This window comes from Erythranthe guttata, chromosome 9 (genome assembly GCF_056151865.1).
Source record: "Erythranthe guttata isolate IM_541 chromosome 9, IM_541, whole genome shotgun sequence".
NCBI classification, from domain to species: Eukaryota; Viridiplantae; Streptophyta; class Magnoliopsida; order Lamiales; family Phrymaceae; genus Erythranthe; species Erythranthe guttata.
In genome coordinates, this window is record NC_142541.1 from 9,930,648 (window position 1) to 10,002,736 (window position 72,089).

The 72,089-nt window shown below is 33.7% G+C and overlaps 3 protein-coding genes and 1 pseudogene across 3 annotated transcripts; 2 read left to right on the forward strand and 2 right to left on the reverse strand.

The window, feature by feature from the left end:
* The first annotated feature begins 15,210 nt into the window (after positions 1-15,210).
* On the forward strand, positions 15,211-18,597 carry LOC105977257 (uncharacterized; annotated as a pseudogene).
* A 4-nt stretch (positions 18,598-18,601) lies between these two features.
* On the forward strand, positions 18,602-19,770 carry LOC148768040 (uncharacterized). The gene is made up of 4 exons (XM_088822837.1): positions 18,602-18,742; positions 18,824-18,880; positions 18,955-19,065; positions 19,137-19,770. The coding sequence occupies exons 1-4, from the start codon at positions 18,629-18,631 to the stop codon at positions 19,614-19,616; spliced, it is 762 nt and encodes a 253-aa protein (XP_088678963.1). The 5' UTR covers positions 18,602-18,628; the 3' UTR covers positions 19,617-19,770.
* A 28,217-nt stretch (positions 19,771-47,987) lies between these two features.
* On the reverse strand, positions 47,988-48,911 carry LOC148768041 (uncharacterized). Its single transcript, XM_088822838.1, has 2 exons — positions 48,735-48,911; positions 47,988-48,483 (listed from the first exon to the last, which is right to left on the reverse strand). The coding sequence occupies exons 1-2, from the start codon at positions 48,837-48,839 to the stop codon at positions 48,148-48,150; spliced, it is 441 nt and encodes a 146-aa protein (XP_088678964.1). The 5' UTR covers positions 48,840-48,911; the 3' UTR covers positions 47,988-48,147.
* A 12,949-nt stretch (positions 48,912-61,860) lies between these two features.
* LOC105948944 (multicystatin-like) lies at positions 61,861-62,980 on the reverse strand. The gene is made up of 2 exons (XM_012972205.2): positions 62,623-62,980; positions 61,861-62,165 (listed from the first exon to the last, which is right to left on the reverse strand). Exons 1-2 carry the CDS (start codon positions 62,978-62,980, stop codon positions 61,861-61,863), a joined length of 663 nt encoding a protein of 220 aa, XP_012827659.2.
* Between the last annotated feature and the right edge of the window lie 9,109 nt (positions 62,981-72,089).

Below are 72,089 nucleotides of genomic sequence, written 5' to 3' on the forward strand. Positions count from 1 at the left end.
TAACCAAAATTACAATCCTAATATTAATTCTAATCATAATTATAATCATAATCTTAATCCTAATCATAATTATAGTCCTAATCATAATGCTAATCTTAATTTAATGCTAATTCTATTCATAATAATAATACTAATCATAGTTCTTATCCTAAAAATACACATATGCTAATGCTACCGCTAATCTTAATACTAATTATATTATGCTAATGTTAATGTTAATGCTAATCCTAATCCGAATCCTAATTCTAATTATAATGCTAATATTAATACGAATTCTACTAATTCTAGTCATAATGCTAATCATAATACTAATATTCATACTAATAGTAAAATCATAATGTACCTAATGCTAATGTTAATCCTAATGCTAACACTACTACTAATATTAATATTAATACTTATATGATAATGCTAATTCTAATTATAATTCTAATTCTAATATGCTAATGCTAATATGCGGCTTAATCCCACTTTGCACCCTTGAAATATACCATTTTGGCACTTTGCACCCTCGAAATAAATTAATAGTACTTTGCACCCTCGAAACATAATAAATCATGCATAATGCATCCCAAATGAATGTTTAAAGCTAATAAATGTAATTTAATATTTTTAGTGGTAGTTTTTAGGATGACAAATGTCAAATAATTTTTTTTTATTCATCAATCATTTTGAAACTATAAAGTCCATAAATAAAAATACATCTCATCAACTTATTTAAAAATTATATTTTTTATCCCAATAAAATATTTTACGAAAAAAAGAATCCTTCATCTATTTCGTTATCAAGTTATCTGAAAATCATATTTTTTTTTCCAAATATTTTTACTTCATATTTCCACCAGTTACAATAAAAAAATCCATCAATCGAATAATTTAGTGATAAAATTTTATTTTAGTTTATTTTGTAAGAAAATATAGTTTTTCCAATAATCAGGTGTTTTTTTTTCCCGCACTTTTTGCGCTCGAAATTAGGTTGGAGGTTGAAGAAAATGATAATTTATGTATTATTTTGCATCCCTGATAAAAAAAAAAAAAAACAATAAAAAAAATTTCCTTCATTAATCAGTTCAGGGTGCATTGTGAATAATTTATTGTGTTTTGAGAGTGCAAAGTGTTATTATTGTTTTTCAAGGGTGCAAAGTGCCAAAGGCTCAATTTCAAGGGTGCAAAGTGGAATTAAGCCGCTAATATACTAATGTTGATTGTAATTCCAATTATACTGCTAATGCTTATGCTAATCATAAACATAATCCTAATGTTGATGCTAATCTAAATATGCTAATGCTAATGATAATATTAATGCTAATGATAATATTAATGCTAATACTAATATTAATTCTAATACTAATCCTAATTTTAATGTGAATTCTAATTCTAATCATAATCCAAATACTAATGCTAATATTAATCCTAATCGTAATCCTAATGTTGATGCTAATTCTAATTCTAATACTAATCATAATCTTAATCCTAATACCAATCTTAATCCAGATAGGAATACTAATACTAATATGAATTCTACTTTTAATCCTAATTATAATTCTATTACTAATACTAATCCTAATTCCAGTGTTAATCCTAATATATTAATGATTATCCCTAATATGCTAATGTTAATAGAATATATTTATGTTAGTATACTAATATTAATCGTAATCCTACTACTAATCCTAATTTTCATATTGATCGTAATATACTAATGCTAATGATAATACTAATGTTAATCATACTCTTAATCCTAATGCAAATCCTTATTATTATCAAAACCGTAATCCTAATCTTAATGCTAGTGTTAATTATAATATTACACTTAATTCTAATCATATACAAATATTAATTATACTACTACTACCAATACTAACACTAACACTAAACTAACACTAACACTAACACGTAACACTAACAGTAGCACTAACACTAACACAAATATTTGTACTAATACTAAAAATACTAATACTAATACTAATTATACTATTATTTATACTAATATCAATATAATACTAATATTAATACTAAAACTAATACTAATACTGATATTGATACTAATATTAATCCTAATATTGATAATAATTCTAATACTTAATAGTAATACTTATACTAATATTATTACCATTACAATATTACTATTGCTCATACCATTACTAATATTATAATTCATATTAATATTAATTCTAATCTTAATACTAATTGTAATGATGACTCTATTCATAATCCTGATCATAATACTAATACAAATACAAATAGGAATACTAATGGTAATACTGACCTAATTATAATACTAATATTAATATTAATACTAATCACAATTCCAATCTTAATCATGATATTAATATTAATTTTGATCATAATCTTAATACTAATCCCAATCATACTAATAATAATACTTATACTTATACTTATACTTATACTCATACTTATACTAATACTCATACTAATACTAATACTAATACTAATATTAATATTAATAATAATACCAATACCAGTACCAATACCAATACCAATATCATTATCAAACCAACAACAATATTTTGAATAATTATTGTTTGATTAACCAAATCAACACCATGAAATACGAAACGAAAAATATTCAAAACAAAGGAATTTGGCATATAAATAAATTTGCCACAAATAAATAATGGGGTTTTTTCATATCGAAAAAAATAATAAATAAATTGCTTCGCATGTATCGCTGATTGTACACAAACTAAAATATGAGAAAGAAAAAAAATTAAAAAAGAAGACACATGGTATGAAATTGGTACACAAAAAATTGAAACGGAATTGTAAACATAACCGAAAGTACACATATTTCAGGGTAGTAAACATTTGATTGCCAATATATAAGCTGTCCGTCTTGATCATATCTACAAAAACATATACAATTAAAAAAATTGTTATATATGACTGCAAATATAAAAATTTATTCAACTATATTGAAACAAAAAACCCAATCTTTTAACCCATAACAAATCATTTAAAACAAAATCTTAACAAAGTTTACATTTATTTGTTTAATTCATTTCCATTGTTTAACAAAGTAAGATATATGTAAACCGGTGATGCTATTAGAATGTATGCGTTCGAAATACTATTAAAATTTGACAAACTTTTATAAGGATTAAAAAATGGATAAAAAAAAGGATTAAAAAAGCTACTTATATTTTACTAAACATATTTTTATTTGTGATTCAAAATAAATATAAATATTACCATAATAATGTAAACAAAATCTTTGTTTTTTATGACAATTGCTATCAAAATTTCTATGAATTATGTAACATATTAGTATAACGATAATTTGCATTAATACCAATTTATTAGCTTTCATGAAATACCTCATGACCAAGAAGTATGTCATTATTCTAGTTTGCATCATTATAAATGGTGATACACATTTTATACATTCATTGGCAAATAGTGAATAGTATAATTATTGTATTATATAAAAAATAAGTCACATTATTATATAATAGCAAACATTCGATATAAAAACAGTTATAAAATAGCGAAAATATTGGAAATTACTAATTACTATATCTTGTTAATATCTATATTATAACAGTAAAAAGTCAAATTATTATAAAGAAAAAACAAAAAAAAGGGCAATATGGCATTGAAAAATATAATATTTATCTACCGGAAAAGAATTTATTATGTAATGATTTTAAATCAATCTCGTTTCTATGAATGTTGACTAATATATTTCCTAAATTTTATATTAACATTTTTAGCAATAAATATGTATGAATTTTTTTTTTTAATTTAGTGTGTGTGTGAGTCAAAAATAAATTCTTAAAAATAGTATATATTGATTTTAAAAGAATCTCATTTTACAAAATTTTGTAACGTAGAAATATACTACTATTTTTTAATGTACGTATAAATATAAATAAATATATATATATATATATATATATATATATATATATATATATATATATATAATTTTCTTCAGCTTTAAATTTGAGCACGACATATTTCATAAAACAATAGACACAAATTATCAATTTAATTATAATAATCAAGAGCAAGATTAAAACATAAAATAAATTATAAATTAGAATGTCGTAACGCTATTAAACTCCCAACATTAAACAAATTTAATCAAAAGAAAATTCTAACAAAAATTTCAATGAAACAAAAAAAAAATTTAAGGAGTAAATCTTCTTCTTGACTTGCACAATGCACTTCAATGACGTTTTTGTTGGGATAAACAAAAATTGCGTGATTTTTCCACGAATAAATCTCAAAGAAATCTTTTTTTTTTGCCAATGTATCCAGCAACATCTCCAAGATGCTTGGATATGTGCTACACGGAAATTGATCAATTAACACTACAAGAAAAATCACTTGGGGTGACGACGAAATTGGTCGCCAAATGTCAATTTTTCGTCACCTTAACGTTTCGTAACGACGAAATTGGTTACCTTTCTTTGTCGTGTAAAGCTCGACGCTAGAAGTTTAGGTAACGATTTCTTAGAATTCGTTACTAATACATTGGTAACGAAATAAAATTGGTTACAATAGCTTATTAATTGTAACAAATTCTGTCCTCGCTATATATTTTTAGTCGTTACGAAAGTCTGAATTCGTTACCAATAATCAGTTTCCTGAATATTTAAAATATAATAATGTCAAATACTTTTCGTTACAAAAACTTCTTAGGAAAATGATATCCTCACCAATACTTCATTTTTTTATTTTTCTTGATATTATTTTTAATTTTTTTTTGAAAATAAAATAATGAATTGAGAATTATCTGACAACAAGAATATCCATTCAAAATAACTATGTAAGATAATACAACATTAAAAAATTTATATCGATTATAATCACCAAACATTTCATTGTAAAAATATGCTTCAAAGATACATCAGGACTCAAAAACAATTGAGAAGTAGCAAAATATTCTAAATAATATCCTTAGCGATGCACGATTGACCAAAATACAAGCTAACTTTCAAAACTTCACATTGAACCATTCTTTGTTGTATTTACACCAAAAACCTGCAAATATAAGCATTATTTAAATTTTATTAGGCGTTTAAGCATAAAACAAGTAAAAAAAACATTAGAAAAACAAAACTATAAGGTTGTATGAATTTTTTTTGGAAGAAGATACCTATTTCCAAAGTCAGATTCTAAGCACACATTTCTGAAGAAAAAAAATTCCTTAGTCATATCATCTCCTGTTCAAGCATGTAATAAGAGTAATCAAACAAATTAATTCTCAATAAATATTACAAGAAGAAGACAAAAATGCTCAGATCAAACATATGCCCAAAAATAATCACACATGAACATATTATACAACACCAAATTAAAGGAATATGGAATCAAAGTTTATCACAGTTCTAATCAACTTATATTTTATCAAAAATCAGCACACTCATAAAATAAAATTAAAATATGAAAATATAGCAACAAACATGTATAACTTACAAAGTTTTGTCTTGATTGCTTGAACTCTTTTGTTGCAATAAACGCAATAGCATTTGCTTCAATTCGTCTTGCCCTTCCCCTAGACCTTGTATTTCATCATCTTGCTTTTTGCAACGGTCATCATAGTTTTGAATTAGTGCTTCTTGCGTTTGAATCAATTCTTGTTGGGATTTAATACGACAAGTAGCATCTTTCAATTCATCTTCAGTAACACTCAACTTTTCTTGAACTGTCTCCAATTGTGAAGATTCACATGTTGACCTCTTTGAACATTTAGAAGGCACAACTCCATACCTCTTTGAACTACTGGATTATTTCCCCATCCTCTGATATTAAACCATGTCTAAAATTGGTGGACAAGAGTAACTATTAAAATAAAGAAATTTATTTCATATCTATGATAAAGTAAAAATGTAGAAAACCATTATACTTACATCTAATCGAGCATATAACTTTTGGTGTTCTGCAACGTCACTCCAGTTACTCATACAATCAAGTTCTGGACTGTGCCTAATAACAACTTCAATTCCAGTTGCTAAGTGATTAGCAAATTGACGTGGCTTTTTAAAACCTTCAGGAAAGTCAATTTCTAATAAATGTCCTTTCTAATCACAAATAAAAGAATACATATAGTTATCGTTAGATACATGTAACAATAAAAGAGAAATGTATATCAAACAATAGACACTAACATTTTCACCAATTGCTTTCTCTATCGATTTTCCTGTAGTTGCTCCGCGGTCTCTTTTCTTTGTGGAAACTGATATTTATTCATAAAAATACAAATAGCTAATACACAGATAATAAAGTTAAGCATTATTAGAAAAATGCATAAAATTACCAGTTGAGTTTTCATGGATTGATAAAGAACTTTCACTTCCGTATCCTTGTGTATCCTCATGAAGATGGGGAGATGTAGATGAAGTTGGCACACGAGATGACGGGATTTCAGATCGTGAATTTACCGACACAAATGGAAGTTCTTGAGCGACTGAAGATGCTTCTACATTTGCATCTTTACTCCTCCTAGTTAAAAGGGGACGCGGTACTATATTATTAGGTGGCATCTAACTGCACAATTAATTAAATAATCAATTAAGTTAACAAATAAAGAATAATACGCAAAACACAATTCGCTCTCGAAAATTTAAGAAATGGTTCCACGCAATTAATTTAAATTCTCTCTCAGGTTCTGTTAGTAAAAGTCTCAAACAATTCATTCTCAACTTTTAACAATTAAAAAAATGAAGCCATCACCAGGAAAAATAAAACTAAAGGATTTCAGGTAATTGATTTATATACCTCATATGAGAAAGGGTTTCCAATTCTTCAATAATTTATTTCGACACATTTGGGAATCGTAATATGAATTATAAGTTGTAATACTCAGTAGGATTCAAGCACTACATAATCTTAGTACAATTGCACCATTAAACTACAATCATATGTAAATTAGATGTTTTTTTTCAAAACAAGTTTATCCAGTGGACAAAAAATTCAGGATAGGACTTAAACTCATCACATATCATCGCTGCGAAATAAATCCTACCTTGAATTTCCGCTCTCTATTGGCTCAGCCGCCTGTGTTAGAAAAATCAAGTGGACTGGCGGGGTATGCGGCGGCGGTAGGAAGAGCGATGGTGTGTGCGGTAGCGGTAGGAGGTGTGACGATCTGTGAAAGCGGTGAAAATTAAAAGCCCTATCTTCGTCTTTGTCTGTTCGTTTGACTCTTTGTTTTCTCCGCTAGAATAATCTAGAGAAACATAAAGAAGAGGCGCTAATTTTGCCGCCCAGTATTTTGGGACTCTTTTAGTCCAAATTTTAATCTAAAGTTAAATTTATTTAACTAAAGAGATTCTACCTCTACATTACTTATTAAAATAATTGATGTTTTTAATATGCATGAGATAAATTTTCTGCAAAAAATCAAACATAAAAAAATATATTAATAAATTAAGTAAACAAAAAATTAATAAAATGACGTAGTATATAAAGCTTTAGATTTAAATTAATTTTTTAATGGTTATTAATTCAAATCAAGGATAATTAGTTCAACACTGTTAAACCATAATAATTAAAATTTGTTTCTTTTTTTTTTATTCTACTGCATTGTCATTATAAATATTGTTATGACTAAGAATATTAATAAATAATATTTTTTTTTAATTTTTACTTGTATTTACTTAATATTATTTTTATTATATATATTAATTATATTTACAATAAAAAGTAATTAAAAATTGGAACCTTTTGTGAGCACATTATTGCTGTCGCTAAAGATTATTTTCTTTTGTGACAACTTAATACTAAATATAACAAATACTTTGTTAGTCACTATAAAGAAAACTTTTGGTAACAACACTAAACCTCTTGTAACTAAGTAAGCAAGTTGTCACCAAAAAGGGCATTTCTCGTAACGAATTATTTCTTTTTGTTATAACTAATCCCAGTCGTTACCCAAAACAACATGTTTCGTGACAATACTTGAAGTTTGTTACAGTAAATGAGTTGTTGTAACCAAAACTTGGTTTGTTACCATTGTTTCGTTATTTAAAGTGTCTTTTTTTGTAGTGTAACAACATATTATTAATTACACATTAGTTATAGAAAATATAACAAAACAAAATATGAATATAACCTTTGATTTTTGAACTTTCAAGATGTAGTCGCACTTTTTGCAAATTCATAGAACTTTTCCATATCCGATATCAGTCGCGTAAAATACATGACTTAACAACGTCCATATCTACAGATCATTAAAAAAATGTTAGAGATATATACTTATGTAAAAATAAAAAATAATATAATGCAAAGTTAATTTGGAGCAAATAATTATCATATGCATCGAAACAAATAAATCATAATGATCTATTTTGTCGAGAAAAAAAATGTACACCGAAATATGAATTTCAATATAATTATCAGAAGAAAAAAACAGAAAAACTAAAAAGAGAAACCAAGAATAAAAAAATACTCCCTCCCCCCCCCCTCTCTCTCTCTCTCTCTCTCTCTCTCTCTCTCTCTCTCTCTCTCTCTCTCTCTCTCTCTCTCTCTATCTCTCTCTCCCTCTAACTGGATTTTTTTTGGTGGTGATGAATTTTGTGGTATGAGATTTTATAGTTGTATTTATGCGATAAAAACGTAAATAATATGTAAAAAACGAAAATAATTAATTAACATTAAAACAAAGATTTTCAAGATTGAATGTTTGAATTTGAATTTTAAAATAAATTAAAGTACATGTTTAAATAAGGAAAACCCGAAACCAATATAATTAATGATATGCTTCAATTTTGCTAAATCACACACACACACACATATTATATATATATATATATATATATATATATATATATATATATATATATATATATATATATATATATATATATATATATATATATATATATATATATATATATAACTAATGATATCTAGAAATAAATTAATATCGTTTCTATAATTATAGAAATTATATATATTGTAATTGATATTAATTGACATTCTTGTATAAGATATTATGAAATATGGAAAAGATATAAATCAAATTAATACACAAAATAATAATATCTTATATAAAGTTGGTAAGTTTTAATTAATATGCATCTATTATGGGTAATTGCATTAGATAAATAATTAATGTGTGTATATTAATACTGTGATTATAATGGAACAAAAAATGCCACATTAGATATGAGGTGGATGCCACATAGATATGCCACATGTCGATTTCTTAAGCTATGAGGGTTTCAATTTATATATTACATAGATATATTTATTGTTTATAAAAAAAAGAAACTCATTAACCAATAAAAATACACTATTTTGACATGTAGGAGAGATAAAATTTGAAACAAAAAATGTGGAATTATTTCATTAATAATATGGGTGATTCTTGTAAGTGGGTTATTTTTGCAATTAATATAATATTGTGCATAAAATTTACTCAATTGTGAAATTATAAAAATTGCAATTAAGTCTTACGTTTTTTAAATCAAAATATTGTTTATAAAAAAAAACTAATGAACCAATAAAAAGACATTATTTTGACATGTAGGAGAGATAAAATTTTAAAATCAATAATGTCAAATTAATTAATTAATAATATAGATGATTATGATAATTGGGGTTTTTTGCAATTAATATAATATTGTGTATAAAATTTAATTAACCCACAAAAAGAATTAACGTATTTATTATGAAAAAATGGATTAAAAAAGGAAACTAAATAACCAATAAAAAGACTTTATTTTGACATGTAGGAGAGATAAAATTTAAAAATTAATTATGTGAAATCAATTACATAATAATATGGTGATTATGGTAAGTGGGGTTATTTTTAAATTAATAATAAAATGTGGACTCAATCTCCTCAAGTGGATAAATTTTATTGTGTATCTTAGTTTTATATATAATATAGATGTCGTAACGTGATAAGCAAATTGTGATAAACAAAATACAATGCATCAACAGCACCAAACATTACAACATTATTTTTCTTTTATACTGAAAGTTATTACAACATTATTTTTCAGTGTTGCTATGGACATTGAGAGTTATTGCAACATCATTTTTCTTTTTCTTGTTCTTTTCTTTTATAGGAAGATCTGATTTGAATAATTATTGCTTGATTTTTATATAAATATAAACTAATCGTTTGTCTTTCCGGCAATTTTTTTTTGTTTTTTCTTTGTTTTTTTTTTATAATTTTAATGATTAATTTATATTTATATAGAATTCAAGTGAATGAATGAATTTACCCTGCAAATCTCACGTGCAACGCACATGATTTAACATTCCGTCCAAAATTGCCAGCAAATTGAGTTGAGGGGGCACCGTGGAATGAATTAACGAGTTCAGATAAACATGTGTAAATTTTTTTGTTTGAGGGCAAAGTGCAAAACGACCCTTAGTTTAGTTTAGGGGGCAAAATGTTTTTTACCCTTTTTTTAATATGCCTAGAAAGGTGGACGTGCGTTGCACGTCTCGTGTTAATTGTAAAATCTATTTTTGGATGCTGCATTTTGTCTTGTACAATTTCTCGTCAAAATAATATTATATATGTGGGTCTTTCTACCGTGAGATCCCAAGAACACGACTTATACGAGATACCCCCTTCATATTGCGACACGTGTCCCAGCAACATAATCTATTTTTTCCTCATTTATGTATTGTCGCAAATACCCTTTGTACAATTATTATTTTAAAAAAATCGGCAATTATAAATTATTAATGAAATGTCAATTTTACCCTCTCTATTTTAATGCAATTTTAAATCTATATTTATTGCTGAATTAAAATTTATAAAGTCAATTATATCATTATTCGTAAAAATCATTAAACCACCAATCCAAAATTGCATAAACCTGAATTCGAACTTGTGACCATCTGAAAACATACAAGAATACTTACCATTAAGACACAACATAATTGGCAATAAACTAACAATACGGATATATATCACCAAGCTACAATGTATAATGATTATAAAACTTATACAAATAATGTTAAATAAATTATTAATTCTCATATAATTATTATTATATATTAAAAATATCCCATACTAACAAATCTTTATATAATATAATTTAAAAATCTAAGGAAATGTTGATCAACTCGTGTAATTTAATAATGAATTTCGAAAGAACTTGAAGTTTGAATTGAATCGTAAATTGTAAGATTTAATGAAATCGTAATATTTGAATCAATTGAACTCATGTGTTTTCAATTAAAAAACAATATTCAAAGATTTGATCAATTAAGCTCAACTCATCTCAATTCGTAGACAATATTCAAATATTTCAATCGGTTAAACTCAATAATTTACAATAGCGTATTAATCAAACTATGTATAGTTAAAGTTTAATATATTTTTTTATTGAATTTTATCATAAAAATAATAAAATTTAATTCGTAAAAATCGTAATATTTAACTGGTTCATGGTTAGATTCAATCTTGCGATTTACAATTTGATTCTTACGATTTTACGAATTAAATTATTATTTTTTTTTTTTGTTAAAATTGAATTAAAAGGATAGTAGACTTTAATTATAAATAGTTAACTCGATTAATACGTTCTTGTCAGTGGTTGAACTTAATCATTCAAAATTTTGAATAATATTTACAAATTAAAAGGACTTGCGGTTAATTGATTCAAATCATACGCTTTAATTAATCTTATGATTTGATTCTTAGGTAATTTAGGAATTATTTTTTTTATGATAAAATTGAATTAAAAATGTATTACACTTTAGTTAATAATAGTTAATTTGATTAAGACGTTTTTGTCAATAGTTGAGCGCGCTTAATCGATTCAAATATTTGAATAATGTTTACGAATTGAAAGGACTTCAGCTTAATTGGTTCAAATATTACGCTTTGATAAAATATAACGATTTACGATTAGGTTCTTACATGTGTTAGGAATTAAATTTTTTATTTTTTATTACAAAATTGAATTAAAAAGATATTAGACATTACTTATAAATAGTTAAATCAATTATGTAACATGTTATGTCAATAGTTAAGCAATTGATTCAACTATTTGAATAATGTTTACTAATTGAAAAGATTTGAGCTTAATCGATTCAAATCTTACTATTTGATTAAATTAAATATTAAAAGAAAATTCTCAATATAGTATTTGTAGTATAAAATTTTATTTTAAAGTAAGAAAACTACTAATTCGAATGAGTTATAATTTTTCTTCTTCTAAATAAACATATTATTTTATTTTTTATTTTGATTTGTCACACTATTGATTTAATAACATAAGTGAGTTTGGATTAAGTTATGCATTCTTTTATATTTAATTGAGCATTCTTTACATTTTTAAATGGTGGAGTATATTAATATTTATAATATTATATAATTAATGATAGATGTTTGGCGTATTGAACTGCAATTCTTTATATTTTCAAACTTTATTATATTAAATTTATTAATAATTTATTTAATATCATTTAATAATAATGAATGTCGCAATTAATATTTTATTTAACAGTATTTATAAAATTATGGTTAAATATATCATAATAAGTTAATGTGCTTGGATGGTTAGGAGTGATGAATGTACTAATGAATGCATTTTTTTTTATTATTTATCAAATAAAATCGGTCACAATGAATTTAAATTAATTATTTAATTAAAATATAGTAGGGGGTAAATTAGACAATTCAATGTTAATCTATTTTATATTAATTTAATAAAAAAAATAATCGAAGGATAATTTGGTAAAGTACTTCATTTTTGGGAAAATAAGTTATGTTATTTTCCTAGGGTCCAGATTTAATCTTAGAAAATTAATGGTGATTAATGCATATCTCATATAAGTTTAGAACACAGGTGGTCTCACCCTAGTCAAGTCCTATATATGGTATTAGAGCCAGACAAGATGAAAAGGTCCTAAGTTCGAATCCTACCGCGAGCCATTTCAAATACAAAAACAAACTTCCTTATTTCATGGTCACCAATAATAAACTGAATAACTACATTATAAATAGATTAAATTTAAAAAAAGAAGCTCAAGAAAGAGTAAAATTATCGTGATGTTTCTTTAACTGCTCCATACATCTAATTCATATGACACCCACGATCTTCATAAACCTCTACAAGAACACGATCTCATCTCAATTCTCAATATAAAAAACCTCCCATTCCCATTCATCATCACACATCAACCTCTATACAAATTTATGGATTCCCTATGAGATTCCATAAATGAAAAACTGCATACATATGTTTCACTATAATCTTTTTTATTATTGTATTTACATTGTTTTTAAGCATTGTCAGTACTGTATGTACGTAATCATCATGTAATATAATTTCATATAATTTGCATTAACAAGTTGCTGTCGGAAAGGGCAGAGATGGATTTATGGTTTGCAACATATAGTGCCACTCAGTCTTCAATGGAGACTCTTCATCTGCTTTCTGCCAAATATGCATTTCAAGTATTTCTTTTTTTCATTCCATATAGGTTTTATGTAACACCTCATTCATGATTGCGTAATTAAGTTATTAATACATTAATTGTACATTCCCAGAGGCAACAAACTTAAACGTGCGTTGTGATGCATGTGCTGATGAAATAGGAATTTACCTGGGCAATCACGATGCACAAGGTGATCATCACGTATAATTAGTTTACAATTATGTAAACTAACTCACAGTACGTACGTACTCATCTATAATTTTGAGGTATCTCTTTTTATTTTACTATTATGTACAATTATGCAACAATAATGAGGTATCTCTTCTTCATGAAGAATCTTTCACGGAAACAATTTTGACTTTTGAAAGGCGGCATCAACGAGTTTATAACATTGTGATGTTTTAATCGATGAGAAGTAACGAATGATTGCTCATATTTCTGGCATTTATCGTTTTAACATTAAATTTATATTTTTATATTTGAAAAGAACTCGATTCATTTAGAATTATGTTTGCCAAATAGATTTAGAATAACACCTTTCCTTTTCTAGGTTCCATGTTCACTGACATATGTAGCATACTAAGTTTTCAAACAAATCCATTTATTATTATATATGAAAGCGTATCTCAAACCGTTTATATGAGTTTTTCTTTTGTTTGTTTTTTTTAATTCCTTTTGTATTTTTTTTTATTCTCTTTCCGATTTCAATCTTCTTCCTAATCCTAACCGCCCACTACATGACTCTTCATAGTAGAACCCCATGATCTCAACTTCATTACAGATTGTATACTATTTAAACTGATGAAGAAGAAGAAGAAGAAGAAGAAGAAGAAGAAGAAGAAGAAGAAGAAGAAGCCATTATCTATTTTTTATTTAGATGATATTTTTTATGTAATTGATATTGTTTTTCATTAAGGGTTTACATGTCATTATCTATTTTTTATTTAGATGGTATTAAAGTGAGAAACAATTGGTATTTGAACTATCCGTCCCCTTTGTTAAATTTGTATTATTTGTTGTTTAGCATAAATTTTATATAGCGACATATACATTGTAGGATGGAAAATATATGTGCTACAATAAAATAATGTAATAATAATGTAACTTTAATATTATTTAATAGATTTTTTTATTACAATTTTTACTATCATTTATTTAAATTATTATTTACTATTATTTCTTTATTACAATGTTGTTTTATTGCAACGCACGGGCACAATTACTAGTTAGATATAAAAAGCCTATGTAGCAACATACAAAACAACATTTGTTCAGGGACACCCGAGCTCGCTGGCTTGGGTGCTACTTCTACTCCCCTTTTACAACTAACTACACAAAAGATGTAATAAAATATTACAAACATGAAAATCTATAAGGACATCAACTCATGTCTAATGCATCTTGTTTATTGTTGGTAATCATATTACAGCAAAGAAAACAAGTGAGACATGGAATTTCTTCTATCACTATTTGACATTTTTGTGACACTACATGCATAAATTAGGAGAAATTTTTTTGAGTTTACCTCCATAGATTGATTTCTAATGTACCTCGCAAGTCATAATAGAAGCTTAAAGATATTACTGTACGAAACAAAAACAAAAAAAATAAAAAAAATATATGAGATGGTGTCGAAGCGAAATATTTGATATCTGTAGAAAGGAGCCGGAAACACATATCAGTATGTGCACAAACCAAAATCATGATGTTCATATCAACTAATAAAAATAAGATCACTAACTTTACAGGCTTAATTGATCACTTAACTGCATCATACAACTATAAATTTCAGAGAATGTACTGCAATCAGTATGAAAAACTTAAGAGTTAACTGCAAAAAATCCCCTAAACTTTGGACGTTTTTGCGCTTTACCCCCTGAACGGAAAAAAGTTGCACGAGCATACCTAAACTTACGTATTTTTAGCACCGATTAAGAAATAGTCCATTTTTGGACATTTCTGGCCGGAATCAAAATCACGTGCCTTGCACGTGAATATAGCAGGGGTAAAATAGTATTTTCCCCTTAACCCCCCTTTCTATCTCACGTTTATTCTTCTTCACTCTTATTATTCACTCACAACAGTTTTTTCCCCTTTACGAAATATTTAGGGTTTTTCTATCTCTGCGAAATTGGGTCGATTTCTGTCCGCTCCTGAAGTGCAAGATGGTATGGAGGTTGCGACAAGCCAGTAGTGATGTTCTAGATTACAGTATGATGTTTGATTTGTTGATTTCCATGTCTTATTATAACTTTTGAAAAGAACCAATTTTTTATGTTGGGTTGTCGAGTTTAGGTCGAAAACGACAATGAAAATAGAGTATAATACTAAAGTGCCCAGTTTTTTAATGGTTTAAAGCATATGGAAACAAGACATTCTTGGTGTTTGTCTGCTATTGATTTTTTTCAAGTTCTGGACCACTTTGTGGGCCATTTTTATTTATTTATTATTGTTTAATCAATTTTTTTATTTACAGTTGTTGACTTAGTTATTTGTTGTTGTGTTTTATAATCCAGGTCCTAATAGTGAACACTTCACAATCAAAATGTATCATTCCGGCAAGTTTCTAAACCTCAGTGGAAGGTGTTATTTGGCTGGAGATATTCACTTCTTCGATTACTGCTCAGTGGATGAAATTTCTATGATAGAGCTTACTGAGATGGCCAAGGAGTTAGATTTGAAAGATGTAGTTGGGTTCCTCCACAGTAGACATGGGTGTGATGATTTAGTTTTGCTACAAGGCGATAGTGATACATTGAATTTAGTGCACTTTCTTGATGAGGAAAGGGTGGCTGCAATTTATGTTCAACATCAAAGCGTTGAAGAGTCAGGCAATGAGAATTTGGGTGAGTCATCTGCACAATTTCCAGAAGTAAATGAACCAGTTGGTTATGCAGGAGATGATGATGAGCCTGATGTGTATGAAAATGCTAGTGATGCCTCAGATTCTGATAGTGTGCCTGAGTTGAACCATTTTGATGATGGTTTGATTGATATGAATGACAGTGGAGGCAGTGATGTGCAATCCCTTGGGGAGGATTCAGAATATAGTGATTTCTTGGTTGACAGTGAATGGTTTGAATCTGATGATGATGTTGACTATGATGACCATGTTGACTTCAGTGTAGAATGGGGTGGCTTAAGTCATAAACCATCAGCAGACAGTCCAACTGTCAAAAAGACCACTAGAAGATCTAAGAGACTGAATAAAGTGGTTCATGAAGAGGTGGCATTCACTCCCAAAAAAAACCAATTCACACATCATAAGTTCCCTGTTTTCAACCCTACAGTGGACATGGTCAATCCTCAATTTCAACTTGGTCTCTGCTTCTCTGATATGAACACTTTCAGGGATGCTGTGAAACAACATGCTGTTATAAATGGCAGAGACATTAAGTTCTCAAAGAATGAGAAAAACAGAGTTCAAGCAGTATGCAAACATGAAAGTTGTCCTTGGAATGTTTATGCATCAAATATGAGAGGTGAGGCCACCCTACAAATTAAAACCATACATGCAGTCCATGAGTGTAATAGAAAAGAGAAAGTTGCTTGTGCTACTTCTAGTTGGTTGGCCAACAAGTATCAGGACAAATTAAGAAGTGATCCAAACTGGCCAGTTGACTCAATGATGAGTGTTGCTCAGAAGGACTGTAAGCTGTTGTTCAGTAGACACCAAGTGTATAGGGCAAAAAAAAAGGCTACAGAAATGAACACTGGCTCAAGTGTGGAACAATATGGGCTTGTTTGGAGATATGCTGAAGAAATAAGAAGATGTAGTCCTAACACCACAATTAGAATCAAGACCAGAGATGATGGAGGCAAGCTGAAGTTCAAAAGAATCTACTTATGTTGGGGAGCACTGAAGCAGGGCTTTCTAGAGGGGTGTAGACCCATAATTTTCCTTGATGGTTGCCACCTGAAGTCCTCTTATGGGGGGATTTTATTATCTGCTGTGGGGATAGATGCCAATAATGGTATCTATCCATTTGCTTATGCAGTTGTTGAGAAGGAGAAGAGAGATTCATGGGTGTGGTTTATGGAGCTGTTGAAAACAGATTTGGAGATAGAAAACTGTGGTCTGTGGACTATTATGAGTGACAAACAAAAGGGATTGGTTGATGCAGTTGATATGGTGATGCCTAACTGTGAGCACAGATTCTGTGTGATGCATTTGTATTGCAACTTCAAGCTCTCACACAGAGGATTAGCTCTGAAAAATATCTTGTGGCAAGCTGCAAGGGCTTCAAGAGTTGTTGACTTTGACAAAGTATTGAGGGAGTTGGCTGCAAAAGACAAAAAAAGCATTTCAATGGCTTGCCAAAAGGCCAGCAGCACACTGGTCTAGAGCATATTTCAGTTGCAATTCCAAGTGTGACACTCTGCTGAATAACATGTGTGAAAGTTTCAATGCCTTGATTTTAAGGCCTAGGATTCTGTCCATAATTGACATGTTAGAAGCTATTAGGATGATTTTGATGAAAATGATTCATGTGAAGAGGGATAAAATGGCCAAATACAGAGGGGAAATATGTCCTAATATCCAAAAGCAGCTGGATGTTTCAAAAGAGAAAGCAATAGAGTTTATTGCACACTGGAATGGGAAGGATCAATTTGAGCTGGAGGGTTGTTTTGGTTCAAAGTTCAAAGTGAATCTAGGAGATAAAACCTGCAGCTGTAGAAGATGGCAACTCAGTGGAATCCCCTGTGCACATGCAATTGCAGGGATGTTTCATATGGGCTATTTACCTGAAAGTTATGTGGACAACTTCTACAGAAAAGAAACTTATTTGAGGGTCTATAACCATCTGATGGACACACTTGATGGCCATGAAAGTTGGCCACAATCAGGAAAGCCTAAATTGCTTCCCCCTGACATTGAAAAGATGCCAGGAAGACCAAAGCTAAACACTAGAAGAAAACAACCTGGTGAAGCTAATGGGCCAAAGGATATACCAACAGCAACTAGCAAAGGTATAGCAAAGATTGGAAAGATGGGCAGGCAAGGTGTGATTATGACATGCAGCCACTGTCAAGAAAAGAGACATAATGCAAAGGGATGTCCATTGAGGAAAGCTAGTGGAATTGGCCAAGTACCAACCACCACCAAAAGAAAGGTATGAGCCTTACATTAATTAAGTATTTTCAGTATTTTTTTATGTGACTTTATTTGTAATTATATACTGTTATGAGCTTGTAGAGAAAAGAAAAGAAGACTGATGTTGGAACTAGTGGAGTTCAATCTTTTATGCCTACTGCAACAAAATCAAGTGGAGTTGAAACTGTTAAGCCTACAGTTGTTCCAACAAGAACAAAGTTACCAGTCACCAGAAGAGGAAGAGGCAAGAGACCAGTGGATAAGGTAATTGTAATGATTTAATAGATTATTCTTATTGAGGTACAATTAGTCTACCATTATACCATTAATACTTTTGCCTAATAGGTTCAAGGTGGACTAAGATTACTTGATGAAGAGGATGATGAAATGCATATACCTACAGTAAGTCTACCATCATAGGGCAAGTTGTAAGATATTGAATTATGTTGATCTTGATTTACTCTATAATTTTGCAGTTTCAAAGCACATTTGGGAGTGATTTACAGTTTGAAAACAATGCTGAGAGTGATTTGCAGATTGACCTTGATTTAATTGATGAAGTGTATGCTGAATTGAAAATGCCTCCAGTAAGTGTGTGCTGAATTGTAAAATAGATGATTTTGACTACATGATTTTGACTTATTGTATATTTTTGCAGGCTGAAAACAATGATGTCAATAAAATGCAAAATGAGAGTGAAGTGCATATTGAAAGCAATGTTGAGATTGAAGAGAATGCTCCAACTAAAAGAACATGCAAGAAGAAACAATCACATCCACCTACAAAAGGGCCCAACAAGAGTCTGGGGATACTCAAAGCAAGAACACCAAGGAGACCATTTTTTTCCTCAAAGAATGCAGCCCCAAGTACACTTGAAAGCAGTCAACAATCACAGCCACCTGTTCAATCAAAAAATGCAAGTGACAAAGGCAAGGCTGTAGTTGGAAGCACTCAACAATCAAGAAATTCAAATGTTACAGACAAGAGTGCAGTTGGAAGCAATTTCAAGCACTCAACAATCTTGTCAAGTAGCCAGCAGTCTTATCCATTGACTCATTTTCAGCCAATGAAGGCAATGATGATAGACATATACAACAAGAAGCTCACAATGCCAAGCACCCAACAATCAAACACCTAAACCAAAAAATCATCCATTTATTTTGTCTGATTTGTTTTTTTGAATTAAACTTGCTTTTTGTGGATCCACTAGGTGGATGAAACCTGCATCGTTTGGATTAAACTTGTGTTATTTTGTAGTCATCATGATTTGTAGAATTTTTGTATGGATTAAACATGTGTTATTTTGTATGGATTAAACTTGTTTTTCTCTATTACATTATGTTGATGTTTCTGAATTGAGTACATAGCAACACAAAGAAGTCAATTTTTTTAAGAACAAAACAGACAACTAAATTTCAGTAAGAACAAAATAGACATACAAATAGAGTGCTCAAATTGACAATTAAATTTCATTAATTCATTAGAAACAGCCATTACATCAAAACTAACCATTTTCTAACAGAAAAACAGAGTACTCCAAACACCCAAATACATAACCACTATATCACTTTACAGAAAACAATACACAATTAACGATGAAACAAACATTCCAATCCACAGCCATTTTTTCATTTCTTGTTTCTTCTTCAGGTCCTCTTCAAGCTTGTTGATCCTACGAAGCAAACCAGGTATGATCTGACGAGCTCTTTCACACATAGGTGGATCAATCCAAGCAAAATAGTAACAACCCCCAACTTGCTAAAAAAAGAGAACAAATTCAGAAGAAAAAAGAATGAATATAGATGTCTTGCGAAATCAAAATCAGAAGAAAAAAGAAGAAACTTTACCCGATATTTTTCACACGTGGAGTATCTCCTTCCTGGGTTGAGGTCAGTCCATGAAGTTTTCATGGTTAGCTTTCTTCCACAGTGGCATGTCAAATCCATTCACGAATTGGGACTCAAATCGCGTGCGAGAAGAGGGAAAATGGGGAAGAAGGGAGATGCAGGTTCTTAATTTAGGGCAAAATTGTGTTAAAAAGGGGGGGGGGGGGAGAGAAATGGAGGGAAAATAAGAAGAAGAATTAGCGGGAGATAGAAAAGGGGGTTGAGGGGAAAATACTATTTTAACCCTGCTATATTCACGTGCAAGGCACGTGATTTTGATTCCGGCCAGAAATGTCCAAAAATGGACTATTTCTTAATCGGTGCTAAAAATATGTAAGTTGAGGTATGCTCGTGCAACTTTTTTCCGTTCAGGGGGTAAAGCGCAAAAACGTCCAAAGTTTAGGGGATTTTTTGCAGTTAACCCAAAACTTAACTACAATGAATAATTTCAGAAATCAATACCATAAACTCTATAGTTAATTAATGAATTTACCCGATGTTTCAACCCAAAGAAGAAGTTGAAGTCAATTGAAAACTCTAGCTATGAATGACCCGAATCACGTCACAACTTGCACTTGTCAAAACCAATTCAATAATTGTATTACCAAACTAATCATTTTGGACCTCATAGAATAAAATTATCTGCGAATAACACATAAATTGTTAGCGAAAATGGCGAGAGATAAGTGTAGTGAAGAAACATGGAAAGATAATCTCTAATTGCCCTCCAATACAACTTTCGAGTTTCTTGTATTTTTCTTGCCAATATAAGTGGACGAGACAAGAGCAAAGAAATAATAAATAAAGCGAAATACTAAATCCTAGAAACTGTAGTCAAGAAAGGGCATTTTCAGTACACCCTATACATTTTAGTTTTATCTGTGTTAATAACGAATAATGAAATTGCAGAGGCATTTATCTAACTCGACATCTTTATATACGCCTGATGCCTTCGGAGAAGGGATTGTAGTACATCCCAATGCAAATACAACATTGACACAGATTTACACTACTCAAAAAGAACCATTTTTTTTGTAATATTATGACACATTATGAACAAGTACATGTATTAGATCATCGGCAAGATAAAAATAAATTTATTTTAAAATATAAACCTTGTGTTGTGAGAGAAACATTCATTCAGGTTTAAATAAATGAAGCAAATTAATTGATATTTGAAAAGCATTTCAAAAAACTCTACCCCGTATCAAGGATTTGAGCTTAGGATTGAGTGTAAATCTTGAGAGAGTACGATTGATGCAGGCACCAACCAAGACATGACTTTTACACAGCTATAGTTCGACAAGCTTTACTCTGCTAGTAATAACCGAAGAACTCAAACTGCAAATCGGGACTTGGGTAGAATTAGAAGACAATATACATACTAAACCACTTAATTTAAAATATCAGAGAAATATCAAAATAATTGATAAGTGTTGAGTGTAGATTTTACGCTCAATACGTTTACTTTACGTGGATATTTTGTTTAGATTTAATTATATTTGTGCTTTAATTGATTAATTTTGTGTTTTATAGGTGAAAACGAGAATTAGATGTCCATGAAGGAAAAAAAAAAAGATAAAAAAGAAAGGAAAAAGTTGCAAATAAGGAAATAAATCAAATTGGAAGAAGGAATCTCGCCACAGCTTTGGCAGTGTCCACCATTTCAAGCATATCTCTCTCATACGAACTCCAAATCATCTGATTGTTGCGGCATTGGAAAGCTAATTTCAAGGGCTACAATTCTTATTTACGCAACATTCCTACATTCGGAGTCCAATATGGAGAAAATCGAAGAACAAGTTCTGATAGGTGAAAGTGGCGGAAATTGATTCCTATTAGGTTTCCACTACTTCCTTATCAAGAAAAACGTATAAAAGAAATAAGTCTCTACACCATAAGCACGGAAATTTTACACCACAATACGCGAGGAACGAAGATCAACGAAGACTCAATCATAGTTTTTCTTATTTATATTTCTCTAATTTTCTTTATCATAAGAATCACGAGTAACCAAGTCTTTAGTTTCTAGGATTTTATTTGAAACCCTATGTGGGATTTATGAACCCTTTTCTATGATTTTATGCAAGTTTTAATTCCGGATTATTTCTCCTACTTGTTTTATTAAGTGCATGAATTTGATCACCTTATGTGCTTTTATGTTATTTTAATCGCATGAATCGGAAGATCGGGTTAATAATTAGAACTGTGGTAGAAGAGCTTTTGTGGTATTAACATAGGAATATAGTTAATCTCTTAGGTAGCCATTATTGAGATTTGTGTTTAATGTTGTGTTCTAGAATTAATTGCGTAGGAATACAGTAATTGAATCTAGAGTATTAGAATCGTAATACACGCGGAAGCGGGTTATGATTAATTTAACATCTCAGGTTAATAATCCGGGTTAATTACTTGCATAATTGAAGGAATTGGGAGAATAATAATCACATAGGGGGGAGAATAAAATCCTAGGCTTGTTTACTTTTATTAAATCTTCGTTTTAAATTGCTTTCTTGTTTTTGCTTGCCTTTTTAATTTAGTTAATTCTCTCTAAAGTCGACTGTGTTGGGTGGGCTTGAAATAATTGCTAGAATTTAGCGTCTAGGATTAAGTAATTAAACATTCCCTGTGGGTTCGATATCCGGACTTAATTGTCCACTTTACTACTTGTACGATACGTGCACTTGCGTGTAGGTTTTCGGCCAACAAGTTTTTGGCGCCGTTGCCGGGGAGTATTTTAATTATTTATTTTATTTTAGCTCTAAATTTGAACAATTTTCACGATTCACCCAAATTAAATTTTTTTTTTATTTATTTTATCTTTTCGTTTTAATTTTTTTTAATATATATTTTTTCTTTGGTTACATGTCAGGTTACAATTTTCGCACACCTCAAACGGGATATGAATGGCTTCCGTATGGCGAATACCTCCGAAATACCTATGATATGCCGTCACTTTGTTCAATATGTGGTGGAGAGATCATTACACTAACCAATGTTGGTATGCATCGAAAGAGAATAATTTTATAGATAATACCAACGGCGGTTATTGGAACATATACACCAACACGCCACGAGAACCCACTGTTCAGGAGTGTTATTTGAACTCCGTCCTTGAAGAATTTATGAAATTCACTCAAGCATCTATCCGAAGACTGGAGATACAGTTGGAAGAATTCAAGCGTCAGAGGTCTCTTGAAAATATTTCAGACGATATCGAGAATGCTTGCAACAAAGAAAATCCGTCTGAAATTTGTGGTGAGAAAAATCCTTTAGACCTAGAAAATAGTGTCGATGGGAAGGAAAAAGAAATAACGAAGACGCTTAAGGATGATGAATCTGAGAATGCAATCGAACTAAACTCCAAAGATTTCTCGGAACAAGAGAAGAAGGAGATGGATGTGGTTAGTGCAAATATTCAAATTGATGATCTTATTGTTATTCCTGACGTGCCTTTGAAGGCATCAATAGAGGTTGATCAGAAGACGAATGTGTTTGAAGTGGAGGTTATACGCGGACGTGAGGTTTTTTGTACCAATTTGAGGGAGCGGGTGATGAAGATCCCATCTTGGCTTCGTACCGATTGATTACAACCAAAAAAGATTACAAGCTAAAGTGGACCCTCACATATTGCAATCATATCCCTGTATCGGTTGCAATTAAAGTGACAAAGCTCATGGATGGATGCACAATCTTCAAGGCTTTGGATTGGACATAACAATTTCAAGAAGCAAAGTCCGGCTGAAGACTTAAAATTTAGCGCTTCTCGGGAGGCAACCCGAGCATTTATCGTTTTTTTTTTCTCTCATATTTTTTCGTATTTTTAGTTGTTTTTAATTTTCTTAGAATATATATAAGCGTGCAATCTAATAATTTAATCATATTTGAATTTTTAGGTCGAAAAACGGACAAAAAAAGCCCAGACGGCCGTCCGAAAATCAAGCCAAAACCCCAGACGGCCGTCCGGAGAAGATACGACGAGTTGTGAATCTACTGTTTGTGAGACGGTCGTCCCAAAAACATTGCAAAAATTGGGACGGCCGTTCGGAACAGCCCTGAAAAAAAAAATCTTTTTTTTTTCCAAAAAAAAATAAAAAAAGAAAAAGAAAAAAAAAAGGTGTTTGCTTCAAAGAGGAAGATATGGAGGGGTGCAACACGTGGAGGACGTTTCAACTAATCAAGGTGTATTCTATCCTTTAACTTTGTTTTAATTACATTGAGGACAATGTAAATTTTAAGTTTGGGGGTGGAAAAACACTTTTTATATGCTTTATATGTTTTAGATTGCATGATTTAGGATTTTTCTTTTTCTTTTTAGTCGTTTGCGTTTATTTTATTGTTTTCTTTAAAAAAAAATTGCTTGAGTCGAATGCATCGATGAGTTATGATGACGAGAGATGATCAATGTTTAATGATGAAATAGCTTGTTTTGTGTGATAAGGATTATATGTTTGTTTATCTTTTGATTCAAGGGAACTTAGAAGCGAATTATTGCTAGGAATCACACTTTGTGCATTGTTTTGGTTGAATGTTTTGTATTTTAAATTTGGAATTAATTTGTGCTAGATCATGCTATGTTCGGTTTTAGAACTCAACTTAGGAAATTTATGATACGAAGTATTGAGTAGTGAGTGATTTGGGATATGATTTGGGCCTTCTTTGAACCGTTTGAGCCTTTCAAGCCGACTTTTTTTATCGAAATTACTTAGAACCTTGATTTGAGCCTCGGAGAAAAGGTGTTCTTTCTTTTAGCCATGTGTATAAGGTAGAAAAGTGGAGATTCTTGAAAAATTACCCCTTGGAGTTCGGTCGAAATGTTTTTTATAAGATCTCTCTTCTTCTTAAAAAAAAAAAAGACGAAGAAGTATATAGGCTTCTATATATATTTATAAAAGAAAAGAAAAAAAAAAAAGAAGAAGAAGAAGAAGAGACTAGAAGGGAGAAGAAAGGACTAGTTGTTGAAATTATTTTTGAAAGCTCGATCCATTGCCTCAAAAGCAAAAGTGGAGACTTTTGAACTTTTGGGAATCGAGTTTATTAAAGTCCTTAGAGGTGAATTCATTGTTTCAAACGCCTATCTTTCAAATTTTGGCGTAATCACCTCAATTCAAGAATAATAGCCACATATACCCATATTTCCTACCTCGAACCAAAGAGCCTAACAATTGGAAGCCACAAAGCCCCAATGATCCCAATAGCTTAATGTTTGATATTAGTAGAGTAAAATAATTTGGTGAGTATTTGGAGTCAACCATATGCATGTAAGCATAAATTTTTTCTATCTTTAATTTACAAATATTGGATGCTTGAAGCAATTGCATGATTTGTGGTTTTTGGCTATGGTAAGTGACTAAGTGCTTTTGAATTTTGAGCTTGCGAATGCCTAAGAATTTTCATTATAATTACACGTTCTGAAAACGTGAAGCTGGTCATTAATCTATGTGATGAGATGCGGTAGTTGAGTAATTTGTTTACGATTAGATTTTGCTCGAGGACAAGCAAAAGTTCAAGTTTGGGGGTGTGTTGAGTGTAGATTTTACGCTCAATACGTTTACTTTACGTGGATATTTTGTTTAGATTTAATTATATTTGTGCTTTAATTGATTGATTTTGTGTTTTATAGCTGAAAATGAGAATTAGATGTCCATGAAGGAAAAAAAAAAGATCAAAAAGAAAGGAAAAAGTTGCAAATAAGGCAATAAATCAAATTGCAAGAAGGAATCTCGCCACAGCTTTGGCAGTGTCCACCATTTCGAGCATATCTCTCTCATACTAACTCCAAATCATCTGATTTTTGCGGCATTGGAAAGATAATTTCAAGGGCTACAATTCTTATTTACGCAACATTCCTAAATTCGGAGTCCAACATGGAGAAAATCGAAGAACAAGTTCTGATAGGGGAAAGTGGCGGAAATTGATTCCTATTAGGTTTCCACTACTTCCTTATCAAGAAAAGCCTATAAAAACAACAAGTTTCTACACCATAAGCACGAAAAGTTTACACCACAATATGCGAGGAACGAAGATCAACGAAGACTCAAGCATAGTTTTTCTTATTTAATTTATTTCTCTTATTTTCTTTATCATAAGAATCACGAGTAACTAAGTCTTTAGTTTCTAGGATTTTATTTGGAACCCTATGTGGGATTTATGAATCCTTTTCTATGATTTTATGCAAGTTTTAATTCCGGATTATTTCTCCTACTTGTTTTATTAAGTGCATGAATTTGATCACCTTATGTGATTTTATGTTATTGTTAATCGCATGAATCGGAAGATCGGGTTAATAATTAGAACTGTGGTACACACCCCCAAACTTGAACTTTTGCTTGTCCTCAAGCAAAAACTAGCAACTATCAAAGGGACACTTTTAACAAATGCCTCTCATACATAGATTAATGGTCAATTTCATGTTTTCAGAACTTGCAATTGTCATGACAATTCTCAAAAATTTACAAGCTCGTAATTCAAAGATACGTATTCAGTTACCCTTGCCAAAAACCACAAACCATGCTATCGCTTCAAGTATCCCATATTTGCAAATTAAAAGTGGAGAAAATTTATACTTACATAATAATATTCAACTCCAAAGACTTACCAAATTTCTCTACTCGGCTAGTATCAAATAATTGAGCTATTGGGATCATTGGGACTTTTTGGCTTTCAAATGTTGGGCTTTTGGTACAAGGTAGAAAATATGGGTAAAAGTGGCTACTCTTCTCCTTTCATCTCACAATTAGTCACTAAGAGTTGCACTTGACGGAATTTTTAACTCTCGTTCTTGACTAGAGGTGTTTTCGCTAGAATTTAGCTTTTGGAATTATTGCGTCACCTCGAAGGACTTATAACCTAACTCAATTTGTTAAGAGTTCAAAAGTCTCCACTTTTGCTCTTAACATGATGGTTCGAGTTTTTACTTTAAAATCTTTATCAAGTCCTTTCTTCCCCTTCTATCTTTCTTCTTCTTCTTCTTCTTCTTTTTTTTTTTTTTCTTTTTTTTTATGAAGAAGAAAAACATAACAATTTTTTTTTTTTTTTTCCGACCAATATCCAAGGGAAAAATTATCAAGAAACCACCATCTAATCTACCCACTTTATTTCGGCTAAAAGAAAGAACACCGTTTCTCTAAGGCTCAATCAAGGTTCGAATGATAACAATTTAAAGGTAGGCTTGAAAGGCTCAAACGGTTCAAAGATGGCCCAAATCACTTCCCAAAATTGCTCAACAATTTAATATTTCACTCTGTAAATTCCTAAGGCAAGTTCAAAAACAGAATAGCATATGATATAGCATAAATTAATTCCACGTTTTAAAACACAAAACTTTCAACCAAAGCAAGGCATAATTCGTGATTCCTAACAATGACTCCTTCCTACGACACTTTGAATCAAAAGCTCACCAAAATTCAACCACAATCAAGATAAAGCAAGCAATTTCATCATTAAACATTGATCATCTCTCATCATTATAACTCATCGATGCATTCGACTCAAGCAATTATTATTTTTTTTTTTTAATTTTTTTTATTCCGAAAATAAACGATTAGAGCAATAAAAATAAATAAAATCTAATGCATGCAAACTAAAACAAATAAGCACAAAAAAACATGCTTTTTCACCCCCAAACTTAAAATTTTCGTTGCCCTCAACGAAATTAGCACAAAGTTTAAGGATAGAAAACACCTGATTTAGTCGGAATCGTTGTCTTCGGGGTGTGAGAATTTGTGGAAAGAAATATGATTTTCCTCTTGCGAAGATGCCCTCTATGTCTCTCGGATGACCGTCCCGATCGCAATTCTGACCTTAAAAATAAGAAATCAAATAAATTAATTAGAATGCATGCCTATGAAAATAAAAATAAAACATAAAATTAAAGAAAAATATGAAAAACAGTTACGCTCGGGTTGCCTCCCGAGAAGCGCTAAATTTTAAGTCTTCAGCCAGACTTTGCTTCTTGAAATTGTTATGTCCAATCTAAAGCCTTGTAGATTGCGCATCCATCCATGAGCTCTATCACTTCAATTGCAACCAAGGCATGGATAGCACTGCAATATGTCATGGTCCACCTTAGCTTGTAGTCTTTTTTAGTTGTAATCAATCGGTACGAAGCCAAGATGGGATCTTCATCACTCGCTCCCTCAAATCGGTATACAAAAATCTCCAGTCTGCGTATAACCTCCACCTCAAAAATATTAGTCTTCTCATGAACCACTATTGATGCCTTCAAATCCACATTTAGATCAACGACAGAGTCCACAACTAGAATATCTTCAATCATTACATCCATCTCCTTCTTCTCTTGTTCTGAGGCATCTTCGTGGTTTAGCTCGATTGCCTTCTCAGATTCATCATGCTCAAGTGTCTTCGTAATTTCTATTCCTCTCACACCGACACTATTTTCCGGACATAGAAGATTTTTCTCACCGCATGCTTCACCCGAATTTTCTTTGATATAGCCATTGCCGATTTCGTCTGAAATATTTTCAAGAGATTCAGATTTTAATTTGAGCATCATCTCTTCCAGTTGCATCTCCATGTTTCGAAATGATGCTTGAGTGGACTTCATGAATTCGGCAATGAGGGATACCAAATTAACTTGTTCATCAGTGGTCTGCTGCTGCTGCATTGGATAATAATTTTGAAAATCATCAAATTGTGGCTCTCAATGTTGAAACTCGTTCAGATCTTGGTCTTGAAAGCTTTGCTCGTATGTGTTGTTGGTGTAAGTGTTTCAATAACCTCCGTTGGTAATTTCGTCGAAATTCGTCGCTGTTGGTGATCCCCAAAATTGATCGTAATAATGATTTTCACCACATGCTGTACAACACGGAGGCATATCATAGGTGTTTTGGAGTTATTCGTCAGATGGAAGCCATTCATATCCCGTTTGAGGTGCCCAGACATTGTAACCAGACATGAAACAAAAACAAAAATAAATAAAAAAAAAAAAAATTAAATGGTTGAAGTAAGAAAAATTGCTCAAATTTGATATTAGAATAAATAGATAATTTAGCCGTATTCCCCGGCAACGGCGCCAAAAACTTGTTGGGTGCTATATACCTAACACACAAGTGCACGTATCGCAAACAAGTAGTAAAAATGGACTCGTGAGAGTCGGATGTCGATCCCACAGGGAATACTCAAATTATCTAATCCTAAGTACCAAATTCTAACAATTATGATTTTTATCCAGCCTACGCAAAGTTGTCAAATTTAATCAACAAAATAATTAAACTAATTATGAAAGCAAATAAACACGAGAAAATATCAATATAAAACGGACCTAGGATTTCATCTTCCTCCTATGCAAGAATTGCTCACCCAAAACCCCTCAATTATGAAATATATGATTCATGATTATTAACCCGAGACACTAATTTACTCATAACCCGCTGTCGCGTGTATTATGAGTCTATTATCATAAACGGTTCACTATATGTCTATGCAAACAAATTATGAATAAAGCATTAACTAACAAGTCTCGTAAATGGCTACCTAAGGTGATATTTGTATGTCTACGACACCACATGCAATTGACACACTCATCCGATGAAAACTACTCGAAGGTTCTTATACTTACCGTCTAATTATCAAAATAGCTTTGTCGAGTCAATCCCAATAATCACAGATAAAGCACATAAATTGATCAAGTTCATGCACTAACAATCATAACAAAGTATAAGAAATTATCATAAAATCATAATTGCATAATCTCAAGAAAACGGTTCACCATCCCCACACAGGGTTCCGACAAAATCCTAGATTAAAAGCTTAGCTACTCGTAATTCTTATAATAAACAAAATAGAATAAATAAAATAAATAAGAAAAACTATGCTTGAGTCTTCGTTGATCTTCGTTCTTCGCTCCTCTCGCTCCAAGCTTGTGCCCCCCAGTGTTTAATTCGTGCTTGGTTTGCCCTTAAATAGATGTCCCAACTTGGTAGATGATTTTAGGTTTCCTTGTGAGATTAAAAGTCCAAAATTGTCTCCAGCGTGTGTTGGCGCGACCGCGCGAAAATCAGTCAAAATCTCACACGGCCGCATGAGAATCGCCGAAACCTTCTGCCCAATTTCTGCAGTTGGCACGGCCGTGCCAAAAATAGGCTAAATTTGGCACGACCGCGCGGGCATTTTTCAGCCAATTTTTAGCATTTTTTTTTTCTTCTGTTTTTGCCCGTTTTTGACCTTTTTTGGCTCGTTTTGTCATTGGAACTTCCAAATCGTCAAGTTGTACCTAAAATACAAATAAACCACTCATTAAGCATCATTAAATCAATAAAAGTATACAAAATCCTCGTAAGAAAGTATACATTGAGTGTAAAATGTACACTCAACAAAGAGCTTTTGTGGTATTAACATAGGAATATAGTTAATCTCTTAGGTAGCCATTATTGAGATTTGTGTTTAATGATGTGTTCTAGAATTAATTGTGTAGGAATACAGTAATTGAATCTAGAGTATTAGAATCGCAATACACGCGGAAGCGGGTTATGATTAATTTAGCATCTCAGGTAATAATCCGGGTTAATTACTTGCATAATTGAAGGAATTGGGAGAATAATAATCACATAGGGGGAAGAATAAAATCCTAGGCTTGTTTACTTTTATTAAATCTTCGTTTTAAATTGCTTTCTTGTTTTTGCTTGCCTTTTTAATTTAGTTAATTCTCTCTAAAGTCGACTGTGTTGGGTGGGCTTGAAATAATTGCTAGAATTTAGCGTCTAGGATTAAGTAATTAAATATTCCCTGTGGGTTCGATATCCAGACTTAATTGTCCACTTTACTACTTGTACGATACGTGCACTTGCGTGTAGGTTTTCGGCCAACAATAAGATCACCTCATAATATTCATGAGTAGTCCTAGTGAATCTTCTACAATCCTAAGAAGAAACCAGTCGTCCCTTCAGGCAAATTGAACCAAGAGTACAATAACTGAAGAAAAAATAAAATGGAAAAGAGAAAGCAAAAATAAATGAGAAAGGTTTTTACCCAAAAAAATCTTTTGGTTGTATGATTGTATAGTTCAATTTTTTAGTGTTTATTTGAGGGAAAAAGGGGGAGAAAAAGAAAGGGTTTTTATCAGCTTCCACCTTCACTACATCTTCCTTAATAACAAAAGTTTTGTACATGGGGAGGATTAATGTCCTCATACTTCATGTAAAATCACAACCAACAGAGAGTGGAATGCATTTTTTTTCTTTATTTTGGCTGAATGAAGAGATTCAGTGACGCCATTAACATTAAGTAACATCTGCAATTCCAAATACATGTATTGTGCGAATTCTAAAGGTTGTAGTGGATTGCCGTTACTTTTGTTCCTTAAAATTCAGTTTCATTGAATCCCAACTATTCATTTGTTAAAGCATATTAACAAAGTACATAATTGCCCTTGAAATATTATATGTAGAAGTTATTTTTTGGGGCATTTTTGTACGTACAAAAAAAGGAAGAAACTCCTATGTATTCATACTTTTATAAGTAAAAAAAAAAATAATAGAAATAGAATAGAATAAATATAGATATAGATTTTCATTAAGATCAACTCAGTGAAGCACCATTGGCTACTCGGCTCTTAACGCTTGTTTGGCATTGTGTAGCTGGAAATGGTTCCACTGGAGTGGAATGCAATTCTTCGATTTGGTTAATTTCTATTCGGGGCGCTCGAGCGCCAGAGCTCGAGCGAAAGTGGTTCTTCCTTTTAGCCAGCCTCTATTGGAGGCGCTCGAACGAAATGGAACTATTGTCTTTTAGCTAGTCTTAATTCAGGGAGCGCCGAGACAAAAGAGAAACAAAAGATACAAAACTTGAGTTGCCTCCCAAGAAGCGCTTGAGTTAACGTCTTCTGTCGTGCTTAATGATAAGATCGATTATTTCAATGTGACGGGAGTAGCATCTTACACAACATCACCTCCAAAGAAATGCTTCAGTCATTTCCTATTCACATTAAAACTTTTGTTCTAATTTCTATAAAAACATTCCGCCGCTTCATGAGGGAATACTTCAATGAGTATGAAAGGCCCGAACCAACGCGACTTCAATTTGTCTTGAAAAAAAATTCAGCCTCTAATTCTAGACAAGTATTTATAGCACTTTTTGTATTTATCGGTTTATAAACTTGTCATCATGCTATTGGTTTGTATTTTCCTTATAAATCTAGTTGTTCATAGTTTAAAAGACGAAATTCCACTAGTTCGTTCAATTGCACCATGTGCTTTTCTTTAGCTGCTTCTGGATCAAGGTACAACTTTTCTAATGCTCAATATGCGTTATGCTTGTGTTCCACCAGTAGATTGACATTTTTTTATCGGGATAGTAAACTAAAAGTTTCATTTTTACTTAATTATATTATTGATTTAGTAAAATAGGTTATTCATTTTATGAGAATCTGCATTAGAGCACTCAATGCATTTAATTTAATATTTAATTAATTGCATGAGTCTAATATATTAATAGTATTTGAAATGGTGTGTTGATTTCACATAGCCCACAAAAGATCATTTCGAATATAAAGTTAACCGTTCTCAATCTATATGGAATTGGATTAACCATCGTGAATTACTGTCGCACAATATTTAAGTGATATATGTTGATTACAATAAATATAAAATAATTTTTTTAGTTATTGTTTTGACTTATTGTACTAGCGCATTCGGCATTTGCTGAAGTAAATAGAAAATAACGTTTGTAGTTATTGTTTTGATTTATTGTGCTAGCACATTCGGCATGTGTTGAAGGCAAATTGAATAATTGTTTCATCCTTGACAAAATGAAACTATATGAGTTCTTGTTATCGACAATTTACTTAGTCTCTTCATTCCAAGATATTAACACATTTGATTAGTGTACTCTGCTTTGATATCACAATGTGAGAGATTTTAACATAAGTGAGTCAAGTGGTGCATTGGGTGGTGGCATTAATGATTTGTGTTAATTATATATCGAAAGGAATTCACATCTAATCGGTGATATATGAGATTATTATTAACCCTTGAGTAGTAATGAGTTTTGTGTTGGGATATGAGTTCCATGAGCCGGTGATTAAAACAAATCGAGATTTAGTTTTGATTTGCCGTTTAAAATTTTATACATGCACAAGTTCTAAGATGCGGAATTCGAATCATAGATTAAGTAATTGAACTTACGTTGGGATTCAGAATTGAACCTGGATACCGGCTTGATAAAGTCTTTTGCTTGTCAACGAAGAACACTAATTGTGCAATCCACACCAGTTCGAATTGAAGAAACAAATCATTCTCATACACCCTATAGGAGACGAGAACTTGAGCTCTCATAGAATTCAAATTTTGTTCAACTCTCCTTTATCTTATCTCTCGGGGTGTGATAGAAGTCAAGGAAAAAAATATTCTTCTTATCCTACTAAGGGTCGATTTTTGCACTAATAAATTATTCAAATTTTTTTTTACAATTTACAACTCTCCTTCATCTTATTTAGAATAATCTAGGAGTTGAAGTGAGAAATAAGTCAATGAAAAAATTCCTTCTCCTTCTCTACTTGTAGTGGGTGAAAATTGGACCTAAATCATCCAAATAACTTTCCAATTTTCTTTCACCTTATCTTCTTGGTGCAAATTAATTTTTTAATTAATTAGATAATGCAATTGGGCTACAACAGGGACCAAAAGAGAAAATATAATCGTGACAAATAATAATCAGCTAAATTTTGATTCCAAAAATTATTCAGTTAATTAACTATGAAATAATAATTTATTTCGACCACCAAATAATTTATCAACTCAAGTTTATATTTTCAATAATGATGTATGAACTTCGGTTTATTATAACTTAATTTCTCCTCACATTTAGATACTTCAATAACCACAAAATAATTTTCTTCACTATGAAGTAAATTAAATAAAATACTTTTGTGATTCTTATCAGCTTAAGTTATTTGAGATGTCGGATTTAAGATCCTCTAGGCCAAGTATTAGACATAATCAAAACTCGCATAAGTTACTGAAAGGTTATATATATGTCTCACATTAATTTTATAGATGCAAATTCATTTTCATACTTAATTTCACTTATTAATTTTTAGTGTCTCTACCCAACACATAGGGGCTCATTTGACTCAGTATGAATCTCTTCCATTGTAACATGAAAATAGAGATCACCAATTAAATGTGTACGTTAGTTATCTAGGGATGAAGAAAGTAAGTAATTTATTGAAAATAAGAAATAATATAGTTTTATGTGATTAATATAGGTATAGCTTTTATAACTTTGTAAATGTTTATTTAACCAAACTAGAGAAGATCTCACTAATGAAACAAAGGGGTGTGAATCAATCCTTATTATATCAAATGAGAAAAATATGAAGGGGTCTCCCTATTTTCTATTTTCGCAAGATTAGTACTCTACAGTCCTAAAATTGTCAACGTTATTTGAACATAAGTAGGACTGTAGAGCACCAATCTCTGGGCCACTATGGCCGCCACTCCGGGGGATGTGCCACTGGAAAAACTAGGGCATACAATCCTCTCTCAGCCAGCCTCTCCCAAGAAAACTTTTGCTCAAGTTATTGCTCGAACTAGTGTTTCTCAAACCACTCCTGCATGGTTTCAATTTAATAAAATATATCTATGCCGGCTAGAACTCCTTCTACTGTAGAAGAAGTTCCGTCTTGTCTTTTCACATCTGTTGAAATAGACCAATCTGCTTGCCAATTTGACAACGCATTGGTTATGAAGTTTTCTTCTAGACGACCTAGACTCCACGGTATAAAGCTACATATAAACTTGAGATGGAAATTATCGATGGAACCAGTCGTTACTCTTGTGGATCATGGACATGTGCTCATTATCCCAGCAAATTACGAGGATACAATATTGGCTCAAAGTCATGATTCTTATATCATAAATATGTCCATGTTCCGTCTGTTTAAATGACACAAAGATTTTAGTTTCGAAAAAATAGTACGCTGGTTCCATTATGGCTGAAATTACCACAACTTTCTCTGATTTTGTTTCACCCAACATATCTGCAAAGAATTGGAAATTCGTTGAAGTTTTAAAGGGCTGATGACAGATCAGTTAATCTACAAGATACGATGCAAGCAAGATTGTGTGTGGAAATTGATGTCGATCAACCTTTACAACACAAAATTTGGATTGAAGAGTCAAAAGAACGTGGATTTTTGCAAAAGGTGGAGCACGGAGGCCATCATGCATTTTGTACAAATTTTGGTCTGTTGTATCATGTAAAAGGTGTTTGCAGGAAAGGTCAAAAAAAAAAAAACTTGAGCACGTACACACTCCAAAATATCAAATACTTAAAAGAGGGCAAACCCTAGACAAGAATGAAGTAGCTCACATACCAGAGACACGAGCTAAGGATGCTCAAGATCTTACTTTTGAGGAACACACACTCAATAACTCTACAGGTTGAGAAGCAAAGAATAGTGTTGAGGCACATACTCTTCATGGAAGTACCCCTACTGAATCTAAAACATTCAATTTACAGCCTGGAGAAATGTACTTGTCATATGTTCATATTCCAAATAATTTTCAAACTCTCCAAACCCTAGAAGAAGAGGAGAGTGATGAGCAGAATACTCTGGAGACCGAGGAGAATATACAACTAGAATAGGAAGTTTGTCTGATGGCACATGAACTAAATCCAGATCAAGATATGGAGTTCCTTTCACTAAATCTGCTCCTACTTCTGACAATGAGGAGGCATCTATTCATACAGGAAGAAAGAAGAAGCAAAATAAACAACCTCCTCTTACAGAAGAGAGAATTACTAGATCTACTACGGAGACTGACCTTGCTTTAGCAATTATTTAATATGTCTGTGATTGTATGGAATATTAGGGGCATTGGGAAGGCAAAATCTGTTGAGTACTTGAAAGTTATGATGAAAAACACAATCCATTTTTTATTGGAATTTTGTAACCTAAACAGAACAACAATAAGATTGATGAATATGCTAGGAAATTGGGGATGCTGGTTATATGCATGGGGGCAGTATTAATAACTATATTTGGTTTTTCTGGCAACATGATTAAAGTTCAACCTTTACATATCACTTATCAATCTATTACAATTAAAGTATCTTTCCATACAGATAAGGTGATCTAGTTTACATATGTATATGCTAGTTGCAACAAGAGAGGGAAGAGCTATGGGAGCACATTCAAGACATTAGTGGAAGAGATCTTCCTTGGATTATGGAAGGAGATTTTAATACCATTCTTCATTATTCAGAAAAAAAGGGCAATGAACCTAATAGAAATGCAATTCAAGATTTCCATAATTGCATTCTTTCTGCACAATTATCTGATATGTGGTTTGAGGGCAACATGTTTACGTGGAGTAATAATCAACAAGGTAGGCGAAGAATTTAGAAAAGACTAGATTGATTTATGATGAATGGTGAAGCTCAGCTGGATCTCCCTGATTTTAAAGTTTCTTATCTTACTAGAACAACATCTGATCATGCCCATTATTATTACAGCTAGCAATTATCCCTAAAACTAAAGCGAGAATGTGGATTCATCATCCTCAATTCAGTTATGCGGTGGAAGAAGCATAGCAGCAACCAGTGTATGGTAATCCAACATATATATATATATATTTGTTGAAAAGCTGAAAATGTGAGGAATACCCTTAAATCCTAGAATTGGACTACTTTTGATAATGTTCATGAAATGATTCAACTTTTAACAATCCAAATCGATTCTTTGGAAAAGAAACTTCAAGATGAGTGGTTTGATGAGATTGAGGATCAATTGAAGGAGCATGGGAGAGACTTAGACCAGGCTCTCAACTGGGAAGCTGAATTGCTTTTCCAGAAAATAAAATCTAAATGGCTTACATAAGGGGACATAATTACTAAATTTTTCCATGCTTTGATGAGAGATAGAAAGAAAAGGAATTTGTTAAAAATACAAGATACTGATGGTAAGTGGATTACTAACAATGAGGCTCTTGGTCAACTAGCAGGTTCAACACTTTCCACATTGTTTATTGCTTCTGCTTACCATATAGATGAGAAGTTTTTTCAAGAGTACCCTTACTCTTTGCAAGATGAGGATAATGCAATGCTGAGCCAAATTCCTACTATTTTAGAAGTATATCAAGCCATTGAGGATTTATCTCCTCATAGTTCTCCTAGAATTAATGGATTTGCAGGACACTTTTATAAACACTGTTGGGGTATTATTAGTGATGATTTTATGGAGGTGGTTAAGGGTTTCTTTATGGGAAATCAATTCAACAGAGGGATTTTTGCTACATCTCTAGTGTTAATTCCAAAGGTTGATCAGCCAAAAGAGTTGGGGGAGTATAGGCCTATTAGCGTTGGGAACTTTTCTAGTAAAGTCATTTCTAAGGTTATAGTCTCCACACTTGCAAAGGTTCTTCCTAAACTCATTGATGAAGAACAAAGTCGATTTATTCAAGGTAGAAACATCCATGAAACAATAGTTTTGGCTTAGAAATTGGTGAATGATATTGATAGGAAGACTTTTGGCAGTAATTAATGATGAAGTTGGATATGTCTAAGGCCTATGATAGATTAGAGTGTAGGTTCTTATTAAAAATGGGGAAACTACAGTTTTCATCCCTCAAGTTTGCACCGATGTCATGTTTTGTTCCCCTATTCACAAAAAATACATTTGGTCCCTCATGTTCCAATAATTTAATTCTTTTTGTCCTTTCCGTAAATTTACCGTTAGTCCATTAGTTAAGGTAGTGATGGGCACATGCTTGATTCCGTTAGTTTTAACGGAAAATTGACGAAAGGGGCTAAAAGTGTTGATTTTCGGAAACATAAGGGACCAAATGTGTTTTTTTTTTAACATGGGATACCAAATGTGAAATCGGTGCAAACTTAAGGGATGAAATGTAGCAAACCCCTTCTTGAAATGATTGATTGTGAATGTTGAAACTTAGGGTTGTGTACCTTAAATTTCTGCAGAAGATGTGTTAATTACTACTGGAAATTAATCGAAATGGATTTATTGCCTAGAAGTGGTAATAAATTCATTAAGTAATGGATAAAAAGGGGTACATGCTTTGCAAGCATATTTAAGTATTAAATGGTGACATATTAAATGTGTTTGGCTGGATGTGTGTGTGTGCATATGTGTGTTGTGTGTGTATACATATGCGTGAATTATTGCATACGTATGTGATGAGTTATGGTAATTGTGTGATTATATGGTACTTGATTGATATTTGTGGTGTTATGTGTGAATTGTATAATTAGTGTGACAAAAGCATAATTTTTGAAAAAATTGCATGTCATTATTTTGAAAATTGAAAGATTAATGGAATGCTTAGTGAATAAACAGGATAGGGTGGGTCGGTATCCAACTAGGATGGAATGCGTGGTTTGATTCCACAATAGAACGGGCTCGAAACGCTTTATAGTTTATTGTTCGGCACATAAATTAATCTTTCATGGATCCGTTGAAATTTTTTTTACACGATTTTCATAAAAAGGGCATCTTAGTCATTTTGCATAAGTAAGTGTTTACGTGGAAATAAGTGTTCTTTCGTGATTACTCGGATTATCCGATCGTCTTATGATGTTCGGAATATGAGTAAGAATGATTATATAATATTATATCTATTATATAACGTATTTTCAAGACTCGATATTTTATCGAATTTCTTACTGAGCTTTATAGCTCATATAGATGCCTTTTTAATTGTAGGTAGTAATATTAGTAACCCTCCACCAGAATCGATCGAGGTCTTGCCAGGGATTTTTGGAAGTAGTACGAGGGCCTATGAACGATGCTAAGATATTATGCTATTTTAGTGATGTAATATTTAAAATATGTATTTCCCTTTTTTGTGTCTTTTGCTTATCGAACGAACTTGAAAATCGGTATGGATCGTACTTGACTTTTATTATAAAATAGTCCGTTTAGTAAATTGGTTATTTTTACGTCTTACTAGTAGTTTTCGAAACATTCACCAAACATATCTTTCAAAAATCTAATTTCTTTTCGAACAAAAAATAAAAAGTCCGATAGTGTAGCACTCGAAAAGAATCCTCCTTTCAAAAGTTATTTCCAAACGAAACATTTTTAATCGACTAAAGTACCCCCAAGAAAATTTTCAGAAATCATAAAGGTTTCAAAACATCTTAAAAAAGAAATTCTTATAACTGCGTTTTAGTCCCACTCTAAAGTTTTATAAAATACAAAGAGATCATTTTGCTTCCGCTATATAAATGAATATTCCGATAAACTTGTTTGATTTATCGCCCGATAAGACTAGGAGATTAAAGCACAAAACATCATAAATGACATGCATGATGTCAAAAATTAGAAATAATAGTAAACTAATTCAAACAATTCCCAAATTAAATCCTAGAGTTCCTAACTGACCAAAGTTTTAGTTTATGAATTTATTTTAAAATTATAAAGTTTCGAATTTGTTTTGAAATTAAAAACTAGAAAAATCCCTTTTTCTTCTAGAAATCCAAAACTCTAGTATAACCTTAATTAACTTTGAGTCCTTTATAAACAAAAACTTTCTTCTCATTTAACACTTACTGGAAAACAGATTCCCAAATTTAGAAGTGACTGAGTTTTGGAAATTACAAATTTGACCCCAAAGTTTCAAGATTTACACATGCAACCATACTAAAAGTTCCAAAATCCGATTTTTCACGTAAAACTTCTAACAATCTGAAATTTTTATTTTGATATATGCAGAAAACAAGGTTAAAAAGTTACTTGAGGATGAAATTTTGAAAATGACATATTTTACCCCAAATTTCTAGATCTATACATGCAAGACCACTAGAAGTTCAAAAATTCATTTTTCTTGCAACACACTTTAAAAATCATAAATTTTTGTTCAGTAAATGCTGAAAAACAGAGTCGAAAACATATTTAGGACTGACTTCTTGAAAATTACTGATTTGGCCAAAAAATCTTTAGATCTATACATGCAAGACCACTAGGAGTTCATAAATCCATTTTTCTTGCAACACCCTTTAAAAATATGAATATTTTTAAGTTCTTTGACAATAATACTTGTATCTACCCACTAAAAACATAAATAATGCATGCAAGAACAAGAAATTGATAATCAACATAACTTTTCCATTTTCCCCAAAAAAGCCCTAATTTTTTCGAATTTCTTCCAAGTCTTTTAAGAAATTTTGAAAAGTCTTTTTTTTGTTTTAATAATATTGACACCCTTTAATTGATGCAAGGAATCGAGATTTCTTACCTAAATAACCGAAGTAAAAAGGAAGGAAAATCGAAGGAGAGGGATTCAATGTTGATGCCAAGCTCTAGCCAAGCTACTTTGACGGTGAAAGAGATGGAGGGGATTTCCAAGTGAGATGTATATATTTTTTTTTTTTGTGAATGGTGTTCTAGGCTACTCCAATTCCTTGGGAGTGAGGTGGAAGAAGATGAAGAATGGATGTGGTGGTGTTGTTTCGGTGGAATGGGGGAGAGGAAGACAAGTAATGGGGTTATGTGTTGTAAGAAGAAATTAGAATAGTGTCTTTTCATCTCTTGAGTGTGGATTAAGAAAATGATCATAAGATGACAAGTGTTAAGTCATGCAATAAATCCTACAAATTTTATTTAGGGTTAATATGCTAGAGTTCCTTAGTTGGAAACATAGTTAGATATAGGATACAACCCTATATTTTTTTTCTGAACTAAATCATTTTACAAAAATAAATATGACCCACATCCTTTAATTTTTTTTAATCCTCAAATTTGCCCTTAACCTAAATCCATAAATTCTAAAGTCGCGTTTCTCTCAGATCTATTTTTCTTGTTTCTTCTCTCTCTCTCTCTCTCTCTCTCTCTCTCTCTCTCTCTCTCTCTCTCTCTCTCTCTCTCTCTCTCTCTCTCTCTCTTTGTTTCTTCTCTCTCTCTCTCTCTCTCTCTCTCTCTCTCTCTCTCTCTCTCTCTCTCTCTCTCTCTCTCTCTCTCTCTCTCTCTCTCTCCCTCCCCCCTCTCTCCCTCCCCCTCCCTCCCTCCCCCTCCCTCCCTCCCTCCCTCTCTCTCTCTCTCTCTCCCTCCCTCCCTCCCTCCCTCTCTCCCTCTCCCTCTCTCTCCCCCTCCCCCTCTCTCTCCCCTCCCCCTCCCCCCCCCCCTCCCCCTCCCCCCTCCCCCCTCTCTCTCTCTCTCTCTCTCTCTCTCTCTCTCTCTCTCTCTCTCTCCCTCCCTCCCTCCCTCCCTCCCTCCCTCCCTCCCTCCCTCTCTCTCTCTCTCTCTCTCTCTCTCTCCCGCTCGCTGTCTCTCCTGCTCGCTCTCTCTCTCTCTCCCGCTCTCTCTCTCCCTCCCTCTCTCTCTCTCTCTCTCTCTCTCTCTCTCTCTCTCTCTCTCTCTCTCTCTCTCTCTCTCTCTCTCTCTCTCTCTCTCTCTCTCTCTCTCTCTCTCTCTCTCTCTCTCTCTCTCTCTCTCTCTCTCTCTCTCTCTCTCTCTCTCTCTCTCCCTCTCCCTCTCCCTCTCCTCTCCCTCTCCCTCTCCCTCTCCCTCTCCCTCTCTCCTCCCTCTCCCTCCCCTCCCCTCTCTCCTCCCTCTCTCCCGCTCCCTCCTCTCTCTCTCTCTCTCTCTCTCTCTCTCTCTCTCTCTCTCTCTCCTCTCTCTCTCTCTCTCTCTCTCTCTCTCTCTCTCTCTCTCTCTCTCTCTCTCTCTCTCTCTCTCTCCACTCAATTGTTGAGGGGGCGATGGCTATGGCGCTACTATGGCGGTGGAGAAAGCAACAATAAGAGGATGGTTATGGAGGTAAGAGGCGACGACGGCTATGGTGGTGGTGGTCAGATCTATGACGGATGGTGGAGGCTGTAGAGGTTTTAATTTGCTCGGAGGCTATGGCGGCTAAGGTTTAATCTGGTGGGCGACTAGGTCTTAATTTGGTTGACGACTATGACTGCTAGGGTGTAATTTGGTCGGTGGCTAGGTTTTAATTTGGTCGACGGCTATGGCGGCTAGGGTTTAATTTGGTCGACGGCTATGGTGGCTAGGGTTTAATTTGGTCGATGGCTAGGATTTAATTTGGTCGACGGCTAGGGTTGGTACGGTGGAAGACTAGGTTTTTGCAGATAGGGTTTGGCGGCGACTGAAATTTGTTGGCTGCTATGTGATTTAGCGGTGGCTGGGATATGTTGGAAGTTAGGGTTTGGCGGTGGCTGGGGGTTGTTGAATGATAGAGTTCGGAATAGTACGCCATAGTATCCGTAGTATAGCATAGTATACCATAGCATAGCATATCATAATATACCATAGTACACCATAGTATTTTTAAAATATGCTGTATTATTTGACAAAAACGAAAAATTATTTTTTCGTAATTTTCAATAAAATGATAAAAAAAATACTTATAATAACATAAAAAATGCTAGAGTGAAAAACAAAAAGTAAAAAATAAAGATAACCAAGTCGGTAAAAATAAAATAAAATATATTATTAGATGAAAAAAATGAAGATATTAAATGCATAAGGTCAATGTTACATTTTCCAATGTTACATTTTCTAGAAGATATTAAAAAAAATGGCAATGTTAGATTTTCCAGGAAAAGAAACAGTAACTCACCTCTTTCTCTATTCAGATGTTGCTACTACAATGTGGAGATATTTTTGCGTTTATTCTAGGAAACAAGCATCAATACTCATCAATTCTCAATCTGCTTCAACAGTGGATGGTAGGGTTAAGCTGTAGATCTCAAGTGGCTACTGCACTCTCCAAATTGTGTGCATTGTTTGCTATGAATTATGGAAGAGTAGGTGCAAAATCTATTTCGAGATACAACCTATGAATAGTAAGCGTATTATTAATTAGATCTACTCTACGTCAAGTGTAGTTGCACAATTTAGCTCACGACCCTAAACGGGACCCTAGTTTCTGGGACATGCATATTCTGGAAAAGCTTTGCATTCAACTAACTTCAGTGGCTATTAGACGGGGGAAATGGGTGACTTGGCCAAAACCAATGAATGGTTGTTACAAAATCAATGTAGATGGTTCTCTGAAGAATCAAGTAATGGCTATAGGGGTTGTAATAAAAAACAAGAACGGGGACATCATAATCGGGACCTCCAAATATGGTGGGAGTGGTGATACTATTCAAGCGGAACTCTAGGCGATCGAGGAATGTACTTTTATGGCTCTACAAGTGGGATTACTTCAGGTGGAGATAGAGAGTTAGTGCACGGATGCGGTTAGATTACCGGTAAATCTTCTACTATTTTGCATCAAATATATAATGTTCGTCGTATCCTTGGTTTGGTTCATCAAAACGTGGAATATCGCTGCATATATCGGGAACAAAATTAAGTTGCGGACTCTTTGGCCAAGGTGGTAACAAACACTGCTATGGATAATGAATATTTCTCATCACTGGATTTGCCCATGCTCAAATATTGCTTTTCTTGGGTCGGTTGGGATTGCAACATTTAAGTCAACAGAGATAAGTGTAAGGAAGGCGGAGTTTTCTAAGTTTTATTTATTGCTTTCTAGTACCTTCTTTTTGACGAATTATTTATCTAGCCATTTATTGCCATTGTAGATTTTTTCCTACTGATTATTTATTGCCATTGTAGGGGTAATGTTATTCTTGTGTAGGCCCACAAGGTTTTAATGAGGCCACAAGATTATTTATTGCCATCGTAGGGTTAATGTTATTCTCGTGCTGCCACTAAAGCAGTAGCACAGTACATCGCTGCAATGGGAGCTAATGCTCCTCCTGTAGCTCCACCCGGGATACGATCACGAGCTAACGTTCCTCTTGTAGCTCCACCCGGGGTACCACCACAAGCTAACGTTCCTCCTGCAGCTTCACCCGGGGCACAACCACCACCACCACCACCACAGGATAACGAAATCTACCCAGTCGGGTCGTCGGCATCTACTTCAGACCCTAGGTCTCTAATGCAGGCTCGAACTGACCACCAGCGTTGACGCCCACCTTGAAGAGGCAATGCCTCTCATCAGCGAGCTCCTCCACCGGAGGATGGAGAAGAACAAATTAACAGTAGGGTATCTCACCCGAATCCCCTTCCTCGAACCCTCTCGTTGGAGGAATACTAGTTCCAATGAGGCACAGTCCCTTTACTCCTGACATACTCAATGTGGTATTACCTGAAGTAGTAAAAGTCTCGGGCTTGCCTCAATTTGACGGAACAACTGATCCACAAGAGCACATTGAGAAGTTGCATGCTATGGCAGATGTATATGGCCCGACAGATGCGGCAATGTGCAAGATGTTTCGCTCGACGCTCTCAAAAAGGGCCATGAACTAGTTTAACTCATTACCCACTAGATCAATCGGAACCTTCTCTCGATTATCCGAACATTTCGCCAACCAATTCGCCATCAACAAGCAATATGCTAAGACTCCAGCACATGTATTTAGTGTTATACAAAGAGACAATGAGTCCCTCCACAGCTACATCAAACGATTTGTTGAAGCCATTCATGAAGTTCCAGTGTGATAGAAGAGATGCTCTCAGGAATTATACAGCAAAAATTAAAAATAGGTACATTTAAGGAATCTATCGCATGAATACCTCCAACCAGCTTGGAAGAACTGTTAAATCGCGCTAAGAAATAGGTGCGCATAGAGGAAGCCTCCACCCTTGCTCCTCCTAAGAGAAAGAGAGAAGACAATCGCCCCGACCATCGACGTCGAGATGACCGACGTCCACCGCCACCATCACAGGGTCAACCCTCTTCTTCCCATTCTCGTTACACTCCACTCCATTCCTGCCTTATTGAAATCCTCCATATTATAGAACATAAGGGTTTGGAAAAGCCTCCACGTCCTATGAACCCCAATGTGAAAACACAAAGGTCATATCGCTATTGTCATTTCCATAAAAGACAAAGGACACACTATTGAAGAGTGTGAACAACTCAAGTTGGCAATCGAAAGGTTAATCAACAAGGACACTTGAGCGAGTATATCGACAAGTTTCAAATTAAAAGACTGGAGGATCACCCACGTCGGTATAACAATCGAGATCAACAACAGCGTCGAAATGAGGAACCTCCTCGACGCGATCGAGATGACGATGATAATCAACCCACTCGAGAGGTCATTGCCTTCATTTCTGGAGGACCAGCAGGGGGCGATTCACAAAACGCGAGGCGCGCCCTTGCTCGATCAGCATGTGTGAGTCAGAATCACGCATCTTTTTCCAAATCCATCTATCAGGTACAGTAACCTGATACCAGCATCGTCTTCAACTCCTCTGACCTTGAAGGCCCAGATGAAAATCATGTCGACGCTCTGTAATCACAGCTTCTGTGGCCAACTTTTTGGTTAAGAAGATATTAGTTGACGGTGGGAGCTCAGCCGATAACATGTATCTCCATACATTTAAGCAGTTGGGCATAGATAACGCCAATTTACCCCGTCACTACACCACTAAAAGGATTCACGGGAGAAGGTGTTTTATCCAAGGGCGCAGTGGAATTGCCCATCTCATTGGGGGACAACCCTTGTCGAATTACAAAGATGGTAAAATTCCTCATCGTCGACAAACCATCTCCCCATAACATCATCTTAGGGAGACCGACGATTCATACATTCAAGTCGGTGCCTTCATCTTACCACCAAAAGCTGAAATTTCCCACTTCATATGGGATGGGAGAAGTACTTGTAGATAAACGTCTCGCTCGTGAGTGCTATGCAAGGGCTCTACGTGAGCCATCTTAAAAGCCAAAGTCATCAAGAAGGGGAGACGACACCCCAAACAATGACAAACGAAAATGGGTCAACGCGATCTCCGAAGGAGATAAGGAGATCTTGATCAGCATGCCAGACGATAGCGCCAAGTTAGTGGTTGTCGAAGAATTGAAAATGATAGAGCTACTCGGCGATAGCTCTAAGCTCTTATGCATTGGGTCAAACTTAGACCAATTTATTCAGGATCAACTGATTAACTTCCTCTGACTTAATGACGATGTCTTTGCTTGGATGGCTGAAGACTTGAGGGGGATACCCCCTTCCGCGGCCCTACATTGACTCAACGTGGATAGACGTTTAAAGCCAGTCAAACAACGAAAAACGGACCTTTGGTCCCGAACACAACCAACACATCGAAGTCGAAGTTGCGAAAATTTTGGATGCAGGGCACATCCGTCCAGTTCAGTACCCTGAATGGTTATCCAACGTGGTACTTGTTCCGAAAACAGGAGGCAAATGGAGATGGGGTGTGGACTTCACTGATCTCAACAAAGCTCGTATCAAAGATACATTTCCTTTACCAAGAATCGATCAACTCATCGATTCAACATCTGGATGTGAGCTCCTCAGCTTCCTTGATGCATATCAAGGATACAACCAATTACTACTCGCTCCAAAGGATCAAGAAAGATCGAGCTTCATCATATACCAAGGCATGTACAGCTACCGAGTTATGCCATTCGGTCTAAAAAACGCAGAAGCTACATACCAACGTCTGGTGAACATGATGTTCACAGACCAAATTGGCAAGAACGTGGAGGTATATATCGATAACATGCTAGTCAATAGAATCTTTCAGATCACCTATCAGATGTAAATCAATGCTTCTCCATTTTACGCAAATACAAGATGAAGCTCAATCCTGAAAAATGTTCATTTGGGGTTCGAGGCGGTAAATTGTTAGGTTACATGATTTCACAGCGAGGGATTGAAGAACCCTACAAAGATTGAAGCTATCACCTTCATGTCTCCTCCCACGTCAATCAAGAAGGTCCAACAACTTAATGGTTGTTTGGCATCCTTAAACCGGTTCATATCCCGGCCAGCTGATAAAGATCTTCCATTCTTCAAAGTGCTAAGGGGTGGAAAAAAGTTTGAATGGAAAGAATATTGCCGAAGGGATTTTATGGAATTGAAAGCATATCTTACTTCTCCTCCTCTACTAATGAAGCCTCAGCCAAGAGATACCCTCCTCATTTATTTGGCTATCTCCACTGAGACCATTAACGTGGTGCTCGTTCGTAACAGTGAGAAAGGTCAACAACCGATATATTATATAAGCCGAGCTCTTCAAGGATCAGAGCATCATTATACTAACATGGAGAAACTCGCTCTCACCCACTAGGCCAAAATGACCGACTAGCGACGAAATGTGGCGACGAAAATGTATATTTAGCGACGATTTTTCGAGCTTAGCGACGATTTTTCGAGCTTTGCGACGAAAGTTTTTCTTCGCCAAATCCGACAAAAAACGTCGACAAACGCCCCGTCACAAGGTCTGCGACGAAAAATCATTTGCGACGCCAGGTTTTGCGACGAATCACATAAATCATCGCCAAATTCGTATTTTCCGAAAAAAATGTTTATTTTAATGTTCGCGACTGATCCTATACTTTCGTTGCTTAACAGTTGCGACGAACAACTAATAAGTCGCAACGGTTTGCGACGATTTATCTTTTCGTCGCCACATTAAGCGACATTTTTTGATGATTTCGTCGCTACTTTTGCGAAAATGTTTGCGACTAATAACAGTTTTCGTCGCAATTCCATGACTTATTTGCGACGATTTATTTATGTGATTCGTCACTAGATACTACTGCATCTGTTTGCGACTATTGTGTATTTTAGTTGCAAAGTTTTTTTTTTATATATAAATTCTGGTTCATCTATATTTTCAATTGAAAAATTCAACCTGTATTCAGCAGTTGTAAAAAAAAACACTTATATCAAAAATATTAAAACCAATAATACGGATTAAATATCAAGGTAGCACAAAACATAAATTAAAAAGTACATAAAAACTTAAAAGCATATAATATAGTGTTTCAAACTTTAATTCAAAAATCAAACAAAGTTCATCCCTTTTTATACTCCACCATCATTGGAAGGAGTCGATGTCGAGGCTTGTAGTCCAAAACGGCCGACCAAGGTGTTCACAATTTCTCGGGTTTCTTTCAATTCCGCTTCCAATCTTTCCATTTTTTCATCTTTAAGTTGCATTCTCTCTTTCATTGACTTCATTTCCATCTGCACTTCCGGCGGAATTGAAGAAAATCTCGACTTTGAACTCCTTGTGGTGGTTGCAATCTTAATTCCAAGCCCTTTGCTTTTTCCGAGCACTTTTTCTATCGCAGTTGAGTTGGCCGTGCTTTCGTCACTCCCATCATGAATTGTCTCACCGTAGACTCGTTCCAAATCAGCCTGGAAATGATTAAGCACACTTGTTTAGCGAAAATTTCGACAGCATAACAACTAATAAATGAACATACCCAAAAAAACCATCCATGTATACAACAACTTAACATTATTTAAAACAAATATTCATATCCACCTATCTCAACTACGTACTAATTTAACATATCAAATAATTTACATATGATAAACATGCGACAACAATAAACATAAATAATTAACATACAACCAATTGAAGAATAAAATTGCATTACACTTACCGAAATGCGAAGTTGTTCAGGAGTTGCTATCCCATTATATGGTTCTTCTGTATCTCCTTCCTCACTTATACTTGGCCCGGTTTCCCTCAGTGCATCAATACCCATATATGCTTTTTAATACGTATCAAACACCGTAGGACTTTTGCCAAATTTTTAAAACTATAATAAAATATATATTATAAAGTAAGTATGTATTTTAAACTTAAATAAATTAAAATTATAGATCAAATTACTTACATGATTGTGGAACAACTATAATTACTTGTTCGACCCCAATGGTGGTCTGTCGAGACTTTCTTTCGTGAGTCCTTGCATTTGGTTGATTTGGACTGTGAAAAATAACACAAAAAATTAAAACACTTTAATATATTTAAACATGATCCATAAATTAAATATATAAAATTTACCTTCCCATGAATACAAGGAGTGGAAGTATAATGAAATTGATCACATAGTTTCTCCCAAGTTTGAGCACTAAGCCTTACATTACGAGGGTCCACAGAGAATGACTCGTGCTTCTTGTCAAACTCTTTCCATGCATCAGAATCAGCTGGGTGCCTAAGAACCCCATCGTTACACCGAGACTCAGCGTGCCATCTCTTGTTAACGGCTGATTTTTCACATACAAATAGCCGCTTAAGCCGTGGAATCAATGGGAAGTGTCGCAAAACTTTTTTTGGTACCCTTTTGCGTTGAGCGCTTGAAGAATTCGGTTAGTTTTCTACGGGATTCTTCCATCTTGAAGCATTACACACTTTGCATGCATTTAAGTTCAAATCATCCTTCCAAAACAACATGCAGTCGTTTTCACATGCATCAATTTTGACATAACCACACTCCAATTTACCGATGAGCTTCTGAACTTCATAAAAAGTTTCAGGTATATTTAAAAAATTAAGCTTCCTCATTAACTGAATTGTCTCAGTAAATGTATTATCACTCATCTTTCCCCGAGATTTAATTTTGTAAAACTCCATGATAAATGAAAGTTTAGTATATACACGGCATCCATCATAAACGGGGATGCACCACTCTTCAATGAGATTACGGAAATCATCGGTTTATGGGGTGGGTTCTTCAAGCGGATCTTGTTGAGCTTGATTAAAACATGCTTGCAATAAATCATCCATGTTATGACCAACATCACCGCAAATACCGTCATATTCATTTACAACTGCAACTTCGGGAACTTCTACAACATTAGTATTGTTCATTTCATCGCCATTGTAATCTTCTTCAGACTCTTGATGCAAAGTCCATCGGCGTTGCCCATAAAGTTTATCCCAACCCCTCCAAAGTAAGTGCTTATGCACAAATTCACGATCCCCCCACTTACGACACTTACAATCTCTACATGGACGACATCTTATTTTACTATCAGCGTCACAGTTAGCAAAAGCAAAATCCATAAATTCCACACAACCCTTTTGAAATATTTCCGAACGACGATCGTCTAACAAAACCCAACTCCTATCTTTTGGCATTGTTTACTTAGCAAGTATACCTAGAAATAGCGAGGGCTTTAAATTAAAAAAAAAAATTCTATTAAGTGAAGATTATATAGAAAAACTAAAACTAAATTAAAGTTGAACATATACGAAGTGTAAATCAGAGTTTGCTCATATTTACGTAATAATTTTAAATAGTAGCCCGATGGAGTTTCACTCTTCATTCACACAATTATTTTCAATTTCAATGGAGTTTCGAAAATCATGCACACAATATTTTCGAAAAATACTAATTAATATACATCACCTTTTTCAAAAAATAATCTCAGAAAATCAAAAAAAAAAACATAAATAATAAAAATCTTTTCCGAATTATTATTCCCCCTTCCACTGTATGACAAGTTGGATTTTGTAATAGTTAGTTAGATGACTTTGGTTAAACAGATTGAAACCAATCCGACTATTTCTTCTTCTTCTTTTTTTATTTTATTTTATTTTTAACTTATTAGAATTCAATTGGTTATTTATGAAAATAATTAAAAAGAAAACATAGATAAGGTCAAAAAACGATGATTCACAGTAAAAAAACAGAAGAAAAAGCAAAAAAGAGAGGAGCAGAACAAAATGTAGAAACTGCCTAAGCCAAAGTTTCATTACATCCCACAAACAACTAACTATTCATGCATCTTTCTTTCTGTTACCACACACACACACACACCTCTCTCTCTCTCTCTCTGTGTGGCACATGTAACGAATTAAGATTTTTTTTGTATAAATGCATACTTAATTTCCACCTTTATGTATCCAATTGTGCCTTTTTGTATAAATGCATACTTAATTTCGTCAATTTTATTAGGATTTCAAATCAATGAAAAAAAAATTAGGGCAAGAAAGTTACCTTTTTGTGGTTGTTGATCGAGGGCTAGGTAGAGAGGAGAAAATTAGGGCTAGCTACAGATGAACGAGGCCGTAGGGAGAAGAGGGAGGTGGCGGCGCCTCCGTATAGACCTCGCCAGATGTTGGGCGGAGAGCTGCGGCGGACGGCAGACGAGCAAGACGGAGGGAGGATTGAAGAGGGCCGATGGCGGCGGCGGACGCGGAGGGGGAGGCACCAGCAGATGGCAGATGGTGGAGAGATTGAAAGCGAGAGAGAAACGAGAAGAAAGAGTTACAGAAAATGGGGAAATCGAATTAGGGTATGTACTCTAATTAAATTCTTTGCGACGGTTTCTAACAAATCGTAGTAAACTCAGCTTTAAACGAATCTCTTGGCGACGTTTGTCAACTCTTTCGTCGCAAACAACAAAAATAAAAAATAGACTTGCGACGACGTCGCTAGAAAAAAGTGGAATTTTTTCCAATAATTATTTTGGCGACGATTAATACACTATAGTCGCAAATAATAATTATAATTTTTTTAACAAAATATTTTACTAGCGACGTTTAGTACACTTTCGTCGCTACGAATAAATATTATTTAATATTTCCACTTTACTACGCTACGTTTATCCAAATTCGTCGCCAACCCAATAAAATGTTTTTTTTTCACAATTGCACTAGCGACGTATACGTCATATTCGTCGCGACGGTAAAAAAATAAATTGCAAAAAAAAAATTTCGTGCGTCGTTTATATAAATACGTCGCTACGAGAGGACTTTTTTTTTTCCCTTTGCGACGTTTTTGTACATATAGTCGCCAATTTGCGACGATTAATATTATCATCGGGAGATATTCCACCGAAATCTTATTTTTCGACATTTGGCGACGTTTTTTTAATATAAAGCCGTAAGTTCGCGACTATTCCTAAATCGTCGCCAAAAAAACCGTCGCCCGTGAGTTGTTTTGGCCTAGTGTACAGTCAGGAAGCTACGTCCTTACTTTCAATCGCATCAAGTGATAGTTCTCATCAACTATCCTCTCAAACAAATATTGAGATGTCCCGAGACTTCCGGACGACTAGCAAAATGGTGTATAGAGCTGAGCGAATACGGGGTCGAGTTCAAACCATGCCGCGCCATCAAGGCTCAAGTTTTAGTAGAGATGATTGCAATGGAGGAGAGCACCTCCTTACCCACTTGGACCATCAACGTTGATGGATCCTCTATAGCTACAGGAGGGGACGCGGGTACTATGCTTACGAGGCCCAACGGTGTTGAGGTCGAATATGCTCAACGATTCGACTTTCTAGCCTCCAACAACGAAGCCGAATACGAAGCTTTGATTGCTGGGATCCGCCTCGCCTTAGCTACTGAAGCCCGCAAGCTCCTAATTCATAGCGATTCCCAGTTAGTAGTCAACCAAATCCTTGGGACCTATGAGGCCAAAGAAGAGACCATGGCCAAATATCTTGCTCTCGCACTTATAATCCTATCCAAATTGGACTGCTACGAGATAAAGCAAGTACCACGAGCCGACAATATCCACCGAGACAAGTTGGCGAGATTTGGTAGCTCCAGGAATCTCCAGATTATTAAGGTGTCTCAAGACTATCTAGCACTTGATTAGTGACCTGATTCATCTCTTCGACAATATTTATTATAGGTGAGTATTACACATCATCAGTCTAATTATGAAAAATCCCTCTTTCTTTTTGTAATTTAAACTAGCGCCCTATGGTATATAGCCGTCTTACATGTCACCTCTTACGGAGCTACAAAAATTAAAATCTTTTAGATTCTCTAAAATACTCTTTTAAATTCCAATTTTACCTTATGTTCACTGTCCTCTTAATTTTTTGGTGTAATCCCCTCTGGTGTGTAAATGTAAGGATCCTTATTAAAACATGGTTGGATTGTAAGTTTTAAAAATAATTTCCTTTTAGATGTAGATATATGGAGAATGATTGTAAGGGTTATTGATTCGCTTGACACTACAAAAGAAATGTTGTTTGGGAGATTGTAGGTATTTTTTGTTGAAGTTGACATCACATTCAGTCTGATTCTTCACGACGATAAGGGACTTTCGATGTAGTTTTTGTTAGGTTGTATGTTGTCCCACACCGGAAATTTATAAGGCTCATGCAATGTTTGTATGTGGAATTGACACCCTCTCCTCGATCTAGCTTTAGGAGATGAATTCTACCCAAACTCATAAAAACTTGCTCCACTGTAAGCATATGGAGGCTCTATTTTCATTCTTCATCACCACTTGCTCTCCAAAAGCTTGAAAAAATAACTCCTCTATAAGGGGAATACCTTTTTTTATTTTTTCTATTTTTTTAATATATATTAGTTGCATCAAAACACATTGATTTTTGTGGTCAATTACTTTAGAATATATAACATTTTATTCAACCCAAATAAAGAGTTAGAAGTTAACCCATAAATTTGAAAAATCAAACTAGAAAGATGAATCTAACTCCAAATGCAATACTTCCTATTCAATTTTATATAAACTCTAGTGTGTCTTTGGATAACTAATCACCGGCGGTGGCAGCAGTGAAGATCAATAGATGTAAGGGGTTAATATGCTTGGATACCTCGTATCAAATCTAATTTGAACGAAATGACAACTTAATTTTTTTTTTAAATACACCCCTATTCCAAAACATGATAGGACATGCATCCTTAAAAAAAATTGTCCCCGACTTGCCCTTATACAAAAAATTCTCTCTCTCTCTCTCTCTCTCTCTCTCTCTCTCTCTCTCTCTCTCTCTCTCTCTCTCTCTCTCTCGGGTGCGTGTGTTTTGGGTTTTTATTTTTTTTTGACGATTTCTCCATTTCACAAACCAAATCATGGAAATCCAAATTATTATGGGTGGATTGTAGGGATTATGCTTCTGAATTTTGGAATGGTGAGACTTTTAATATTGTTGGACGGTGAGGAAGAGGGCCATTCTGAAAATATTAGGGACTGAATTAAAAAATATGAAAACTTCATTTTGGGCTTGTCGTTTTGGGGTGAATTTGTAATTTTTGGAATATATTTTTAAAGGTTATTTTTGTCTTTTCAGTTCCAAAAACAGACGCCCAATCGCACATGCCGCGAGTGTATCTCACGTCGAGCTCAGAGGGTCTTTATTGCCTTTGACTAATTTTCACAGAGGGGTTTGTGCTAATTTATTTAACATGAGGGGTTTTTCAGCAATTCAAGATTACACAGGGGTGGTTTTTGCAAAAAAAAAACCATTCTTTAACTGTTGGATGGATGCATCAGTATATTTAATTTTGAGGAAGACCAAAGTATAATATTTATTTCATTACTGTTAGGTGATAGGTTGTGTCCAATTTGTGTTCGGGAATGTCATTTGAAGTCTTTTGTTTGTGAAATGTCAGTTACAAAATGCACTTATGATTTTTCGGTTACAGAAAATGTTTGTTGGAATGGAATGGAAGATTTGAAACACATTTCCTCGTTCTTGTTTGTCTTTTTACTATATTGCCCCCAATAGAACACTTATCAAAGGGGTATTTTTGGACATACACAAAAGGGGAAGAAACCTTACCTAATATTATTTTTATTAATAATAAAATATTAATAATACTTAAAATTGAAAACATTTTGACATCTAAAACTTTGGGCTCAAGCTTAAAATTTTTCAACTCGAGATAAATTGAACCATATTATAAATTTATTTGAGTTTGAGTTCGACTCGAGTTCGATTCATTTTGAAGTTCACAATAGCGCGGCTTTGTAAAGTCTATAGATCATAATTATATATTTATATGTTTCTCGAAAGATCGGGACATCAATTTCTTAACTCAAATGCATTTTTTGGATGTTAATGAAGATTCAATTCGATTCAGGGTTGAAATTAATTTATTAAAGGAGAAATGGCCAAATTACACTTTTCAAGACATGAAATGCTAATTCATTCATTATTCAAACAAAAATATCTAATTAATTTTCATAAATATATACACTTCAATTTTAATAAATTAATAACCTCGCTTAATAATATTTTATTCGTTTCATTTCATTTTATATTTAGTTTTTTGTTATTGTATACATATTAATAAAATCAGTAAATGTGCATAGGTTATAGCGAAAAACATAGGAAATCACTAAAATTTGTCGTGATTAATTGTTTTTCAGTTAATTCAGAGTGATAAAAGGTAGATTTGAAATAATGCAATTAATACTTCGTTGGAATTGTAAAGTGACAAATAATTTGGTGCAACAAAAAAAAAAGTTCTTGAAAGAGACAAATAATATGGGACATGGAAAGTAATTTCCTGGGATCCACATTCGGTAAAACGTACTAAATTATTAGTTCGGTAATTTAATATTGATAGGCCTATTGGCCCAGCCCAATAGTCCACATTTACTGGACCACAGGCCCAACTTAATAGTTATTTCTACATAGGCCCAATCAAACCCAAATAAGGTTGGGCCCGATAAATTGTCTCGACCCAATCAATAAAGTATAAATAGAACTTAAATTCATTTTATGAAGGTGCGCATTATATATTTCAATCACTCCCTCTACAAAAATTCTCTCAGCTATTATTGATTATCCGCACGTCTGACTTGAGCGTCGGAGGGGTTTCCGCCGGATCAACCCCCGGGGGGGCTTAATGATATGCCTAATTGGGCCAACCCAATGGACTTACAATTTATTTACCTACTGGGCCACGAGCCCAATATTGAAGACCAATATCACCGAGGCCCAATCACCTTCAAATAAGGTTTGGGTCCAACGATCTCATCTAAGGTATAAGTAACGATATAATTCAGTTGCTAAAGGTAAGCCCTATTATCTAAATAATACTAGGAGTCATATTCTCTCAATTATTTCTACAATCCCCACGTCTATCTTGAGCGTCGGAGGGGTTTCCGCCGGATCAACCCCCGGCCTAGTTCACGTGTTCTCTCTTCGCAGGTATCTCAGGGCCATCTAGCACGTGAGCAGTGATCCACTCTGCTCTCCCAGCTCAACTATCTAAGGTGATCTATTTTTAGCATCATCAAATATTTTATTAAATAATAAAATTTTATTAATCCCCATTCTATTAATTTTTGGCAGACCAATTTGACTTGTTTGCTATGTTTGGCGCAGCTGCAATGTTAAAAAATAAAAAAATGTAGTTATTAATTGTTAAATTATTTGAAAGACAAAAAAGTTGGATGTCCCTCTTTTAATTAAGTGTCCTTGTCATGGGCCTATTTGTCATTTGCCCTTTAAAATAATGGTAATTTAGGGGTAGTAGATATAATATTCTATTTATACAGGATGAACCTGGTGAAAGCCTATCGGATTGCGAAAAAGATAACGAAGGTGAAAGTATGGAAGGGTATGTAAAGGATGATGAAGAAGACAGAAGATGAAAGTGAAGATGGATTATTTGTTCCCGATGGATAATATCTCAGAAAACAAGGTATTTAACGCACTTATATTCTACAATTCTCCTCGAGATTTTATTATTGTTGCTTCAAAATTGTTTGTATTTCGGTACATAGGGAGTGAAGGTTGATGAAGTGGAATGTGACCAAATGGTTGAGGAAATGAGAAATCTGCCTAACTCCGAACAGAAAGTGCAGAGTGAAGAGTTATGTACATTGTACAGACACTAGAAATATCTGAATTTAATCGAACACAGACTTTAAAAGAACCAGCCGTTGATCGTATTGAATCTTACGCTTGAAAAGGCCTCACTTTTATCAGCTGGTCGAAAAGTTGACTTGGACATACAAGATTGAACGAACGTTCTTACAAACTCTTAGAATAAAGAAGGTTCCTCTAACAAGGCCAGTACAACCATATTGCTACAGGTGCTGCTTTGGATTCTCATGTGACTCAGATTGTAAGTATATGATATGCATGGCATCGGAGAAACAAAAAAGTCTATGCTTAGTAACAGTCAGTCAGTCGTGTGTGCATGGCATCGGAGAAATAGAAAAGTCTATGCTTAGTAAGTTTCGAACTGTTCGAAAATTGCAGTTGAGTAAATTGGGTGAAACACCCAACTTCTCTGAATATCGTGGGCAGGTAATAGAGTTCATAATATGTACCTTTTGAAACTAAAGAAATAAGCTAAAATACGTTCAAATAAAAAACAAAAGCCACGAGAATCCAAATCCAAATACTTCATATGGTTTCAACCCTTCAAACTGGTGTGCCATGAATCAGTTGGCCTATAGTAGTCAGTACATCGAACTTGACCACATCGCAAGTAATGAGCTGTATTATTCCGAGGGTACAACCGATGCCGTTCGGAACCTACCACCACAAGACAACGGCACAGTTGTAATATACCAAAAGTAAACGGCCGGCACAGTTATATAATTACAAAAACATAGCTTACCATTATGAATAGGTCGTTTCCAAGAATGCCAGATATCAGCCAAAACAAAGAAGTGAGCATCACCAGCAACAATAAGTGTAGGGGCACAAAGTCCACACTACATGTAGTGAATGCATTCCACTAATTATAAAACAATTGATTTCCAGAATTATTACATCAAAAATATACAAAACGAAAAAAATTGACAATGCATACGTACCATCGATGGGAGAGGTGCGGCGTACATGATGCCAAAAAAGAGAGAGGCAATCAGCCCACAAAATAGTTTTCGATCTTTTCCATGCAAAAAAATAGAGAAACCAAAAGCGTGATATGTTGGCCGAAAACTACACGCAAGTGCACGTATCGTACAAGTAATATAGTGGACTAAAAAGTCCGGATATCGAACCCACAGAGAATATTTAATTATTTAATCCTGGACGCTAAATTCTACCAACTATTATCAAGCTCACCCTACACAGTCGACTTTAGAGAGAATTAACTAAATTAAAATAAATTAAAAAGCAAATTAAAAAGACAAGAGCACGAAAGCAATTAAAAAACGAAGGTTTAATCAGAGTAAACAAGCCTAGGATTTTATTCTCCCCCCTATGTGATTATTATTCCCCCAATTCCTTCAAGTATGCAAATAATTAACCCGAATTATTAACCTGAGATGCTAAAATAATCATAACCCGCTTCCGCGTGTATTACGATTCTAATACTCTAGATTCAATTACTATATTCCTATGCAATTAATTCTAGAACACAACATGAAGCACAAATCTCAATAATGGCTACCTAAGAGATTAACTATATTCCTATGTTAATACCACAAAGGCTCTTCTACCACAGTTCTAATTATTAACCCGATCTTCCGATTCATGCGATTAACAATAACATAAAAGCACATAAGGTGATCAAATTCATGCACTTAATAAAACAAGTAGGAGAAATAATCCGGAATTAAAACTTGCATAAAATCATAGAAAAAGGGTTCATAAATCCCACATAGGGTTCCGAATAAACTCCTAGAAATAAGAAAATTAGCTACTCATGATTAAAGCAAAAACGCAAATAAAATAAGTCATAAACGATAAATCTATGCTTGGAAAGCAGTACTATCAATTAGAACACACACACACACACACACACACACGCACACACTCTGTTTTTAAATAACGATAATATGAGTTTTGGAAAGCAGTAATATACTCGATATTCACACACAACACACACACACACACACACACACACACACACACACACACACACACATACACACACACACACACACACACACACACACACACACTCTTGGAAAGCAGTAATATCAATTAGAACACACACACACACACACACTCTTGGAAAGCAGTAATATCAATTAGAACACACAAAAACACACACACACACACACTGTCTCAGTTTTTAATAATATGAGTTTTGGAAAGCAGTAATATACTCGAAATTCACACACAACACACACACACACACACACACACACACACACACACACACACACACACACACACACACACTCAGTATCTCTGTTTTTTTTTTTTAAATATCGATAATACACACTCACTATCTTAGGAAAGTATTAATATAGATAATCCGAAGTTTAGGAAAGCAGTAATATACTCGAAATTCACACACAACACACACACACACTCTCTGTTTTTTAAATATCGATAATATGAGTTTTGGAAAGCAGTAGTATACTCGAAATTCACACACACAACACACACACACACACACTCTCTCTTAGAAAGTAGTAATATCAATTAGAAAACACACACACACACACACACACACACACACACACACACACACACACACACACACACACACTATCTCTGTTTTTAATAATATGAGTTTTGGAAAGCAGTAATATACTCGAAATTCACACAACACACACACACACACACACTTGGAAAGCAGTAATATCAATTAGAACACACATACACACACACACACACATACTTAGTATCTCTGTTTTTTTTAAATATCGATAATACACAATCACTATCTTAGGAAAGCATTAATATAGATAATCCGAAGTTTAGGGAAGCAGGTATATACTCGAAATTCACACACAACACGCACAGACACACACTCTCTGTTTTTAAATATCTATAATATGAGTTTTGGAAAGCAGTAATATACTCGAAATTCACACACAACACACACACACACACACACACTCTTGGAAAGCAGTAATATCAATTAGAACACACACACACACACTCTTGGAAAGCAGTAATATCAATTAGAACACACACACACACACTATCTCTCTCTCTCTCAATAATATGAGTTTTGGAAAGCAGTAATATACTCGAAATTCACACACAACACACACACACACACACAGTCTTGGAAATCAGTAATATCAATTAGAACACACACACAGACTCAGTATCTCTGTTTTTTTTTTAAATATCGATAATACACATTCACTATCTTCGGAAAGCATTAATATAGATAATCCGAAGTTTAAGAAAGCAGTAATATAAAATGTGAAGAAGACTCACGTTGGGGATAGAAATAACAAAGCGGCGTAGATCATTCCTGTATATTAACGAAACAAAAATTAGCATAAGATAAAAAAGTACTAATAATCGAACTAAATAAGTAATTAACCCACCCAGGATCCCGAAAACAAAGTGAGTGTCGGCCATTGTATCTGATTCAGAGCTCTTGAGAAGATCGCCTATCAATATGATTCTGCTGAGTGCGGTTTAAAATGATTGTTGAAAGTGATTTGACAGAGTGAGTATATATATATATATATATATATAGTGGGGATGCGTGAAACATAAGGTGGTTGAATTTCTAACAAATATTTGAAATAAACAAAATAAAAATAGGGTGAATTCACAAAAATAACCGCATTTCAGTCGCGAACACGTGTGGAGATATCGAAAATGACGCTTGAATTCAAATGGCGGAAAAGGACAAGCATCAACAAAAACCCGAGAAAGAGCTGCTGTATATATCTATATATATATATATATATATGTATATATATATATATATGTATAGTGGAGATGCGTGAAACAAAATGTGGTTAAATTTCTAACAAATATTTGAAATAAACAAAATATAAAAAGGGTGAATTCACAAAAATAACCGCATTTCAGTCGCGAACACGTGTGGAGATATCGAAAATGACGCTTGAATTCAAATGGCGGAAAAGGACAAGCAACAAAAACCCGCGAAAGAGCTGCTATATATATATATATATATATATATATATATATATATATATATATATATATATATCTCTTGATTTCTTGCTTCTAGTTATGGAGGTGGTTGTGGAGGCGGTGGGGTATGGTGGAGGTTGTTATCGAGCCGGCGCTATGGAGGTTGTGGGTGGTTATGAAGGGGGTCGGGGGAGTGGTTATGGTGGGGGTGGTTATGGCGATATGGGAAGCAATGACTATGGCGGTGGCGACAATATGGTATTTTTGGATAAACGTGGATGACTATGAGGTGACTATGGGTTACTATGGATTACTGTGAGTGTCTACAGTTGGCTCGCTACTAGGGTTCAAAGAAGAAGTTAGGGTTTTCGAATTGTGTAAAAACGAATAACTATAGATTACTATGGGTTCCTATGGTAAAAAAAAAAAAAAAAAAATAAAAAATCAACAATTTTCAATATGATGTAGAGAAAGGAGGAAAGTGGATTTTTATAATAGTGAGAAATATAATAAAATTACAAAAAGAAAAAGAATCATGTTCTACGAAAAAAATAAATAAACAATAACAAAAATGACAATGACAGATGCAAAAATGAATATATAAAATGTAGAATAAAAAATGATAACTGTAGTTTGAATAATATTATTTGGTGTAAATTTCATTTTTTGTGTGCAAAAGGCAATTTTGGAATGAATTTAATAACGGATGTGAAACAAATTAGTTGAGCTTGTCATTTAGTTCTAATAAGTTTTATCACGAGCAACATATATCTTAAAGCCCCCTAAATGTGTAAAGACTGAATTCGAGAAATGTAATGGAAAAAAAACGTGTCGAACTATTCTGTTGATTCACGTAATGGGAAGAGTAAATCCATAGTACAAATTTAAGCACTATTTTTTATATAAGGGTAATTTTGGGAGATTAGTTTACCATTGGGGTTTCTAATTGATCGTTAACTTTAGGGGCTTAGATGTAATTTCCAAAAAATGAGGATTTTTTTTAATTTGACATTATTCCAGGAATTTGTAGTCTACCCTACTAATTATAATTAAATAATTTCCTCAAATGACGACTATCTTGGTTAAGATTCGAGTAAATAATATTTTAGTCATGTGCATTGAACGCGCTAGTTCATTGTTATTATCAGAAATCGTAAACCTTAAAAATTAATTTTCTTCTACAAAGATATATAATTATATTATCCAATGTAGATATATGTATTAATAATAAGAAGACACTATTAATTATCTACAAATCCAAACCGACCTTGATAATCTTTTAAAGGATTCGAGTATCAAGTCTTCAAATTTAAACACTGGTTCAAAAACCGCTGCTTCATACTTTACGGGGTAAGCGCTGCTATCTTTAGCTGAGATCACTAGATGGTATATAACGCCTCCAACCAAATGCTCTTTTCCCTTGATGACATCTACGAAGTGTAAGGTTGTATTTGTCTGCTTATTATACTCTTTCACTGCAAATTTGGCGATCGACACCACTTTGGGATCTTTCAAGTCCTTGATCGGCCAGACACCACCAACCATATAATCTGTTTTATTCAGAATAATAAAAAAAAAAAAAACAAAAAGGAAAAAAAAAGTATACAAATGAAAATGAGTGTGATATAGGCATTATTTTATTGGTCAATACTTTTTATGACCATTTTATTGTATATTAATGACAAAATTAAAAACTTATAATTATTTATTGTAAATATGTCAGCTACTATATACAATAATTGACATGCATTAGGATAGTATAGTATCGGCAAACTCATTAAAATTCTAATTACAATAATAAACACTGAATTATTAGTTAAATAATTTAAATAATAATAAAGTCAAATACGAAAGGAAATTTTATTCTAAAACCCTAATATTATCAAAATGAACAGAATAAACGTCCATATTTTAATTAATCTACAAACTAGCAACTCATTTTACGTAACATATGTATCTTATCAACCGATATAGATAGATATAAAATAACTTGAATTTAAAATTTACCGTCGTCCATGAAGAAGTGACTGAGTTCCATGGAATTATTTTTCAATATTGGCCTGTAAAAAACAGATGCACTATAGTTTTTGGGATGGGCAATGCTGTTATCTTTAGCTGAGATTACTAAACGAAATCTATAAGTGCATTTCTCTTTCATCACTCCGTAAGTTCCATCGATCACATTTACAAAGTGCAAGGTTGTATTAGCCTCCTTATTATGTTGAGCCACTGCAAATTTTGCGACGAGTACCACTATTGTGCCTTTTAGGTCCCAGATCGGCCAAACTGACACACCAGCAGCAGCAGATGTTTCTACCAAAATCAACAAGAATGCAAGTAAAACTAAACAAGAGATAGGTGCCATGCTTGATGGTAAAATTTTATATGATCTTTCTATTTTATATACTGGTGCCAAAAATTTGAAATTAATAGTTATTTACTATAATAAGTTGCAGATTAAACTAAACTTAAATTAATACTTATCCTTTTGACTAAATGGACTATTAGTGAGAATCCCCTCTAACATTTTTTTTTAATAAGGATGAGTCTAACCCCTTTTCATTTATTAGTGGTAGATCTAATTTTTCCTTTCTTTAAAAATTTACCTTTCCACTATTCACTACACATTACCTACTATTTTGGTACCATTTTCATTTTTTTTAGATATAATTTTAATTTTTGTATTTATTTATTTAAAATAAATAAAAAAATCAAGAATTTCGTTTTTAATATTTTTACAAATTAATTTTTTTTCAATTTTTTTTAATTCTCAATTTCACTTTTCATAATCGAAATTTTCAAAATCAACTATAATATTTCCGAAATCAACTACAATTTCATTTTTTTTTAAATTTCACTCTCTCTATCTCTCTCTCTTTTTTATTTATTTTAATTTTCAGGTTCTTTTTTTGGCTTTTTTCCATAATTAGCTACAAAATATTGAAATCGACTATTTTTTTTTTTCCTGAGAATCAACTATAATAAAACTGTAAAACAACTAAAAAATAGTGGTTTTTAATAGCGGGTTTGCCGAAAAAATAAAATCAACTATAAATTAACAAAATCAACTATAAAAAATTAAAATCAACTATAAAAAATTGTCGAAAGCAACTACAAAAAATCGAAAACAACTACAAAATTATAAAAAACAACTAAAAAATTTCGAAATCGACTATAAATTGTCAAGATCAACTACAAACAAAACACCCCCAATTCCAGTAAAACTACTATAAATTCGTGCAAATACAAACTACAAAAACACCATCTTCTTCAATTCACATTCGTCCACCACCTCTTCAACACGGCACAATGTTTTGAAATAATTGAATCGAGACAACAATGTTAGAACAGTTAATGTAAAGAATCAATCAATTGCAAATGAAAATAGGCCTATACGAGGAATACATTATAAAAAATGAATATTTGAATTGAAGTTTCCGAGTACAATGGTACCATTGTCAAGCACATGAAAGCGCAGCCACAAGCAGCACACACACATTTATATGATGAGAGACATATATGTATGGAATTAAAAAAAAAAAAATTGAAATACGAAAAAGGAACACCTACCACTGCAATAATCTAAGCCAATGGATTCACAGAACACAAACACTAAACAAGATCATTATGAAAAATGTACTTCCCAAGAAAAATAGAGCCCAATATCCAACAATTATACATTCCAAATTACTAAATCTTTTTCATATCGAAAACCCTAAAATTTTCAGGTAAAAAACACCCAACTTCCAAGAGTACAACATCGGATTGAAACACCCAATTGAAACATAGACGCACCTCGCGAACAACCTTTTCGGCGAGCGCAACTTCTAGGTGTAGGTCTGCTCGGCGATCCACTTGCGGCGCTGGTTCGGATAGGAGAGCGGGTGCCACGGCTTCTTTACCTTGTTTGACGTAAACATAATGAATCGGGCCGCTGCTGCAGAGGCGGCTCCGTGGCTCTAACTAGTTCCTTCTCGACCGCCATCACCGCCATCTCACAAACAATTGGATGGCAAAAGGGCAAACCAATTGTAAGCAACTCCCCCTGCATGAAATAATTTGAACTTCCCCTGCATTAAACACTTCAACTCTTCAAACTCCCCTCTGAACAACATATCAGACACAATATGTTTAAAACAAACATATATTACAGATAAAGAGGAGTACTTTAAGCACATAAGGAGTTCAAAACAAATGCAAGTACAACAGTCCAACAAGTAATTAATACATCTTACTAAAACAAGTGCAGTGAAATGCACTAAAACAAAACTCTTTCAAAAGATCAAAATAACAGACAATAAGAAACAAAAAGATATTAGAATTTTAAAATTCAGCACTTGAACCACCGCTGGAATCAGTAATACATCCTTGAAAAACAAGTGCAGAGAAATTCACTAAAACATAACTTTTTCAAAAGTTCAAAATAAAAGACAATAAGATATTGTACAAAAAGATAGTAAGATTTTAAAATTCAGCACTTGAACCACTGCTGGAATAGGTATCATGATCTCACCCTTTTTTTTTTATCAGAAATAGCTAACTCCAATATAATTAATGGCCCAATTAAAAAGTTAGCGTGACATTTATTTTGAAACAAAGGTAGTACAAAACTCACGGTTTTATTAACCCTGCTTACTAGTGTTTTTTACCCTAATTACATACCTCTAAGTGAGGAATGAACTCATATATGTATAAGTAGGAGTGTAGGACTGGACATGGGTCGGTTTTATCGGCTAACCGACTCACTTTCGACCCGCTTTTATCGGTCGATAATTTTGTTGTCGGGCCGGTAATTTTAACCGACCAATATATAAAAGGGTTAGTCGGTGTTTTCAGTTTACTTCAAAATCGGTCAATCGATAACACCGGCCAACCAACTTTTTTAATAATAATAATTTATTATATTTAGTTGTATTTCTTATTTTCTTAATTTTGAAATAATATATAAAAAAGTCAAAACTCAAAAATTTGAAACACAAATTTATAAACCTCCACGTACTATTTATATTTTATAATTCTTATTTCATATTCTTCATCATTTATTTGTTTATTATATAAGTTTAATAAATAAAAATATGGGGCAATTTGCTATAGGTCCCTTTATATCGCAATATATGTGTGTAGATCCAAGTCAAAATTTTCATGTTTTAATAAATTAATAATATTTATTGTGGCCAAAATACCATTAGTTTAAATCAAATCAAATCCTAAAAAATCTCTCTATCAAAACAAATTCCCAAAAATCTCTCTTCCAAATATTAACTAAAAATTAAATTAATTCATAAAAAAATATACAATTTATTTTACTAACTTGTACAATAAAAACGCTACCGATGACTCCGGGACTTCCCGCGACGCCTATGAATCTGTGAACTGCAAATACCAAACTGAAAATTAGATTTTGCGGTATTGAATTGCAAACAACGAAATACCTATAATTTCATCAAATAAAAATAGCAAACTGAAAAAATACAAAAAAATTACCTTTGACTTCGCCAAATGCAAACAGCAAACTGGAAAAAAAAAATCATCATCATTAAAAACACCAACAAAAAAATTGTTTATGTAACACGTTGCAAACAGCAAAAAAATAAAAAATAGTGTTTGTAAAATGTAATTTAAGACATACCTTGCAAATTGTAAACCAGAGGAATCGAATTTCAACACCAAACGCAATTCTTCAAACAACAAACGAAGTTAAACCAACGTGCAAACGAAAATTGCTAACAACAAACGCTGGGAAGGTTCTACATACGTGAGACACAATGCGAATTTTGGCTAGAATTTTGGAATTCTGAATTTTTTTAGGAGAGGAGAGGGGATGTTTGTTATCCTCTTTAATTCTTTCATTAATAAATCATCTCACATCCTTGTTTTTCTCCTTGTCTATAATATTTATTCATAAAAAAAATAAAGAAACAGAAGAAGAAAAGAGAGAGAGAGAGAGAGAGAGAGAGAGAGAGAGAGAGAGAGAGAGAGAGAGAGAGAGAGAGAGAGAGAGAGAGAGAGAGAGAGAGAGAGAGAGAGAGAGAGGAGAGAGAGAGATTAGATACAGAGGAAGAGAGATGAGTGATTAAATATAGGGTGAGAGAAACGTGAGATTGGAGAGAGAGGATAAATGAGATTTGTTTTCTTATTAATTGAGGGTGTTTATGTCTATATACTAATTATTTTATTTTATTTATATTATTTTTTGGGGTCAAAGGACATATGTCTATATTCATCTAGCAACTAGGATCTCTACATATATAAGTCCAGAATAAGAGTGTCTAGCCAATTTCCCATAAAAAAATCTTAATTTTAAAGTTAAGATTTTTGCAATAGGTTTTCCCAAAAATTTTAAATATCTTCAGGAAAAACTTTTAAAAACATCCTACAATTATAAAAAAAATTGTAAAAAAATGAATAAATAAATAATCGATAATACCTCCAGGACCTCTTTGGTTGGGGGTATTACAAGGGATGGGATGGGTTGTACCGTTGTGTACAAAGTTTGGTTTGCTTGACGAAACCATCATTGATTCTTGGGCCCACCCATTTAATACTTCATTCGAATTATTGTTAGTCAAGCCAAAATTGGCTTGACTAATTATCAGGTATTGAATCCCATTTTGTAATCCGTGTAAAATATCGAAAGTATCCTTCGAAAATACATCAATTACAAAATTAATAGGTATAAATACTAAAATCTTCATCTTCTTCTCTCTTGCATCGTGCCCTAGTTTTTTCCAGGTAAAACCTCATGCCTTTCGATTTTGTTACAATCTTCATTTTTTGTCTTCCTTCTGGTGCTAAACCCTTGTATTTTCACAAATTCTAGATTATCGCCGGCGTTGGAACTACACTGGAAAGTTGACGAGTCGGGTTCTGCTAATTGTTATTGGTAGAAGGTACATCTCAAATTTTCTTACGTTTTTCGCTCTCCATATGGTTGAATCAATCTGTATAAATTTGATTGATCGGTTGGTGTAGGGTTTCGGTATTGGGTACACAGGAGGCACCAGATTTGAAGAAGGCTGAAAAGAACGAGGTAAATTTCAGCACTTCACACTCTTCTCCTTGTAGTGTTTTTTTAAACTGATCCTTCAGTTTCATTCATAAAAGAAGGAACTATTTGGTTGATAAACACCATCACATTTGGTTTTAGGTATTGTTTGCAAGCTGTTCCCGACCACTTTTACACTCTTAAAATATGCAGGTATGCGCTTATGTATAAGTGTTTTGACCCAAATTGTTTTCATGCGTTTTATAGATTTTTGGTGTATATGCTTATGCAAGCATTAGAAATTTGGGTGAATAATATTCTGCCAATGGTATGCTGGGAAAACCTAAATGAATATGTTGCTTGGTTTCCTTTTATATTTCACTTAATTATGATTTGTGTTACAAGGATGAAGTGATGAACTTTACTATTATTTACAAATATAAGCAAAGTGTAATGTATGTTGTGTTTACAGTGGTTTATAGTCCGAAATCAAATGTCGAATGTCTTTATATGGTTTTCAGGATTATAGTTGGATTATGGGTTTCATTTTGCTTAACAATTTGATTTGTCGTATAATATATCAGTGAACATAGTTTAGAATTGAATATCACGGCATTCTAAAATTGGTTGCTTGCACAATTTAATAGACACCCAATCTCTACACCATATACAATTTGATTGATGGCTAATGTACACCGAAAATTGAAACGTGAGGGTAATGTGTCGCGTTCATTATCTTGATAAGCCGAGGTATAGGAATCGCAAGGGTAATGTGTCGATCAATGTGCTAGCTGATAACATAAACTTTATATACTTACTTACTGGGTGAGAAGGGTCTGTAGCCGATAGTAGAATACTTCGAGATGCGGTTACTCGAGATAATGGTCTACGGGTCCCCACGGGTAAGTATTAGTTTGTAGAGTACCAAATTACGTCATTTACAGCTAACTTAGGTATTACCTACGGCGTGTGAAAGTTAATTACAACTGTAGTAAATCCTTCACCTTTACAGGTAATTACTACTTGGTTGATAATGGTTATACGAACGGAGAAGGGTTTTTGGCACCGTGCAGAGGTTGTAAATACCACCTCGATGCTTATGCGCACGGTCCAACCACACCTAGAAATTTTAGAGAATATTTTAATATGAAACACGCCAAGGCAAGAAACATCATCGAGCGGGTGTTTGGTCTTTTGAAGTCACGATGGGCCATATTACGCAGCCCGGCATATTACCCTATCAAGGTACAGAACCGGATCGTCATGGCCTGTTGTCTGCTGCATAATTTTATACGAACCACCAACGACTTCGATCCGGAGGAAGAAACTTTAGACGATTTTTTCTGGAAAAACCCAGGCATTATTAGTGGAGAAGATTACATTAACACTGTTGACAGTACGGACGAGTGGACTGCGTGGCGGGATTCTATTGCGATTAGCATGTAGAATGAGTGGTTATTGTCTAGATAGATACTCATTTGGATTCTCTTTCTTTACGAAATTAAATGTATTTCGTTGTGTGTTTATTTCAACTGAACGTGGATTCTTATGTCTTTATAAATTCATAGTATGTTAACATTTTATATGGACTTGGTGTAATCTGAATTAGTATTTTTACCATTACAATCGGTTGCTTAATTTGCATATAGTTCAGGTAATATGGATAGTAATGTTCCACCGAAAAAAGGTACTACTAGCAAAAACCACGTGTCCAACAACAGGCGTTGTTGGACAGTTCTAGCAAACCTTAATTTTGGGGCTGAAAGATATTGTGTCGAGAGGTTGGAAGTGTGAAAATGGTTTTAAGACCGGTTTTTTGGGAACCCTTGAACAATTTATGGTTCAGAAATTTTCGGGGACCGATCATAAGGAATCATCTCACATACATTCCAAGATACACGTGTGGAAAAAAAACTAGGGAGCACTAAGCACCATGTTGTCAAGGTCGGGATTTGGTTGGAATGACTCTAACAACACCATAAACGTCGTTAACGACCAGGTGTGGCACGATTACATCAGGTAACCCTTCTCCTCATAATAACAATTGTATACAATTCATTATGGTCAATTTGTATTACGTGTATGAACATAAACGGATGCGAGCGCCCGTTCCATGCGGTACAAATCGTGGCCATTTTATAAGGATTGGGCATAAATATTTGGCAAAGATCGTGCAACCGGTGAACATGCCGAAGCATTTACAGAAGCAATTAACGATCTGGTGTCGAACTCCAACAAAGGAAAAGAACACGTGCCAAACGATGATGAGGAAGTTCCGCTGACAGATCCTTCAAATGCTGACAATTACTCTCAATATATGTCTTTCAGTCGAATCGACGAGGCGACTTCTGCGAAGAGTAAATCAAAGTCTAAAAAACGGTCACGTAGTGATCCCATCGATACTGGGTACGCCGAGATGGCCTCAAAATTCTTCGAGAAAATGGAGGTCCAAATGGCCGAATTGGTGAGCCGTATGGGGTTCGATAAAGATGTTTCGGCAGCAAGGAAACGAGTATTTGATGCCCTAGAAAACATGCCGAATCTTACTTTCGAGGAGAGGCTCAAAGCAACTTCCCGAATATGCGATAATTCCAAAGATTTAGATATATTCCTTTGCCTTAGTGATGAACACAAATCCAACATGGTGCATTTGATTCTAGATGGACGGTACTAGAAAACGTGCCCTAATTTTAATATATATGTTTAATCATCCCGCTCCCTTATGACTGAGATTGTTGAATTATCTTTCCTTGCTTGTTGATTTGTAATCTAATATTGATAGATCGAAAGCTAATTTGACATCGATGTCTATTAAATTTGATATAATATAATTTTGTTGTCTAACCATAGTTGCAACAGTAGTATCAATTATATACTACTCGTTTGCGGAATATGACTTTTCTTAAACGTAATAAAAACCACAGTTTCACTCTTAATTTAAAATATTAATATCCAAATGTAGCAAAAAAACAATACGGGATTTTGTCAATAACAAAAGCTGAATTTTCCAGTTAGAAACCGAGTACACAAGAAAAAAACGTTAGTGCATTTCCTTATGAGTTCCTCTTCGAATAATCTATAATCATGGCCTACTTTGTGGAGGAGGAACTCCTCTTCTTCTTTAAATGCTTGTAATTGTTGAAGGTGGGAGAAGAATCGAGGCGGGTGATGTACTTATGGAGACCACGCCAACGTGTGGATAAGATGCTCGTGCACACAGCTTCGGCAACCGTCAACCGCGAGATTAACGATATTAGAATATCGTCCGACAATTTGCTAATCATGTCCACCCCATCATCATTATCAATATTTTTATTAGTAATCTCACAATTACTTGCTGCTACTTTTTTTTCCTGCAGAAACAAATTAGGAATACATATATGAGTTATGCATAAATAAATAAATATTATAAACTGAACAATGCATGTTTCCCTTTTTTAGTATTCAACGGCAACCAAATAGCCTTTGATATTTCTATTAAATAGAGGATACTCTCCATTTGTTTGAATAAATAAATATATTTGAGGATATAATAGAGAATTACAGATTAAAAAATAAACAGGGTTAATGTTGATGCTAAGTCCGAAAAATATATATTAAAAATATATTAATTAATAATTGCCTGAAGTAGATTTTTATCATTATTCTTCGAGTTTCTCTTCCTTCTCCTCGACCCGTTGTTCATCATCTCTAATTGATTTATCTAACCAAGCAAAATACAGAGCCAAATTTGAGAGCCTTGATTTATCTAACCAAGCAAAATACAGAGGCAGATTTGAGAGCCTTGTTCAATTTTTATCGACGATCGTATAATTCTGAACATGATATATATATAGAGAGAGAGTGTGTTTAATAAAAGAGAGAGGTTTAAGTAACACACTAGGACTAGGATTCCAATAATTAATAAGGCAAATTGGGATTCGTTATTTGGGGAACATAATTGCATTGTGTTGCAATTAGGAAACCCATATATATATTTTTTCCTAGGGGAAATATGCAATACATCCCTCAAATGGAAAATTTTTTGAACTAACCCAATTGACTTGGAAAGACTTTTCCCTACACCCAAATTCCATTCTTAATTAGTGAGACACCCCTAGACTAGTGTGAGAAGACAAACCTACCCCCAACAACTATAACCCTAATTATTTGCTCACCTACCACGTTTATCTTCTTCTCCACCTCTCCACCTAAACCCTCAAAATACTCCTAAAATTTCAAGCTTCATCCACCGCCGTTGCCGTCGCCGCACCACCACCGCCTCTCATCGTCTGCCACCAATGCGGCACATCGTCGGCGTCGCTGCCACCGCGGCTCATCGTTGGCGCCGCCGCCACCGCCGTTCATCGTTGGCGCCGCCGCCACCGCCGCTCATCGTCGGCGCCGCCGCTTCCTCCTTCGTCTCTCCACATAAATATTCTCTTTCTCTCGTGGTCGTTCTCTCTCGAATTCTCTCTTTACACCACCATCGTCTACACATTGATTTACA

Coding starts and splice junctions, on each gene's coding strand:
- LOC148768041 (XM_088822838.1), bottom strand. CDS start 48,839: ATGGGTATTGATGCACTGAGGGAAACCGGGCCAAGTATAAGTGAGGAA. Junction 48,484..48,734: donor CTGAACAACTTCGCATTTCG/GTAAGTGTAATG, acceptor AATCATTTCCAG/GCTGATTTGGAACGAGTCTA.
- LOC105948944 (XM_012972205.2), bottom strand. CDS start 62,980: ATGGCACCTATCTCTTGTTTAGTTTTACTTGCATTCTTGTTGATTTTG. Junction 62,166..62,622: donor TCACTTCTTCATGGACGACG/GTAAATTTTAAA, acceptor TGAATAAAACAG/ATTATATGGTTGGTGGTGTC.
- LOC148768040 (XM_088822837.1), top strand. CDS start 18,629: ATGCCTACTGCAACAAAATCAAGTGGAGTTGAAACTGTTAAGCCTACA. Junction 18,743..18,823: donor GCAAGAGACCAGTGGATAAG/GTAATTGTAATG, acceptor TTTGCCTAATAG/GTTCAAGGTGGACTAAGATT. Junction 18,881..18,954: donor ATGAAATGCATATACCTACA/GTAAGTCTACCA, acceptor ATAATTTTGCAG/TTTCAAAGCACATTTGGGAG.